The sequence below is a fragment of the Lepisosteus platostomus genome, chromosome 2 (genome assembly GCF_059453375.1).
Source record: "Lepisosteus platostomus isolate fLepPlt1 chromosome 2, fLepPlt1.hap1, whole genome shotgun sequence".
In the NCBI taxonomy this organism is placed as follows: Eukaryota; Metazoa; Chordata; class Actinopteri; order Semionotiformes; family Lepisosteidae; genus Lepisosteus; species Lepisosteus platostomus.
The window spans coordinates 52,941,267-53,013,355 of NC_142612.1; the positions used below are offsets into that span (position 1 = coordinate 52,941,267).

The following is a 72,089-nucleotide window of genomic DNA, read 5'->3' on the forward strand; positions in this document are numbered from 1 at the left end:
CCATTGGTTATTACCAACCATGGCCTCTGAATAATCCCCATCAATGAATTGGGTTCATTACTCTGTTCTCCGTCCCACTGATAGCTGATATGTGGTGAGCAAACTGACACAGTATCTTCCCTGGCCTGACTTCCAGTCTTGTGGCCCTTACTTCTGGTCTTCTGGTTCTCTCAGGCCTAACATCCAGGACTAAACTTCCTTCCTCATTGGCCTGATATCCAGTGTTATTGGCCTAACTTCCCTCATCCCGGGCCTAGCTTCCAAAGGGTTGTCAGATTGCCCTATTTATTAGCTTCACAAAAAGACATTACAAAATCTCATCTGCCAGGGTTCTGGTTGGCCAATTCAAATCTGAGAATTGTACATCTCTCCTTCAGGAACTTTTATTGCTTCTATCAGGAGAAACAGGATAAAATCTCTAGTATTTGGGAAAGCTCATTACTTCTTCTAAGTAATACATTTTGATAAAATTTTGATCATTAGATTTCTGAACTACTCTAGTTTGGTATCAAAAGGATGGGCAAATCAATTATAACCCGCCTCTTCCTGAGACAATTATTGTTATTATTGTATTTTAATTTAATATTTTTTACTTATACTTTTGTTAATGGAATGAAGTATGTGATGTATTAACACATCCAGTCCATCATGTAGTGTTTCATCAATAAAGAATGAAGGATGTTACTATATTGGGTCAAAATTGTGATGCGCTATACAAGCAAAGGGAGGGGGGTTGTACCTTATTTTGCCACTAGAGGGGTGAGTAGGTTTTCCTAACCGGGACCCTCAATTGGCATGGATGGATCAGAATTATTTGTTTTCTAAACTGAAACTCTTGTTTCTCAATCAGAATTCTTACTGTTGCATCATCATATAAAACTATCACTAGATACTGTGTATTACAGTCCCATTTAATTACCTTGCAGTCCCTCCAGGAATTTGTGATCTTGCAATCACAAGAATAAATGCCAGTTCAAGCAATCCCCACATTAGTTCCGATAGCTTGCAATTTTGTCCTATTCCTCCAATCAAATTCATTAACAAACTTTTCACATGTTCAGATTTCTTGCTATATCTTCACATTTCACATTCATATCAGAAACGCACTCTCGGTCCCATTTACAAACAAAAATAACAGCCAAAAATGATGCAAAACTATTCCCCAATGAGAGTACTTTTTTGTACTCCATGCAATATTGTGTTGGAACACAAACAAAAATCGTCAATCGATGTTCACTTTTCTACTGCGAAACAACAAGAGAAGGATGACTGAAACAACAAACCAGAAACTAACAACTGTGACACAAGCTGCTGTGTCGATGTCCATTGTTAGTACCGAAAGAACTAAGGTGAGTGAGAAATACTTTTCATGTAAATCATTCATTAATTCATTTAACGTAATTAGTTTAATTAAATATTAAAATATGAAAGAAATTTAGACGGCAGACTTGTGTGTGTGTGTGTACGTCCATGTGTATGCTTGAATATGAATTAATTATTTTACCTAAGAAGGCATATGTGTCATTTAGTTTGTGCTTATATTTGTGAAGAATGGGTCTCCCCCTGGACAGCTGTCAACATTCCACTCTCAAAGAGCAATCATCCTGTAATGAGGACATTTTTGAAGGAAAGGGTTGGCAATGGAGGTGCTATACCTGGTGCTCACCAGTTTCAAGAGAAATTCTTGAGGGCAGTCTATGAGAAGGAAAAGGAATCGCTGAAGGCACATGTTGGTGGAAAGCCTATTACTTTGATATTTGATGACCATCTAGATGTAGATGGGGGATGTACAGTATGCTGAACATCCTGTGGACACCACTAAATAGAGATGAGTCTGGGAGGGACTTGGCCTACCTTGCAGACATTGTTTTCTTGGAGCACTGTAACTATTCCACTATTTCCATGGCTGTGGAATAAAATGCCTTCAGGACTATAGCATTGCCAATGAGGATGCCATTGTATTTGATATAGATAATACAGCATACTGTACATGCAGAAAGCATATACTGTATCTAATTGGTAGTGCTTTCAGAAAACCATTTGATCATTTAAACAAATTCAGATAATGATTATTGTTTTTTTCATGTTGATATGCAGCTTTCTCATTATTTCCTGAAATTACTGTATATCGCAAAATAACACCAAAAATGCTGCAGACGGTATTGCAGTTTTTGAAAAATGTTGCTGCAAATTCAGTAATTTTTGGCACCAATAATCACAAAAAAGTCTGCAAAATCCTGGTGGGACTGATTTTGTTAAGGCTTCATTAAAGTAGGCAGTGACTACAGTAGTATTGATGTGGTATTTAAGGTCCATTCTTATCTGAGTAAAAACAGAAAATACAGAGATTTTCAGAAATTAAAGAGAGGTTGAACCCAATACTCACTAAGGATGCATGATTGTAAAGGATTTTGAGTTTGTGTTTCTGTTTTTCTGCTCTATATGCACAAGTGTTTCACAAGCTTAGGTTTTGAATAGTAGTTCTTGCATTATGAACTCACATACAGTACACCACAGATCCTCTTTATTCAAGCTTGTGGGTAATTGCACATTAATGAGAAAGTGAAGCTTGTGAAAATAATGACAAAACCTTCCTCAACAAAATGTGAGCAGTTTGAAATTATTTATTATTAAAAAAATGTTATATTGCTAATAACATTCATAGAGGTTATTATACGGTTTCCATATTAATATTCTATATAAAGTTGATTTAAAAAATGTACTACTACCAAGTTAAAGTCTTTGATGCACACAATGTATATGAAGAAGATTAAGTACTGTTACTGTACATACTGTTAAATACACTGTTACACAAACATACACTGTATTTTTAGCTACCACTACTATATGCACCTTAGATATATTTATATTTCTAAATTACTATTATTATGGCATTCATACATTATACTTTTGCTGCTTTCATTTTCAGTTGCCATAATTTCCGTTTTGTTACACAGTTCTATTCCATATTAATGCACAGTACAGAGACATTAAATGAAGCAATAATTTCACTAACATCTAATGCACCAAAAGTGGCACCTATTGTTCATCTTTGGCCAGTGAACCACACACCGCTGTGCTGCAGTGCCCATTCAAGTCAGTGACACAGTCACTCCTGCGATCTTCGGGCACTTGCAGGTACAGTATGTTGTGTTGCTAGTGAATAGAACACCTTTCCTCTAATCAGAGCTAAACCTCCTGTATGGAGTTCTGGCCTTTATATTGTGTTTAATGATATAAAATCTAAAAGGCGGACAGATTGGTGAAATCTGCCTGCACTTCCACATCCTCCCCTATGTTTTAGAGTTTGTAAAGGGAAATGGAGGAGTAAAAAGTCACAGCTGACAGTTCCTAGTTATGTAGATAAAACAAAAAATCTGATTCTGAAAATAGCAATTCTAAAGATAAAAAACATTGACATGAATGACCGAAAATGGAGTGGGGAAGGATACTTGTCATTGGGTTGAGCTGGAAAAGGATAATCTGAGGAAGAGCTAAGTTCTTGAAGCAGGTAATTGACTGAACCCAGCAGGAGACCTCTGATTGTTTCAGGTCCACGTGGCCCTGAAGTATTTGGTGAGAGGAATGTATAGGAGAAGAGAACAAGCGGTTAATGAATGCTATAGTAGCAGGCGTGGGTGGCAGAACATAACCAATTATACCAATTACACAGCTATTATTATTGTAATATTAGCTGACATATTACTGTAATCACAGACAAAATGCAAACTTCTGTAGGGAATATTGATTCTTTTAGAGATGTGTAATCTATAATAATAAAATGTTTTATTTGCAAATATATTAATGTTCATTTAAGAGCATAAAACATAAGTTTTCTACCCATCTCATCAAAAATGATTTATCTTTTTTAAATTCATGAGTGAAAGGACAAAACAACCCCAATCTTTCTGAAATCAGACTGATATTTTGTTTACCTTTTATATAAATCCAGATTGAGTCATCTCTCAAACTACACCATTATAATGGGACATCTCATAACTGGAGATGAAACAAATTCATTAATACATGCAGTATGTACTCAGGAGATTATGTTTCAAAATCAATGTTCTAATCACACCCTTTAAAAACTTTTGTTTCACTTAAACAGACTTCCCTACATCTGCAATAATGAAACTCCCCACACTCAGTAATGCTTGCTCAGAATACAAGCATTGTGAAGTAGGACATTCTACTCCCTTTCAAAAACATACAGAATGAGCTCATGTAGAGTACATGTCTTGTGATTAGTGGAAACAGAGTATCAATACTCATTCCTGGCACCTGTGTACTTGTATTGTATTAGTATTTAGAACTGATTGGTCATTTCTTGACCATGCACTGTGAGGGGAACCCCATTTATCTGAATTGTAGTGATTTCAGCATTGAGTTGAATTAATTCACATTAAACAGCATATTAGGGGAATGCTGCTCTTCCCACAGGATTCAGGTCCAATATTCACTTTATTTGTCCACAAATATATTTTGTACTAATTGTACGAAATTGTACAAATAGAGGGCTGTACTGTGATGTAAGTGTATTAAACAATAGGGGATGACTGTGGATTTATAAAATGTTATATAGGAAACATTTCAGTTTGATTATATTAATAAATTACCACAATTATTATGTATTTAAACAGAGAACAATGATCTCATTGGATCATAATGATCCACCTTTTTCCTAAACCACCATGCACATTCAACATTTTGCTGTCCTTTGTTATTCAATTTTAGTAGTTTAGTTCCTGATGGTCATAGCATGTTGCTGGTTTTGGATTTCTTCTAATTTGTGGTTTTATACATTTTAGATCCTGCTTTAGATCTTTTAGGTTCTGTAGATAAAACCCAAAATATATCTTTTAAAGTGCAATAAATTAAAGCATACATGATCGAATATAAGTTTGAAAGACAGAGAACAAATTATCTACAGGTATTTAGTTACAGAACCACTGTCTGGAAATATCAATTCTACAATAATAATAAAATTTAATTTAATAAATTATTAAAACAAAATAGGAAATGGTGTATTTTTCTTGCAGTTCCACAGTATTTTTACTATTAATTACTACTGTGAAATTTTATCATAATTCTTTTCATGCAAAGGTTGTCTTTAATTCTTCTTTTGATTAATACATTGTAATTAAAAATGATGATGTGATTTATAGTCTTGAAAATAGTGTTGAAAATATTTATTGCATTATGCTTAAAATGGGCCTGTAGCCTCAAATATTTGTGAGCTGCTGCCTTGCTTTTTTTCCATTCCTTATGTTGTAAATGATGGGGTTGACCAAAGGGTTGAGGAAAAAATACACTTCACCATTGAAGATGCGTCCATCAGGAGGGATACTTTTTAATTTGGCTCTCCAAAGTTTTCCAAAGTAGGACTACAGGACAAACAGAAAAGTAATGTAAATTACTACTGTGGAAGACCGAGTCAAAAGGTCAGGACAGTGACTATGCGAGGGAAAGGTTTTCTGTTCGCACCTAAGACCACTGTCTTAGGTGCAAACTAAAGCCTGTGATTCCTCACACCCATTCAACCAGAGAGAAATGAAACAGATTGCAGGATGCCAAATGGTATCTTCCTGTCCTGTTTGTTTGACTTCTGACACTGCCCCTTTCCCTTTATGTTCCTTTGATATGTTAAAGTCTTGCCTACTTTTAATGTGTAAAAAGGAAAGTATAACTTCAGTCCAGTGAGCATGTCTTGAGTGCTAGGGGAAACCCTATCTCTGTGATGTGCTCCCCTTCACCTGATTGTATTAAAGATCTCTGTTGACAATCTCCCAACCTGAGTGAAGACTGAGTTTTCTTCAACAATTATGGTGCCGTGACCTGAATGGCAACACCGAACCAGTAAGTCTGATCGGACTGGGAAACTACCTCCTTGACACCAAGCTCGCCAACAGAAAAAGGTAAGGGACCTTTTGAAATCCCTATCTGGTGTCGAGAAGAGACTTTCCCAGGCGTTCTTGCATATTGGGCTTACGCCAATCGAACTTTGTTTGAGATTGTTTACAGATTTCTCTGGTATAGTGTACACAAATCTGGTCTGGTTATTTAGCGCTCTGGTTTGTGAACTGCTGGAAAGTTCAGCTGGTTTTGTGAAGGTTTAAATAAGATCCTTCACCTGGTTATTAAGCGCTATGGTTTGTAAACCTGGTTAGGGTTTACCTGGTTATAAAGATATTGTGAATTGTTAAATTGGTAATTACTGCAGTATGGGAAATTTTGAATAATGTGATTTAAATTGTGCACAAGGGAAAGGTTAAGTAAGTAGAAACGCAGAGTATGTCGATTGAAAGAGTAGGCGAGGAAGGATTATTGTGGAAAATAAGGAAAACGAATGTATAATGTGAATGAAAGTGGGAAGTAGAATATACGCGCACGCTGTGTGATATTTTTTTGTTCGCGAACATACACACACACACACAACACCCCCCCCAAAAAAAACCCACACACCTCATAATAAAAGAGCAAATCACTTTGTAAGAGGGTTTAAAGGACGTTGGGAGCCGAGAATAGATCTAACTGGAGCCAAGTGCGTAAGTCCACCCCGGGGTAAAAGCAGTAATGCTGGCGTTCTGGGGATGGTGAATTACTGATCCAGAAAGAGAGTACTCGAGTTCTCGTTTCTTACCTGTGAACAGTGAATTGTAAGCCCTCTCTAAAGACTCTGAGAGGCATTTAGATCTAATGGTAACAGATGCCCGTAGTTGCATGAGTGCAGGAATGCACAGGATTTCCAAGTGGAAAGCACTCCCCTATGAGCTGTTACCTCACACAACACTTTAAGATCATGCTGAATGAGGAGGAAACAATCAACTCATCCTCCCCCGAAAAGGACCTCAGCTTACTTTATACTCTATATAAGAGTGAGAGTCCATATACCAGCACAGCTTGAACGATACTTTAGTTATAGTTCACTCACTGCGGATGTTGGTTATTTGGAAAAAAAAATGTTAAAGAATTTCTTAATAGTCGGGAAGAATCTGAAAAAAAAATTCAAAGAGGAATTACTACGGTCAAAGAATGTTATAATCCAAACTGGTCTGATCTAAATAAAACTATTGCGAGTTGTTACACCTTCAGAAATTAGACAACATGTGCAAACTGCTGCCAATTTGCCAGTGCAAAACCCAAAAATGAATGTGGCTCTGGAATCACCCCGCACCAGGTTAATAGAGGCTATACTGTAAGTACGGTATGCCTCAAAGAGATGGATTCATAATCGCAAACAAAATAAAGAAGGAAACCCTGCCAATTGTACAGAAAGAACGGCCAAACTCTTTGAATTACATTCAGGTACTGTATTCAGCAACCAAGAGGTAACGTGAACTGCCTAAAGTACAAAACCCATTGAAAATCATCTGTGTTGGTTGGTAAAATAAAGATCTGGAAGAATTGGTAAATATAGCCCACTATTGTTATGGATGTCAGGAGAAAAAAAATAAAAATGAGAAATTAAAAACCGCTAATGACAGTGCAGAATTGGCTATTCTACAGGAAGCTGCAGATGAAATAAAGACTCTTGGTTGCTCCTTACATCCTGACAAACTCTGGTGTTCTCAGGAAGGCCGCCTGGTAACGCCTAGAGCTCAATTGCCCTGTCTTGCTCACATCTCCCATGAGCTGGCACATGTGAGCAAAGGGGGGATGGTGACTGCAATACAAACAAAAAGAATGTTTGCCCCTAATTTTGCTTCAGTTGCTGCACAAACCTGTAAAAGATGTGTAACTTATCACCAGCTTAATGTGGGAAAACCTGAAAACTTTTCAAGCAGCACACCCTCCCCCCTGGGGATTGTTTGTAAATATTTAAATATATTTTGTACAGTTGACTAAATGTTGTGGATATGAGTAGGTCTTAGTAATAGTGGATTAATTTACAAAATTAGTAGAACCATTTCCCTACAGAAAGGTTGATGCGAATAACTGTAGTGAAAACTCTGATAAAAGACTTTGTATGCAGGTTTGGGATTCCTGCTAGTATTAACAGTGACTGAGGAACTCATTTTTCAAATCAAATCATGAAGGAACTATGTCATGCCCTGCAGATTAAACAGAATCTTCACTGTCCGTATCACCCAAAGTATGCAGGACTGATAGAAAAACAGAATGGAATACTGAAGAACAAACTGGCTAAGATATGTACTGAGACGCTGTTGAAATGGCCAGATGCATTTCCACTGGCTCTCATGAGTATGCGGTGTACACCCAACAGGAAAATGGGGCTAAGCCCTCATGAAATTCTCATGGGCCACCCCATGAGAGCCCCTTTCACACTCCCTCTGACTTTGGCAGAGATGGGCATCCACTTCATGGATGATATGTTGCTTTCCTCCTGTCAGAACCTAATCAGAAATGTAAAGTGTATCCATTCTCAGGTATGTGCAGCCCAGGAAAAAGAACCTGATTGACCATGTCACACCATCCAGCCAGGAGACTGGGTCTACATCAAAGTATACCAACAAAAGACGGCACTGGAACCTCGCTGGAAAGAACCTTTCCAGGTTCTGCTAATCACCAACACTGTTATAAAGTATCAAGGCCAGCCTACATGGATCCACGCATCCCACTGCAAACTCGCTACTGCACCTGACCTCGACGAGACGGACCCGCCAGAATCATCGCAGGCCCTAAAAAGGGCCAAGAAGAAGATGAAAGTTCTGTGCCACCAGAACCAACGCAGGCCCGGAGTAGTGGCCCAGAAGAAGATGAATGGAATTTGAATTACAGACTCAAGGCAGGGTCTGCTGGTTATTTGAAATGTTGTTTCTAATCTTTATGTGTGGTCTACGAGTGTTGCACGGGGGTGGGAGAGTAACTTTTTCCCTAAATTCACACACCAATATGCAAAATCATTGAATAAATCAGGATGATGGGTTTGTTCCCACATCCCACATAATTCTCTAGCAGGTATCCCCATGGCACCAGTTCCCTTTACTTGGGATGATATGTGTGGCAACTGGAAAACAGTTAAATTGGCAACCTGATGAGAAATAAAAAATATGGTATCTCAGTGGCTGCAAGTATTCTGTGTACAGTACTAATGTCACTTTTGGAGGATGGTATAAACCTCCCTATAATGTCACACGAAGAACTAATGATGTTCCGGGCTTAAAATTGGCTTACAAAGCTGAAGGGCTTCTATGTTATGCTAACAATGGCACTGTCTATATGGGAAATAGTCCCTGCAATTGTACCCTTAGTTGTTATCAGAATGTTACCATGAAGATAGTTAACTGCACCGACCCTTCCTCAGTTTTTTTTATGCAACCCAGTACTTCAGCAGAGGTTGTATTTTCAAGTCCTCTAGAATGCAAAGTTACAATGGGACTTATTTCATTTGTGGGGATCGAGCATATCCCTGGCTTCCACCTGACTGGGCAGGATCATGCTCCATAGGATACATTACCCCAGCAATGCTGCATTCTACAGTTCTCCCTTTTGAGCACTATGATAATCGAAACAAACGGGCCATCTCTGAAGGAGACTGGCTGGCAGCTGTTCTGTTCCCCATGTACGGGGTTGGCAGGGCCATGAAGGAAATTCAGCTCCTCAAGAGCATCCTGGAACATGTCAGCAATGACACTGTAGAAGCCCTCGACAAACTGTCTGCCGAGCTGGTAGCAATGCGAACCATGGTTCTCCAAAATCAGATGGCCCTCAACTTTATGTTAGCTGCAAAAGGGGGGACCTGCATCCTCATAGGCTCTGAGTGCTGTACTTACATTCCAGACAGCTCAGAAGAAATCTCTGATCTTACTGAAGACATTCGCAAAGAAGCTGCCAAGCTACACGAAACCCCAGGATGGACCCTATGGGGCTGGGTCAGTGGTGCATTAGGAAATCTAGGTGCCTTTATATTGCAGGGATTATTGCTCTTATTGGGCTGTGTAATTGGAGTATATGCATGCTTTTCAGTTATTAAATGTTGTTGTACTTGCACATCAAAAGAAATCCAAGCCCAGATGTCTAACACAGATCTAAAGCTAATGTTAATTAAATGTAAAGAACAAAGGAGACAAGAAGAGGAAATTGACAGGCTGATGCAGATAGGCATTTAAAGAGTAGTAGAGAGTAGAGTAGTAAAATAGTTTTATACCATATGTACATCTACTTTGGAATTGTTAATTGATCTCTCGGACATACACAGTACAATGGACAAACACAGCGCAGACAACAGGAACAATTATAATGTTGACAACAGAAATAATAAAGTGGTTGTGCTTTAAAGCACAAAAGGGGGGAGTGTGGAAGACCGAGTCAAAAGGTCAGGACAGTGACTATGTGCGGGAAAGGTTTTCTGTTTCTGTTTCTAAGACAGTGGTCTTAGGTGCAAACTAAAGCCTGTGATTCCTCACACCCATTCAACCAGAGAGAAATGAAACAGATTGCAGGATGCCAAATGGCATCTTCCTGTCCTGTTTGTTTGACTTCTGACACTGCCCCTTTCCCTTTATGTTCCTGTGATATGTTAAAGTCTTGCCTACTTTTAATGTATAAAATGGAAAGTATAACTTCAGTCCAGTGAGCATGTCTTGAGTGCTAGGGGAAACCCTATCTCTGTGATGTGCTCCCCTTCAGTTGATTGTATTAAAGATCTCTGTTGACAATCTCCCAACCTGAGTGAAGACTGAGTTTTCTTCAACACTACCATTGTAAGGAACAAAGTGTTACGCATTCCACTGGTGCCGCTCTCCCTTCTCGCATTCCCACGCACACACCCGGTAAGACAAGCTCACGCCGCAAGTAACGCCAATCACCTTCTCTTCCGTCTCTATTTTAGTTCTCCTTTTTCCTCACTTCCCCGCTCACTATTGCGGATTCTCCTAGAGCTCCCTAGTGCGCGGTTTACTTCTGGTTTGTCTCAGGTTTTCGAATTCCTAGTCTGTCTTTCGTTTACTCTTTCGTCTTGTGATTTGGATTGCTGCTTCCCCGTTTACGCCTCCGTGTTTCGATCGTCTCGCCTGCTTCCCGGATTGGATTTTTGCCTAGTGATTTGGATTGTTGCCTCCTGTTCGCCACCCTGTGTACCGACCTACTCACCTGCCTCCTGGTTTTCGTTTTTTGCCTTGCGATTCTGCTCAGTGTTTTCTCCACTCTAGAGTCCTGCATAGGATCCTATTGCTCTAGCAGCCCACTCTAACAGAATAGTGAGCCAACATGGATCCAGCGGACCAGAACTCCACTGCCACCTTTTTGCAACAGCAGTCCCACGCCCTTCTGCAACTGACTTCTGCTGTTCAACGCCTAGTGGACCACACCACCCGGCCGCCACCCCCTCCAGTGGCACCCGTGCCTGTCCCACCCCTGGCTGCTGCTGCTGCTTGCCCCTTGCCCCCTCCCACCCCGGAGAAATTGGAGGGTGACCCAGCAAAGCTCCAGAACTTTTTAACCCAGTGCTGGATGGCCTTCCACCTTCGACCAGACTGTTTTCCCACCGACAGAGAGAAGATTGCCTTCTTGGTCTCCCACCTCTCCGGTCGCGCCCTGGACTGGGCTACCTCCCTCCTTGCTCGGAATCTCCCCGTGACTGCCGATGTCAACCAGTTCGCTGCTGCCATGCAGTCCATTTTTGGTCAGCTCCACTCCCACCACATTGCCATCTCCCGTCTCACCTCTCTCACTCAGGGTTCCCGTTCTTTTCAAGAATATGCCACGGAATTCCGCCTCCTGGCCTCCCAAGTTCCCTGGAATGAAGAGGCTCTTATTCACCAGTTCTGCCAGGGCTTGTCTTCTGCTTTACAGGACCACCTCACATATCTTCCATTGGACTTTCCCTCCTTACAGCACCTCATCTCCCGTCTGGCTGAAATTTACATCAGGCTCCAAGAACAACGTTCCCGGCTCCCTCCCCCTCCTGCCACCCCCCGCCCGACCACCTTCTCCAGGCTGTCTTTTGAGGAGCGACGCCGCCGTTTCTCCCAGGGTTGTTGCCTTTATTGCGGGGCTGCTGACCATCTCCGAGCTTCATGCCCTCTCTGCCCCCCCCGCACTTCCCTGCCCTCTGTCAAGGTCGGTATTCTTTCCCCTGCTGCCCCTTCTGGCCTCTTTTTGCCTGCTCTGGTTTCTGGGGATGGTTTCAAAGAATCTCTTCTGGCTTTTGTTGATTCAGGCGCAGAAGAAAACTTCCTAGACTCCGGACTCGCCACCACTTGGAATATTCCTCGCGTCCCTGTTTCTCCCCCTATTCGCCTTCTCACCCTGGACGGATCCCCTCTCACTCTTGTGGAATGGCAAACTATTCCCCTCACTCTCCGCATTGGTGCCCTCCACTCTGAGAGCATCCAGTTCCTACTCCTCCACTCTCCCTCCCACCCCCTGGTTCTCGGATACCCTTGGCTGAAGATGCACAACCCCCATTTTCACTGGTCCAACAGTGAACTACTCGCCTGGGGACCCAATTGTCATCATCGCTGTCTGCAGTTGCCTCTCAGATGCTCCTCTGTGCACCTCGCCCAGGAGGACACCAGCGGAATCCATTCTGTATATTCGGACCTGCACCTCGCCTTCAGCAAGCAAAGAGCACTCTCCTTGCCGTCACACCGTTCCTCCGATTGCGCCATTGACCTACTGCCTGGAACCCTCCCTCCGAGAGGACGTATCTACCCTTTGTCGATTAATGAATCTGACGCCCTGGAGTCCTACATCCGTGATTCCTTGGAATCTGGTTTCATTCGCCCGTCTACTTCTCCGGCCTGTGCAGGTTTCTTTTTTGTCGAGAAGAAGGACGGATCCCTGCGGCCCTGCATCGATTATAGAGGTCTTAATGAGATCACCATCAAGAACCGGTATCCCCTTCCACTCATTAACTCTGCACTGGAATCTCTTCAGGGAGCCTCCGTCTTCACCAAACTTGACCTACGGGGTGCCTACAACCTCATTCGCATCCGTGAAGGCGACGAGTGGAAGACTGCCTTCATTACTACTCTGGGTCATTATGAATATCAGGTCATGCCCTTCGGCCTGGCTAATGCTCCTGCTGTATTCCAGGGTTTTATGAACGACATTTTTAGGGACATCATTCAGAAGTATGTTTTGGTTTACCTCGATGATATTTTAATTTTTTCTCCCAACATGGATGATCATGTCCTTCATGTCCGTGAAGTACTCACCCGACTCATCAACAACCGTCTTTATGCCAAGTTGGAGAAGTGTACTTTCCATGCGTCCAGGATCCACTTTCTAGGATACATAATTTCCTCTCTGGGCGTCGAGATGGACCCTGCTAAGGTCTCTGCTGTCTTGGACTGGCCCACACCCAAGAACCTGAAATAAGTGCAGCGTTTCCTAGGCTTTGCCAACTTTTATCGCCGTTTCATCCGAAACTTTAGTTCTGTTGTAGCACCCATCACCTCCCTTACTCGTAAAGGCCCTGGACAGGGAAGGTGGACCCCAGAGGCTGATCGGGCCTTTCGTCGTCTCAAGCAGAACTTTTCCTCAGCCCCAGTTCTCCGTCACCCCGATCCCTCTCTTCCTTTTGTGCTCGAGGTCGATGCCTCCGCTCCTGGGGTCGGCGCCATTTTATCTCAACGCCATGGTCCTAAGGGCACGCTCCATCCGTGCGCTTTTTTTTCAAGACGCCTGTCCTCTGCCGAGATGAATTACGATGTTGGGAACAGGGAACTTTTGGCCATCAAGCTTGCCTTGGAGGAGTGGAGACACTGGCTGGAAGGGGCCATCCATCCTTTTACTATCCTCACTGACCACAAGAACTTGGCCTACTTGCAATCTGCTAAACGCCTCAACCCCCTGCCAGGCTAGATGGTCCCTGTTCTTCTCCAGATTTCGTTTTTTCATTACCTATACTCCTGGCTCCAAGAATATCAAAGCTGATGCCCTGTCCCGCATTCACGACCCCTTGGACTCCGAAGACCCGCCAGCGCCTATTGTGCCGCCTGACAGGTTTCTCGCAGCTGTACGATGGGACATTGAAGACAAAGTGAGACGGGCTCTCCAGAACCTCACTGTCCCTCCCCAGTGCCCCCCAGACTGTCTCTTTGTTCCTGATGCAGTGCGCTCCGCAGTTCTTCAATGGGGCCATGACTCCCGCTTCGCTGCTCACTCTGGCACTCGTCGTACCATCGAATTCATTTCCAGGGACTTCTGGTGGCCTTCTCTTAGGTCTGACGTAACAGAATACGTACGAGCCTGCCCCACCTGTGCTAGGAGCAAGACCCCTCGACAGAAGAAGGCGGGTCTATTACAACCTCTTCCTATTCCTTCAAGGCCTTGGTCTCATCTCTCGGTCGACTTCCTGACGGATCTCCCGAATAGCCACGGTAAAACGACTATCATGGTGGTCATCGACCGTTTCTCTAAAGCTGCGCATTTTGTTCCTCTTCCAGCCCTCCCATCAGCGCGGGAAATGGCAGACCTTTTTGTCCAACATGTTTTCCGCCTCCATGGCATTCCCAAGGATATTGTTTCTGACAGGGGCCCGCAGTTTATATCTAAATTTTGGAAGGCTTTCTGTCAGACCTTAGGGGCATCCTCCTCCCTCACTTCTGGTTACCACCCCGAAGCCAATGGTCAGTCGGAGAGGATTAACCAGGACCTGCTGACTTACCTCAGGTCCTATGTCTCTGCCGCCCACGATAACTGGGCTTCCCTCCTCCCCTGGGCTGAATATGCCCATAATTCTCTCTATACCTCCTCCACGAATATGTCTCCGTTCCTCTGTTCACTGGGCTATCAACCATCGCTCTTCCCCGACACTATTCCCGATTCTGATGTCCCCGCTGTTCGGGCATATTTTTCTTCCCTCCCGGAACTCTGGAAAAAGGCCAGGACTGCTCTGCTCAAGACCTTTAGGAGACAGAAACTTTCTGCTGATAGACGGCGACGTCCCTTTCCCCGTCTACGTCGAGGCCAATTCGTCTGGTTGTCGTCCAAGAATATTCCACTCCAGCAACCTTCCCGCAAGCTGGGTCCTCGCTTCATTGGCCCCTTCAGAATTCTATCCCGTGTTACCCCTGTTTCTTACCGCCTCGCCCTCCCCCCCACCCTCAGGATTCACCCCACCTTCCATGTTTCCCTCTTGAAGCCCTACCACAGATCCCCACTCTCTGCTCGGCAACCTCGCCCACCTCCTCCCCGACTGATGGATTGAGTTCCCACCTATACGGTGAATAAGATTTTGGACACCCGATGGCGTAGAGGGATCCGCCAGTTTTTGATTGACTGGGAGGGTTATGGCCCAGAGGAACGTTCCTGGGTTTCTGAAGTGGATATCCTGGACCGCGGGCGTGTCGCGGTATCACGCAGTTAACGTGGTGTCACGTGGTTAACTATCCGGCGTCGCCTTGTAAAACCGCCAGGGGGAGCTTAACCTCTCATGTACAGCATTTGAGCCTTTAATTTTGAACTGTGTATTACAGCATGTTAATCATCAGTCATTAAAATGTTGGTATATTTTATGAAAGCAAGATTGCTCAGTTGGACAAAAGTACACAACCTACCTTTATCAGAAATATTTATGCATCAAAGCCTTTACTGAAGATATTACTAATAGTATAAATAATGGATGACTTTGGACAAGCTGTATACTCAAAGTATAATTTCTTTAGCACATTTGTACAAGCACTTGGAATCTGTCCAAGCCATACTTTGTCAGGCATTTTGTTTTACTTCAACGGGCATAAAAACTTCCTTGCTTTTTAACAGTGCGTTTCATAATTTCTAACTACAAAAATTATTTAAAATGCGACACTTATCATTCAACTAGAGCTTAAAATATCACAAGGATCCTCAAGAGCACAGCAAAGAGTGTATTAAAAGACACTTGTATTTATCAACGCTTTCTTTTCCGTATAACAGATTTTATGGAACCACTTCAGAGGGGTGTCAGCCAGTCAGATTCCAGGAATCGGCCCTTTAAAGGAAAAATACACACCGGTATTCCATTTCTCCCTAACGATTTTAAGCATCGAAGTATTTAACTAGCATGTGAAATAGCGTGTGAAAAAGTGGTAGTTTTAAGCTTTTCTGCTAATATAATATGGAATCGCGTATCTAAAGAATTTAATAACGGTATTCGTGTGCTGCGACAGGGCTGTGTAGGGCTGTTTCGCCTGCCTGTTCATGCGAGCTGTCTTGTAGCCTACTGGTCTACGTGTGTGACTACCAACTGGCAGGCTGTGTGTTCGAGTCCAGCTGGTGCTGGACTTTTCTTTTAACAAACATTTCTTCGAAAAAATAGAATAGCGATATTATGGACAATCAATTGACTTTTATATTTCAAAATATCGCAACATGATCGATTCTAAGTCATTTTTGACAACGGTCCCTGCTTCTGCTTCCTGCTTCTATTGTGTGTGTGTGCAACAGAGTAAATTTTTATAGAGAAATGGAGGCTGGACAGTATGCGTTACAATATAAACATTTATATTGATTTAAATCGTGTTCTGATTTAAATCGCAAACGCGTGTTTAATTATATGTGTTTTTTAATCATAATCAGGCTAATGCAACATAAATTGCTACAGTATCTTTGTCTTCTAATACGCTGGGCAAACGTCCCGAGATCGAATTCTTCCGCGACGGGGGTACCTTTAAAGCGGAGACGACGGCACCGAAAATTTTTGGCGCGCCCTCTCTTTAAAGCCCTGGCCAAATACGAAGACAGTACGTACAGTTATAATTCAAACGGAATTAAAAACTACACATCCCAGTTACCATGGTGGTGCTTGTGATCATTGCGTTTAACCAACGAAACAGGGCGAAAAATCAGTCACATGACTTTAGGGCAGAGTTTCGAAAGCTTAACCTATCAGCAACAAAGCGAAATTTACACGATAGGCTACCTCAACCTGTCAGTTACACGACTGTGTATGTCGCTTAAGCCACTCCTATTTGGCATTTTAGTTATGGAGGCGAGAAGACGCCCCCCCCCCCCCTCTCTCTGGGTGTCTGATTTGCCGCCATGTTTAACCGTCCGTGTCCGAATCGCAGTAGCTACGCGTACGAAATAAAGTTCATCCCAGCTACAAAACATATATATTTTTGTGGTAAGAGGGCGCAAAACATCAGTATTTACTGCTATTAATTACTGTACGATTTATAGTTGAAATCTGAGCCTAGATATAAAGTTAGATATAAAGTTAAAATCTCAACAAAGCAATGTAGGAAATACAGAGAAAAGAAATCCTTTCTGACATCTAAAATCAGTTTCGATCAAGGTCTCTAAAACGAACAAGAAAAAGAGGATTTTCGGAGGGCAATTACGCTGTGTTTATATAGGATAAGTGATCTATGAGCAATCTAATTTCTTGTTCGTTTAAAACAGTGAAATGCCAGCTGCAAAAGATCATAGACGTTCAGGAAAGGCTGAATGAAGTCATGTCAAGAACAATAATTCGGTAATCAATAATAACAGTTGTAGGACAAGAAAAAAAAGATAATGAAAACTTCTTTAGGCTAAAACTCAAGTTCATTCTACAAATTAAGGAAAATTAAAATTCAGGATGTTAAAGTGCTAGAGGTGTAAAAAATACAAAAATGCACATGAGTAAAAAGTTTTAGAAATGGAGCAGGTGTTGCTTTGAAATAAGCAAACAGAAAAAAAGCCATGACTAAAGTGCAGAAGAGGGATGCAGGAACACTTGCTTAGATATACAAAAAAAATCACAAAAAGGTGTATGTTACAAAAGAACATGCAAATATGTTCATCATGTACATCAATTTCCCTTCACGATCAATAAAGTCTTATCTATAAACATGAAACAGAGTGAGGAATCAGAAAATTAGCATGCATAAAAAACAACAATTCTGTCAATAAGCCCTAAATGAATTAATAGCAACCATGGTTTCATGGAGGGCTTCTCAGATAGTTGGGCATTCAGGTAGATTGCCAGGTGAAAGGATTTGTAAACATACTTTGTTAAAGCAAGTCAGTTTTTTCTGCAACACATAAAATACATTTTTCCAAGAAAGTTTAGCCTTTGTCACTAATGAAACCACTAAATAAAGACATAAATATAGAAATCTTAAGATTTTGTTATTCAATGTTGGTAGCAGGATGAACTGTGCTAAGTGTATATTTTGTCGCAGCGTTGCTGCAAGATGTTAACAGTGAAAAAAGGTATTTAGAAATGAGTTATTTCAAGAAGAAAATGTTCAGAATAATTGCAAATCTAGCAGGATAGAGAAAGCACAGAAAACAGGCAGTTAGATTGATCAGATTAGTATGAAAAGTTATTTAGCAAAGGGAATGAGAAGAGTGACAAACTAGTATGCTTTAGATCTTTTTATCTGGACCAGGGAAAACTGATCATGTTTCTCTATAACAATAATAAAAAACTTTATTTTATATATCACCTTTAAAAGTGGCATCTCAAAGCAATACAGTAGATATAAAAACAGATAAAAGGACCACAGATTACAAAGTAAATACATATAAGAAAGACAAGCAGTTAGAGGTGCTACCAAAATTAGAAAATGAAGCAGATACAGACACTAAGTCTTCTGAAAAGAAAGGTTCTGAGGTTAGATTTAAATGCACTCAGGGTACGTGACTGATATCACTGGGAATACAAATTGAGAGCTCTGGGGTGCAGCTAGAGAAGACCCTGTCACCCACAGAATGTAGATGTTCTTGAGGACAGCTAGAAGACCAGAGTCAGACGGACAAAGGTGGGGAGTAGACAGATAATAAGCCATATACTGTAGGTACTGAATGAGGATGAGGATTTTGAAGTTGACTCGAAACCTGATAGGTAACCAATGCAAGGACTTGAAAACAGGTGTAATGCATCCCTGATAGGATTCTCGCTGTCATATTCTGAACATATTGAAGATTGCTCAGTGTGGATTTAATTTCCCCAGTGAACAGGATGTGCATTTATTAATTCTAGAAAAAAAAAGCCTTTCTTGATTTCTCTAGTTCTTAGTTTCTCTAGTTCCCTTTAAAATAAACTATTATTCCACAATGCAGAGTATTACATGGACAGTATTTACACATGATATTTGTGATTTAAAGAAATGAACACAAGCAGCTTTTCGAGATTTAAGTGTTGGCTGAGTTATTGCAGGATAAAAACTAGAGATGTTGGTAAGAAGATAATTTTGGGATAGCTGAGGAATACACTGATAACAAGAACATTTCCTAATGGGGTTAGGCATACTTTTGATGAAGATGATGAAGTTAACAGACTGTATGTTTACATAGATACTGAAATGAGGATTGTATTTTAGATTTTGTGTAGTTGCTAGCATTGAACTGTGTTGGATGCACATGAATTGAAGGAATGGGCAAACATCGCTGATGCGGATCCACAGAGCCACCATATTAAGATGTTTATAATTAGAGGCAATTTGTTTAAATAACTAGGTATGGATACTGATATGCAAGAGAGGTGGAAAGGCTGTTTACTTAAGCCAGCACTATAAAATATTTTATTCTCAGTGAGATGCTGCCATTTCATAGTGGGTTTCTAACACTGTGTATAGTTCAATCCACACAGTGCCTTTACTTCCATCCATTTCTAATCTCTTTATCCAGTACAGAGGATTTGGAGCCTATCCCAGTAAGCAACGGACACAAGGCAGAATACACCCTGGACATAGCGCCAGTCCATCACAGGACAGACAGACACAAACACACACACACCAGGGCCAGTTTTCCCATAAACCAATTAACTTACCAGTATGTTTTGGAGTGCGAGAGGGAGTCATATCACACATATGGAGAAAAACCATATAACCCAGAGAGAACATGCAAACCCCACACACACAGGATGGGACCTGGGACCCCAGTGCTCCAAGATAGCAATGCTAACCACTTTGCCACCATTATAAATGGATGGATATCTTAGTTATCTTTTTAGTTCACAGGTTTGCATGCAAAATTTAATTTTGAAAGCCACTGAGACATCAGGTACTACTGTTGTATTTATGAAAAAGAAACAAAACAAAAAGCATACTAACAACTGTGCCATCCTACTCTTTAGTTAATACAATTTATTATTTATAAACAGTTAACATTGTTAGCAAAATATTTTGAATTATATTTAACCCTATTTTTTCTTTAGTTTTGTATTTAACTTATTATATGATAGTCAGATTTAATGTATATTTGAACAATGAAAATATATTTTTACAAGATGCGGGGGAAAGTGCAACAAATTATTACAGTGCTAAATTTAATATTGATTGCTAATAGTTTATGCTAACACCTAACTTTCTTAATTAGATGTATTTAAAACAGTGAACTAAGTGTAACATACCATTCAGAAATACAATCGAGAATAGTTTTGTGGTGTTTGTATGGATGAAACGTTTCTAAAATGTATAACGTAACAAAATTAAAGACGATTAAAATCTGTAATCTTTCCACTTGTAATGTCATTAGACAGAACAAGAAGTTTCTGCTTTGTCTAAGGATGGTATCAAAAAGTAGTCTAAGTGGTGAGAAAGCTGTGCTTAATGATAATTAAGTGACTTAAAAGTAAAAAGAGATGGTTCATATTGCTTGATTAATTTTAAAAACTAAGTTATAAATGCAGACGCGATCGCTGCCATAAGCGCTCCAGACAGTAGAACGTTCGTTCTGTACTGCTGCGCTCCGCGCCTCCTCCCTCTCTCGGTGCCGCGCCCCTCTCTGACGGAGCGCAGTGGGCAGTACGCTATTTTCAGAGCCTCTGATTGGGAAAAAAAAGACCTGCTGATCAGTTTCACACACCAGGAAGAGAAAAGAATGGGATTTTTTCTCTTCGAAACGTGTGTTGTCTTTATGAAATTCGTGTATTTTAAACGTTTAATTAAGAAGTAAAAACCTTACAGCGTACACAAAGATTCTGAGCTGATCACGAGGAAGAAAAATCACCCATTTTTCGCGCATAAAAAGTGGTTTTTAACTCTCGAAACCTGTTTTTATATGTTTTAAAGTCATGCAATGTCTAAGTTAAGCAGGAACACATCCTTATATCTCATTATTTATTTATTTTTTAAAAAATTTAAAAATCGTTTGCCCAGCCTACTTCTAAGTATCTTAATAAACTTTCATCATAGCTTTCTACCCGTCAAGATTTATATTTCTTGGGATTTTGGGATCAAACGTGGAAGGATTAGATTATAATCGTTTTTATTTGTCAAATACGTGATTGTATTTCTGAATGTTATGTGACACCTACAGTAGTTCACTGCTTTAAATACATCGAATTAAGAAAGTTATGTGTAGCACTTTAGATCTTTTTTTCTGAACCAGGGAAAATCTGATCATGTTTCTCTATAACAATAATAAAAAACTTTATTTTACATATCGCCTTTAAAAGTGGCATCTCAAAGCAATACAGTAGATCGAAAAACAGTTAAAAGGGACCAAATTAAATACCAGACAATCGCAAATGCGTTTTCAATAAAATTATTTTATTCATTCAGCAGTTTGTGAGAGGGACATCCAGGAGAGAGAGACACACACCGGTTTTCATTGACAAAATTGTTTTTTTTCAATTCCTCTTGTCTAACAGGAATGTTTTGTTAGTGGACAGACTGTTAGACTAGAGGAAAAGACCGCCTCCTCCTACGAAGCATTAATCGCGTATCTAAGGAAAATTGCAGAATACCTTTGTTCATGCACATCATTATACAGTATCTCGATAAAAAAAATCGTTTGCCCAGCCACTACTGTTGTTATTGTTTTTATCCTGTAAAGCGTTTCCTTTTTCTGCATTTTCCATTTCCTTTTTCTGATCACTCGCTTTCTGGATACACATCTCACCTGTCCTGTTCTTTGTTTTCCTGGTTTGCTGATTATGCCTGCTGCGGTCCACTCCTACCCTCACACCTAAAGAATACTATTTTAAATTTCTGTAAAACCGCTGATTCTTATGGAATGTGTTCCGCAGGAGATTCAAATTTTTATTTATTTATTTTTTAATCGCGTATCTTAGGAAATCTCAGTATAACTTTGTTCATGAACAGTGGCATGTTACATTATCATTCGTTTTTTTAACAAGGCTCGCCAGCTAATGTGAATCGAAACCTGTCTTGCTAGCTTTTAAAGTCGTGCATGTGTAAACTGTACTAGAGGGCATGCAAGTTACTCTGCCTCTTTCAGCTGCAGGGAGTCCCTCTGCTGCAACACACAGCAGACAGAACGGGAGACTATTGCCTTTCATATCTGACACCAGTGAAGTAAAAGGGGTGTCTAAAGGGGTGATTTCAGACCACATTTTAGTTACTTTATTTTGTTTACTTTTAACATTTCTGTAATTTACAGTAGATGTCACAATTGAAGCCCGAAGCCTATTATACTCAGTCTAGCCTTGGATCCTCTGAGTCCCATGACTCAGTCTTGTCTGCTTTCCTAGAATAAAACCAGTTAAGTCTTGTGTACTATGCAATTTATATTTTCCGATTCCATGCATTCCCTTAATGTTTAGAGTTTACTATATTCTCCAGACTCAAACACATAAGTACTAATAGCTCTGTCCCTTTAGGAGACTCTTTGCAGTACTGTGTCCCACTACCCCCATGAATTCTTTAGGTTGGGTCTAATATTTTCCAGTAATATACAGAATGGGATACAAAATGCTGTCAGGCAGGTAACAGAAAAGAGAAAAATATAAATATTTCCAGTTTACAGACGTTCACACATTTATAACATTTTGGCTCAATAAAAAGCTAACCCAATAATTAAATGTGATAAAGTATAGTTTGGATGTTTATACATTCATGTTAATCGTATTCTTGATTTATTTCAATAAGTGTTCATGTTTCATTTGCTAACTTAGAGCATATTGTGCAATGAAGATTAAAATAGCTGCATGACAAGTGACTTCCTTCTCTCAGTGGAAATTAAAAGGTAGCCTGATAAATTATAAGACAGTAAGAAAGGTTCCAATCAGGAGGAGACAATTCTTTCCATTTTTTTGTTTGATTGCTGGTAGCAAACTGATCTGAGGATCTACTCCAGCTCTTTCTCTTTTTATCATACAGTAAATTTTATTTTCTTGCTTTCTGAAACACAATATAACAAAAAATAACCTCACAAACTCAAAGAAAAAATCCTTGCTCCCCCCCCTCCCTTTGGCAGTACTTCCTCCCATGCTTTTAACTAAGGACATCTAAAATACTGTCAAACAGCTACAATGGTATCTCTGTACAAGGCTTTGACTGTGTCAATCACAGCACCTACCGTTCCCTTACCAGCAACAACATGGATTCTAACACTCAGACATTAAAAAAGTCAGGCCAAGAGAGAAAATACTGAGCTTTACAACATGCGGTACCAGTAACATTTTACCCACAGTAGACTCACCAACCAGATGTGTTTCAGTTTCTGTGATAAGCCTAGATTAATCATATCCTCTCCTCTAGTAGGAGCACCAAGTGTAAACATGTAACGTCCCTATTAAAAATAATGGCAAAACAGAAGTTCACTCTTTCTAGAACATACCTTCCTATGGACACTCCTAAAATGTATAAAATAGTGTCCACAGCATCTCATAATAGAGGCAAATGGGGAACTACAAACTCATTTCATACAATGCCATCCATGAGGGGTTAAATACACCCTGAGAGAAATTAATTTCTGGATAATTCAACGGCTATGATTTCTGGAATATGTATTATCCCAAATATTTTCAAAAGAAATTGAATCATTTCAATGAATCTGTGCCATTCAAGTACCTACTCCAGACAGTAACCACTGCTAAGGGTTTATATGAAGCTTGCATTAAAAGACTTTAAAAAAATGTCATGTACCCATAAAAAAGTCATGCCTTGGAGTATAGACCCCCAAAGGAATGCCATAGACTCAAACTCCAAAATAAACACATACAGAAAGAAAGTATTTGTATTGTAATTGCAAATCCTGGTATGAGTGATTGGTATGACTTTCCTCATTACAAATCTCTTATTAGAATTTACATTTCTCTGTAACTCCAGGTCAGAACAGAGAAAATGTTGACTGCCTTAAGGAGTTTACGATTATGAAAAATAGAAGGATAAGCATGATACGTATGTCTTCTGTCATTTTCTAAGTCATGTTACTGAGCACCAAATCTTATTGAGAATATGAATCCATTTAAGGTTTATACCATTAAAGTAAAGGTTTATTCCATGCTGAAAATGTTTGTACCAGACTTTTTTGAGGCCTGTTTAATTGTGTCTGAAGTCTGATGTTGTAAATTTTATTGTTAAAAAGATCCATGAAAATGTCACTACTAAAGTTAGCTGGTACTGTTGGTATTGTAAGTGGCAAGTAGAGCTCATAGTTTACCCCTCCTGTCTTTCTGAGCAAGGAAGAGCTCTTCATCTGCAACATATCTTTATGAAAGCGACCCTTTAAGAACAAAACAAATTCCATAATTTGGTAACACCATGGCTGAGTCATTCATGCCTACCTCAGACATTGTACTACACTCATACTGTAAGTACTTCACACAAGTGCCAGACATCTTTTTCAACTTTCACTTTTGCAAGTGACAGAACTATAACAATAAGTTATTATTAATTACTGGCAAAGGATTGTGTACAGCATATAAAAATTCTCACATACACATACTGTATATCATTAAAACCTACACTTGTTCTCTCAAATCTATAAACAATAGTTTTATATATTTATTTATTGGAAACTAGCAAGTGCACAAAAACCAGGCAGACAGTTGGTAATTCTGTTTGATAGGTATGCTCAGTATTATATCAGGGCAGTACCAGGACCGTTCCACACTCTGTAATGACTATAGGTTATTGTGAAGTTAAAGGGAACTTCAGAGATTGTGCACTTTAAAATTATAAAGTGTTTAATAACCTTGCAAGGGTTTGTTGCTTTTAGTTATCTGTCACAACTTTTTTTTACCTTTGAGCAGGAGAAAGCCTGGATGAATTTATGAGAGATTTAAATGGTTGAGCATGTGAGTTTGAGGTAACATGCAAATGTGTGTTTCATGCATGAAGCACGAGATATGATATGGCGGCAGATGGTTCACTGAAATTGCTGCTGCAGACAATACAAGGTACAGTATAAAGCTACTGTAACTGCTTATCATTTTTGTCAGAAGTATGAGATTTTATTTTGAAGATGGGTACAGTACAAAACAAATATTTTCACATTAAAGGACACATCAGTCTTCTGCATTTGGAGAAATTAGCTTTCTAATGTAGAGTATTGAGATTATTTTATTTCAATGAAAGTTCCTCCAAAATTTAACTTCTGGACATATACTAGAGAAATTGAAGATTGAAGACTTTTGTTCAATGTTACATGTTGTGGCCTGAAAAAAGACACAGGCACATCCTTGCTTGTGACCTAATCTTCTTGCTGAAGTGTCAAGAAATTCTGCTAATAGGCAAAATCCCTACTCAGCAAGCTGTGTGAATTGTTATGTGTAATGTTCAACCGTATCCATAAACTTTGGATAAATTAATTGCTTTGGAAGTACAGGGGTATGACTCATATTCATTCTATTCTATTTCACCACAAAAGCCTGGCAGAACACTGAAGTGCTTTGTGAACAGCTGTTGTGAATGGCTATGAGTTACTAGTAGACCAGCCAGCAGCCATATCACCCTGCAACTCACAACTGGCAACCCACTGAAGCTAAGCAGGTGTGAGTACCTGGATGGGAGACCTCCTGGGAAATCATAATCAGGCTAATGCATTTCTACATTTTCTGTATGAACTAGCTTAGAGGTTCATACAGAAAGACAGCTTGTGTTTAAATTGAGTGTAAGGTAATTTATGCTTCTAAAGTCATGGTCAGCATTTATTATTGTACTGTGCTGTAAACTTTTTCTGTGCCCAGTCACATTATTTTATAGCGTTTTTATTGCGTTATTAAATCCGGTGGCGCTGTGTGTTAGTTTCCTGACTCCCATGTCACATGGTCTGTGATTGAATCCCATGGAACTATGACTTTATTTTTTAACAAACATTTCTTTGAAAAAATGAAACGTTTCCCTTGGTCAGAGATTAAATAAAACCTCACTCGCACCAAACAAATTTATATTTCTAAATATCACGACATGATCGAATTTAAGTCTTTTTAATAACAATGAATAGTCACCTATGCGTTACAAAATATACATTTATATTGATTTGAATCGCGTTTTGATTTAAATCGTAAACGCGTGTTTAAATATATGTGTTTAAAGGCGATATACTGTATAAAAGCGCTGATTCCTATGGAGTGTGTTCCGCCGGGGATTCAAAAAAATTATTTTAAATAGGCTGATAAAGCTTAGGCTACTGTAACTGTATTCTAGCCTGTATTACAACAGAACATTGGACAATGCAACGTAAATTGCAAAAATGCACTTGGAATCTGTCCAAGCCCTCCTACAAAAATTATTTAAACTGCGACACTGATCATTCATCTCTAAATAAACTTTATTTTATATAGCGTTTTAAGCGAATAGGTAATTAGATTGCTCATAAACCTAATCGCTTTTTCTACATAAACACAGCGTGATTGCTCTCTGAAAATGCTTTTCCTTTAAATTTACAGTAGGTACTGTTAAACCAACAGCGTACTGTTAAACCAACGCATTAGCATGTTAAAGCGATTCTATTGAGGGAGTAGCCCAGCTACCACTTAACACTGTACTTCCTACTTTGAATACCTGTGAGACCTGTTTAATTCCTCACAGCCAGCACTTTGGGAGAGAGGGATTGAGAAGTAGAGGCAGGCGAGATTTCCAGCGAAAGACACCTCCCCCTCAAAAACCCAGTAAGCAGTAATGCTTTAAGTTGAAAATCGAGGTAGATTTTGTGGATGATAAAGAGGGTAAACTGGGATGGGAGGAGGGTTTGGTTTTGCATAAGGGGCAAAAGATTTCCCTTGTAAGGATGGTATCAAAAGCAATCTTAAGTGATGAGAAAGCTGTGCTCAATGTATTTCAGGGACTTAAAAGTAAAAGGAGATGCTTCATATTGCTTGACTAATTTTAAAAACTAAGTTATAAATGCAGACGCTCCCTCGGTGCGCTGCTCTGGTATGCCGGCTCTTACACAGTGCCTGTCGGCAGTAAGCGTTACAATATACATACCCAACACTGCTTGTACCCATCTGTCATGCAAATAAAACACCTTGAATTGAATTGAATTCACACGTGTTGCAGTATGCTCCTATTCTTTTTATGCTCAGCTACTAAGATTTCCCTTCAGTGGTAAAATTAGATATGAATATTCAATACTTAAACGGGCACAGTTAAGACATTAAATATACATATACATACTGTATACAGTACAGTTTGCATACAGTAATATGTTTATGTTCCTAAATCAATCTCTTTTATGAGCATGTGAAAGGCATGGTGAATCCCTGTACTTTGCATGATTGGAAACAAATGCGTGATTGCGAAATGCTGTGGTGTTACTTTTACAAAGACGGTCAATGAAAAAAAGAATGTTGACCAGGGCAATACTTTGAGTTTACACTTACAGCTTGTCCAAGGTCATTCATTATTAATACTATTAGTAATATGAAGACAATACGTACAGTTATAATTCAAACGGAATTAAAAACTACACATCCCAGTTACCATGGTGGTGCTTGTGATCATTGCGTTTAACCAACGAAACAGGGCGAAAAATCAGTCACATGACTTTGGGGCAGAGTTTCGAAAGCTTAACCTATCAGGAACAAAGCGAAATTTACACGATAGGCTACCTCAAACTGTCAGTTGCACGACTTTAAGGTCCCTTAAATACATTGAGCACAGCTTTCTCACCACTTAAGATTGCTTTTGATACCATCCTTACAAGGGAAACACACTCCATAGGAATCAGCGCTTTAATACAGTATATCGCCTTTAAACACATATATTTAAACACGCGTTTACGATTTAAATCAAAACGCGATTCAAATCAATATAAATGTATATTTTGTAACGCATAGGTGACTATTCATTGTTATTAAAAAGACTTAAATTCGATCATGTCGTGATATTTAGAAATATAAATTTGTGTGAGGTTTTATTTAATCTCTGACCAAGGGAAACGTTTCATTTTTTCAAAGAAATGTTTGTTAAAAAATAAAGTCATAGTTCCATGGGATTCAATCACAGACCATGTGACATGGGAGTCAGGAAACTAACACACAATAGAAGCAGGAAGCAGAAGCAGGGACCGTTGTCAAAAATGACTTAGAATCGATCATGTTGCGATATTTTGAAATATAAAAGTCAATTGATTGTCCATAATATCGCTATTCTATTTTTTCGAAGAAATGTTTGTTAAAAGAAAAGTCCAGCACCAGCTGGATTCGAACACACAACATGCCAGTTGGTAGTCACACACGTAGACCAGTAGGCTACAAGACAGCTCGCATGAACAGGCAGGCGAAACAGCCCTACACAGCCCTGTCGCAGCACACAAATCTAATCATACCGTTATTAAATTCTTTAGATACGCGATTCCATATTATATTCCCTTTTAATCAAATTCTAAAAGTATGCTTGTTGACTCCGGTATCACGTTAGTTAAAGACTTCGAAGCTTAAAATGTTTAGGGAGAAATGGAATACTGGTGTGTATTTTTTTCTTTAAAGTACCAAGACCAGCTATATACAGTACTGTATGTTTATGTTCCAAAATTAATATCGTTTATGGCCTTCACACGCGTTACAGTATGCTCCTATTCTTTTTATGCTCAGCTACTAAGATTTCCCTTCAGTGGTAAAATTCAATATCTACAACGGGCACAGTAAAGACGTTTACTGTACAGTAAGTCTTTCTACGACAGACCAACGGACCACGAGTGCCCCTGTCGGTCAACCAATCACGCACCGCGGTACCCCGCGTCATCTTACGTCATGATACGCGACACCGCAGCCAATTACCTGTGGTACGTGTCTGTACCGCTCACTTTGAATGGCTGCATCTGTAGCAACATACCGGTCAAAAGTCATGACTGCAACAAGGAATACTTCAATAAATGTAAATAAGGTAAAAAAAATACATTCGTGCAAAACATCCTGAGAAGGATATGGTCCTATCATGATCAGAAAGAACTACTAACAATTTGGGTATGACAGTAATTGTTATCAGTACATCTAAGACAGCAAAGTTCCAGAGGAAGAAGTATATGGGTGTGTGGTGCCAGTGATCTAGGGAAATTAACACTACAATGAGCAGATTGCCCAGAAATGTGACCTGGAGGTGATGAAAAAGAAAATGATCACAGAGTAATGCTCCTGCAAACGTGGCAATCCCACAATGATGATCTCAAAGTGAAGTCTTACATTGGTTCCTCCCATTGGTCAAAGTCCCAGCAGCTCCGTCTGTGAACTGGATGCCAAAAAACAAGTGTACATCCAGTTGACTGTTATTAGTTTATATAATGAGCCATTGAGGAATTTTAAAGCATACAAATTGTATAGAAATAATAATGTAATATTTAAATTGTTATGCTGTTTTAAGGCCAGTTACACTGAAGATTTATTTGCTTTTTTTCTTAGTTATGCTAAGTTATGCTTTTAGTCTTAGTTATGCAATTCAGAAAGTAAAATGAGTTATGTGCTTTCTTTCTTACACATTTGCCTCTTTAGATTTCCAATTGAACCATCCAAAGACTCCTGAACAAAAATACAAATCATATCTTTATTTACAAGAGTAAAATGCATATCTCCAAAAAACATTAATAACAAAAACCCATCAACTGTGGTGCCATGGGGGTAGTTGACACCACATTGGGCGTGGTCAGGCTCCCTTTCTACCCTGTTACACCCCTTTATAAACTATTTAAAGTTCCTTTTCTTTATCTTACACACACTCTCCTCCAAGAGTGATGATCACACTGACCTTCTCATCGAGGTTACAGGATACATGACTCCAAATTCCATTGCTTCTGGGCCCTTTGTCTTCAGCATCTCAAGTTCATCCTGTTGTCCTCACCGCTAGGAGCCTCCTGCTCCTACTCCATTAGATCATTGTTTCATACTCAACCTGTGACTCAGACTCCCAGGTCTGCCTCCAGCCCTGGCGTCCTCTCCTGAAGCCACCAGGATGGGTTACACAAATACACACTACCTAAATCACAGAGTCTTCCCCACACTACACACCATTCTGAGACCCAACACACTGTCCCTCTCTAACACACACTCACAACCTCTCTGGCATCTCACTCTCACGCCCTTAAGTTGTGAACTCACAGCTGCCAGCACACCTTGCATCATGCCCAGCCATCACTGTGTTACACCATGCAGCTGCCAGCTCACCTCACTGTGCCCAGCCACCACCACCACTATCTCCTAGAGGGTGTAGATAGATAGACCCCACTTGCTTCCCCAATACCAATGTATTGCCAAGGGGAGGGCCCCTCTACCACACAACCCACTCTGGTCCACACACACTAACTCACTATTCAAATCACAACTCACTCATACAGTGGACACAACAGCCCTGCTCTCACACCCTAGCAGGATGGTGTCCCTTTAAATCTTTCGATGATCTCATAAAGCTTAATTTTTTCTGTCAGTCTCCTCGCAAACTGATGTTTTCACTCTTTTCCTCGCAGGCTATTCCTCTCCAGAATTGTCATTCTTCTCCACCTCCTTGCGGGGTTACTACAGCGGCTAGTCATTCTTTGTTTACTCATACACGGCAGCAATCGTTACTGTCATGCTTCAGCCAGGAAGTATTCAGGCTTGTTTTAAACCACTCTTACACCTCCCATTCATTCACTTATTCATGTCAGGTGTGGTTTCCATAGCGCTGCGTCTCCCTTAATCTAGGGCTCTGCCCCCCACACCAGACACTCCCTGCATTGTACCATACAACATAGTGATGGTACTAGGCAGTGTATGTTTTTTTCAGAAACAATACATTTGTTTTAATTGCTTAATTGCAAAAATGATTTAATTGTTCTTCACATTCATTGTGAAAAACTTAAGAGGATAGAAGCTGAGAGGGAAAAACTGAAAGTGGTCAATCACTCCTTTTTACATAAAAGAAAAGTTTGTTACAAAACTCATCAACAACAATTTTTCATCTGTATTTCAAGAGATGTTTCTTTTGATTTGACCTGCAACCAGGGTGTTGTAGGTTTTTTAATTTCAATTATTTTTCCTAATAATTATCTATTTGTTTTTCTCTTGAATTTTGTTGGTTGCAAGGTCACATTAAAGACGGAAAAATGTCTGACATGATTTATCTTGATTTCTGGATTTACATCACAATAACCTTCAATAAGGGTGTGTAGACTTTTTATATCCACTGTACATTGTTATTAATTATCTCTTATTAAATGAAGGAGAGGGACTAGCCAGGTATTAGAAATATAGTTTACTTCTGGACTTGGACAATGCAGAACCTCTCATGTTTGAGCTGTCGCCATCAAAGTCTAACGAAGGTATTACTTATAGTATTAATAATGAATGACGCAGTACGACGCATTACAGGTGTTGTAACAGAAGAAATAAGGTTCTTGATCCCGAGATGAAGTAAAACAGATGAGTTTATTGCATGCAAGGAACAATAAAGCCGAAGTCTTGTTTCCACAAGAAACAACAAAACCGAAGTATTGTTCCATGTGCCGGTACAAACTTTTAGGCTATATAGTCCTTCCTTGCTGCTTCGGACGTCATTCGGTGTTATGGTAAGGGGGGGGTCATGGTATTTGGCCAGTTAAGAGGCCCTGACCAAATGGTCAGTTTAAGATTATGCCCCAGGGGGTTCCTTGCTCGCATCTGGAATCCTTATCAGTTAACCCCCTTTCCTGCCATAAACCCCTGTTGCTTAGAAGTCTAATTTTCAGGCAGAACTGACTTAAGCTAACTCTTTTTACATCTTGTCTCTTACTTCATTCCCCCCTTATAAAATATGGCATACGCAGGACTGCCTATTTTTACACATACAATGTCAGGGCAGATCTTTCCTTTTTAGATGTACAGGCATGCATTACCATGACATTGTGCGTTCCACGGTTACAACAAGATGTTATTGATGTTTTTGTACAAGTGATAGTTACAATTATACATATAAAACAATCCTAATCCTACAAATACATAAAGTCCTACCCCAGGACCCAAACGCAGACCTCAGCCATGTGGAGATCTATCGTCAGGATCTTGGAATAGCAATATTGACCCAACTCCGATTATAATTTTTTTTTGGCTGATAGATATGCCAACACCGGAATGTATTGGTACCATATCCCCAGTAATGCTCCTCAGGCCTAACAAGCACACTGTTGGTCTTAGGAAGCATCAGACACAGAAACGGTAACAAAAACCTTCTTTCTGTTCACTCAGTCTCTGGTGTCGTGGGTCGGTGAAAGTGCGATGCACGGATCCAGCGATCTCATCGTGTCACTCAGATGGCACAATCAGTAGTTAGTGGCACTTGATATGGTCCCTCCCAGCAGGATTGCAACGTCTGGCAGGGTATCTCTTCTTCACCTACACCCATTCGCCAGGTATCCGGTCGTGTCTCCCCTCTGCTGGAGGTCCCCAAGCGTCCGGCACCTGTTCACGAGCCCTGTGCACCGCTTCAGTTAACAAACCTACAATACTTTAATAGAGAGTTAGTTAATTAATCAGTGCGTTAGCCAAACTTGGCTTCCAGGGAGTTTCTTTGGCTGCCCGTGATAATCTCAAATGGGCTCAGTCTCACAGTTCCGTTTGCTCCAGCCCGCAAACCGCACAGGACTGCAGGTAGAGCATCTACCCACGGTGTTCCTTCAGTTGATATTTCCTTAGTTGGTCTTTCAGACTGTGGGTGATGGGGGCAATGTGACGTCCAACTTACCCCTAGTGAGGCAATTACAGCCTGGCACACCTTCCCAGTGTAGTATGCCCCTAGATCAGTATCCAAGGGGCAGGGCAGTCCGTATCACGGGATCATCTTTGTCATACACTTGGGTATGTGCCAGCCCACATCACATCATCATACAACCCCACATTCTTTACACATTTGTTCTAACCACTATTAAACATCTATTAAAGGCCTCAACCTGAATTCTCCCTTTTCCCCAATAGAGGTTTCATAGGGGTCTCAGACTCCCGCTCTCCCAGTGCTGCTCGTCTGGCATCTGCATCTGCATGGTTGTTACCTTGAGTTACTGGAATTCTTTATTAATTGTGTTATTTACACCTTAGTCAAGCTGCTTCTGTCGGCAGCTGTAAAACTACAAATCAGTTCAGAGACAAGCCCAGTATTCTTAACTGGAGTCCCTGCCGTTGTGAGAGAATCCTATTTCTCCATAGCCATCCAGAATTGTGGCCTACATGCAACAAATACATACATTATATACATATACAGTAACCCTTTAACATCTTTCTTTTTACAATCTCCCATCAGTGCTCTTAACTGGCTTGCTGCGCTGAGGCAGTGGAGGGGCATTTTCCGATTGTTAGCACCTCGAATTCTGTTGTAACGTCTCAGCCTGTTCTCTGTTCTCCCTCATGCATCAGAGAGGACCCATCAGTAAACAGTATTACATTTTCTTAAATTTTCACGGTCCACCACCCTTTGGCTACAGTATCTAATGGTATAATAGTGCCCACCTCCATGCTCCTGCGTCAGCAAAGCTGCCCAGAACCCTTTGTCCACACTTACATACAAAGGAATGGTTGATCCATCTGAGGAAACCCCAGTCTCAGCACCCGTAAGAGAGCTTGTTTCAAATTATTACAGGCGGCTTTTGCTGCGGGAACCAAGGCAATCTTGTCCTTGTACTGCACTCCCCCCTTAAGCAGATCTGTTAAGAGTTGTGCTCACCCCGTAAAAACATTGCACCCAGGCCCTGTTAAAATTTCACAATGCTAGACACAAAAGGGCCTTATCATAACTGCTTCTATTAGACACTCTAAAGCTGAAGCAACTCAAACTTGTGGGTTTCCTCATCAGGGGAAGCACTCAGAGTACCATCAACATACTGAGTGATCACAGTCAGTTGAAGCCACGTGATACCCTGTTCTGGATAGTCATTCTTTGTAATGCATAATATTCCAACCCAATAGATCTGGGATAAAACCACCCATTAAAATCTGGTACTCGGCAAGTAAAATTTGCTGCCCCAATACTCCTGTGGCCTCCTGCCGTCTTCCCATATACATTACTCTATAGCACACTGTTGAACAGAGGAGTGAAACAAGCATGACAGTAGTGCTCCAGTATCCCCTGACAGAGAAACCAACACTCCATTAACAGTACATTTTTTTCCACTGGACTGGGACAGACTTAGGGAGGCTACAAGGGATTTACAGGATCTAATCGTTAGGTAAACAGATCTTCTCACAAGACGTTATTCTCCCCAGTCTCGATTCTAAGCCTACAGCGTTTCAGCATGTCTGGTTTCGAGACATTCGAATAAATCCAAATTGTTTCCATTATTGCAACTAATTGTATAAAAATACAAAAACTGTTTATCTAACTACTTTTACGTCCACCTGTACTGTACTTATACGTTTCAGATGCTCTTATATTTTCCAATCTCCTTAAGTTGATTTTCGTCAAGTCTCTTTAGTTACGTCTCTAGCCAGTCCCGCTGGCTAAACACACTCACACCGTCATTTAGTATACCAAAACTCACAGTTACACACATACATGCCGGCACACAAATTCCTAAAACACACATACACATCGAGAATATATTTTTCTCTTCGTACTACAATGTGCTGTATTCTTGTTTTACTTCTACATGAATCCTTTTAATTCCTGAAGCGCACTCCAGGTTCGCTGCGTTCCTAATTTGGGGTGCGGTACTTTAGCCCACCGGTCAATATCTTCCGGTTTTGGATTTGATCGTATGGGGGAATCAGGGTGCGAGTGCGGACCCCCTCGATGGGGTGCGAGACACTTAGAGTGACGCTGTCATCAACAACGCCAGCCCCCCCTACATCAGGTCCTCTCCCACTTAGGGTGAGAGTACAGGTCTGCGGGCGCCCTCTGTTTAAGAAGGGAGTTCCTGTTCCGTCTCTATCACATTCGTACCAGGTGTCATCCCACTCAGACCCCCCGTCTCCATATGGTCACTGTGGGAATTGATCCCAATTATTTTCATTTCCTGCCTGTCTGTTCCCCTATGGGAGAGCAGGATATAACACATTAACTAGTGCAGTGCAACCAGGAACTAATTCTTCTTTTAGTTTCTGATTCTCCTGCACGGCCTCTTTTCGCTTTTGTTTATACTCTTTCATAGCGAGTAAAGTATCTTTTCTTCTGGGTTTTTGTTTTCCCCATAAACACACTTTTAAGTCACATCCCAATTTCTTTTTTTTTTCTCTCATGTATCTGCCACCACTGGTGCCGGCCGTGCACCAGGGTGGGAGCTACATGCTTGTGCTTTTGCCAATCAATACGCATATGCTTTCTTTACAGGCGTCTTCGCCCTAGAATCTCTATGACAAACTCAACTTTTCACATATTTTTCTCCTTCTTTTTTCCGTCAACTTACACTTTTCCGATATATAAATGGACCCTTCCACCACTTTCTCAAACCATCAGTTAGCACACATGTTCGGTCTCTTTTACTTTTGTCGTGTGTGAGGTAACAGCTCATACAGTAAGGGGATGCTTTCACTTGAAAAACCTGTGCATTCCTGCACTCATTCAGCCAAGGGCGTCTGTTACCTCCAGATCTAAATGCCTCTCAGAGACTTTAGAGAGGACTTTCACCACACTGTTCACAGGTAAGGAACGAGACCTCGAAAATCCCCTTTCTTGATCAGTAATTCACCACCCCCAGAACGCCAGCATCGCTGCTTTTGCCCCGGGGTGGACTTACACACTGCGCTCAATCAGGGTGATTCTCGGGTCTCAATGTCCTTTAAATCCTGCTACTTAATGCTTTGCTCTTTTATTATGAGGTGTGTTAATGTTAGTGTCGTGCGTGTGTATATGTATTTCACAAAAAGGAAAACACCAAAAACATACGTATATATATATCTCCTACTTCTGTTTCCTTTAAAACAAAAAAAACTACGCCACGCCAATCCGTGCACGATCAAGGCGTAGCTAATCTCAGGACCCCGGGCGCAATTAAGGCCCACACCAATCCTGGATTATACGTGCATTTAATGCACCACTCAGCTCCAGAACCCCGGGCGCAATTAAGGCCCACACCGATCCTGAGCCTCAGAACTCCGGGCGCAATTAAGGCCCAAACCAGTCCAGAGCTTCAGGACTCCGGGCGCAATTAAGGCCCACACCAGTCCTGAACTTCGCGGTAAAGGCCCAAAACCCATTCAAAAACTCCACGCGCAATTAAGGCATACACCAGCTTCGAAGCCTGTACACAATACCGCAGACCGCCTGCCAGACCAAATTCTGGGTTTACAGCAAACAACCCCGTGTCTTCCCCGGGCCAGAGGAATTCGGGAACTCACGTTTACTCTGTCATCTCGGGCGATTCTCGCAGGGAGCAGAGACTTCCCAATCGGTCAGAGAGAGTCGGGACTTTTTTTTAAAAAAGAGGAGTCCTTACCTCTTAGTAATGTGAGCGCTGACCGTCTCTCCTGCCGATGGGAAGTTCTGCGCCTTCTGGAGCATCCGCCGACTACGCCAAATTTGTTGTAACAGAAGGAATAAGGTTCTTGATCCCGAGATGAAGTAAAACAGATGAGTTTATTGCATGCAAGGAACAATAAAGCCGAAGTCTTGTTTCCCGCAAGAAAAACAAAACCGAAGTATTGTTCCATGTGCCGGTACAAACTTTTAGGTTATATAGTCCTTCCTTGCTGCTTCGGACGTCATTCGGTGTTATGGTAAGGGGGGGGTCATGGTATTTGGCCAGTTAAGAGGCCCTGGCCAAAAGGTCAGTTTAAGATTATGCCCCCAGGGGGTTCCTTGCTCGCATCTGGAATCCTTATCAGTTAACCCCCTTTCCTGCCATAAACCCCTGTTGCTTAGAAGTCTAATTTTCAGGCAGAACTGACTTAAGTTAACCCTTTTTACATCTTGTCTCTTACTTCACAGGGAAGGATTGGGAGGTTAGAGACACTCCTGAAGATGCAGAAGCCGGAGACAGTGTGTACCGGCAGTCAAACGCTTGAGCAGCTGTCTCCCGATGAGTGTCTCCCCCCACCATGCAGGTTGCAATGCCTGGCGGAAGCTCTGCCCCCCACAGAGCACATACTTCCTAAGGACACTCCATCCTGGCTTCTTTGCTCACCACCGCCCAGGACCTGGCTGACGCTGTCCCTGCCGTCTATCTCCCCTCAGGAAGCACCGTTTAAACAGCGGAATTCACAGACGCCAGTGGAACTAACAATTCTCCCAGATATCCAACTGTTGCCCATAACTCAAGAGAAGGAGGGGGGGTTGTCCTTGCAGTGCATCGGCATAGACGGGAAAGCAAGAGCCGACCACTACGCCGCCCTCGTGTTTCGAAATCTTGTGACTTTTGAAATTTACTGGGGGTGGACAGCGTCTGTAAATTTCGATGGGTCCAGAGGCAAAAGTGCCTTGCCTTGCAATCTCCTGGAAACCATTAGTAGCATGGTGAATCGGAAATTCTCAACCCTTACTTCGTGCGACTGGAAAATAATTTTGGATCAACGAAATGCTTCATAGAAGGAGGCGCTCTTTTCCTCTAGTCTAACAGTCTGTCCACAAACAAAACATTCCTGTTAGACAAGAGGAATGTAAAAAAACAATTACTTTTGTCAATGGAAACAGGTGTGTGTGTCTCTCTCTGCTGGATGTCTCTCACTCTCTGCTGAATGAATAAAAGCATTTTATTAAAAACGCGTTTGCGTTTGTCTGGTATTTACTTTGGTCCCTTTTAACTGTTTTTCCATCTTCTTTATTGCTTTGAGATGCCACTTTTAAAGGTGATATGTAAAATAAAGGTTTTTATTATTGTTATGGAGAAACATGATCAGATTTTCCCTGGTTCAGAAAAAAGACGATTAAAATCTATAATCTTTCCACTTGTATGTCATCGGAAAATGCAAGAAGTTTCTGCTTTGTGTAAGGATGGTATCAAAAAGTAATCTAAGTGGTGAGAAAGCTGTGCTCCTCAAAGCGCTTTACAGGATAAAAACAATAGTGGCTGGGCAAACGATTTTTTTTTAATAGAAATACAAAATGAGATATAATGATGTGTTCCGGCTAAGACATTAACGAGTACAACCCCCCTCTCTGCGGGAGTGCTGGCTGTGACAAATTAAACTGGTTTCACAGGTATTTTCAAAGTAGAAGGGGGCGAGATTTCCAGCTTAATATTCGTGTTAAATATATTTTTTTAAATTAAAATTAATTCTATACAGCAATGCATATTTGGGTACCGTTTCATAAAACTTTCATGCTTAAAATGTTTAGGGAGAAATGGAAGACTGATAATGGAATGGAATGGAATGGAATGAATGATAAGTGTCGCAGTTTAAATAATTTTCTTAGTTAGAAATTATGAAACGCTCTGTTAAAAGCAAGGGAGTTTTTATGTCCGTTGCAGTAAAAGAAAATGCCTGACAAAGTAGGGCTTGGACAGATTCCAAGTGCATTTTTGCAACTTACGTTGCATTGTCCATTGTGCTGCTGTAATACAGTTTAAAATAAGTCTAAACTGTATCAGCTTTATTTATGGGTTGCACTTTAGAAAAAGTCAAAAACCGCACTCAAAATGCAATTTAGGGCTTTCTGGCAAGAGGAGACACCCAAATTAATAATGTAACATGCTACTGTTTGTGCATGAACAAAGTTATACTGCTATTTTCCTTAGATACGCGATTAAAAAAAATTTTTTTTTTGAATCCCCAGCGGAACACATTCCATAAGAATCAACGCTTTTATATATCGCCTTTAAACACATATATTTAAACACGCGTTTACGATTTAAATCAAAATGCGATTCAAATCAATATAAATGTTTATTTTGTAACGCATAGATGACTATTCATTGTTATTAAAAAGACTTAAATTCGATCATGTTGTGATATTTAGAAATATAAATTTGTTTGGTGCGAGTGAGGTTTTATTTAATCTCTGACCAAGGGAAACGTTTCATTTTTTCAAAGAAATGTTTGTTAAAAAAAAAGTCATGGTTCCAGTGGGATTCAATCACAGACCGTGTGACATGGGAGTCAGGAACCTAACCCACAGCGCCACCGGCAAGGTCACATGCAGAGTCCTGAAAAAGCACTACAGAAACATTATCAACAGACAATGTACAGCTTGTACTTTTCTTGTGTTGCGGTATATGAATATAATTATATCGTTATTAATTTCTTTAGATACGCGATTCCATATTATATTCCCTTTTAATCAAATTCTAAATGTATGCTTGTTGACTCCGGTATCTCTTTAGTTAAAGACTTCGATGCTTAAAATGTTTAGGGAGAAATGGAATACTGGTGTGTATTTTTTCTTTAAAGTACCAAGACCAGCCATATACTGTATGTTTATGTTCCAAAATTAATATCGTTTATGACCTTCACACGCGTTACGTATGCTCCTATTCTTTTTATGCTCGGCTACTAAGATTTCCCTTCAGTGGTAAAATTCCATATGAATATTCAATACTACAACTGGCACAGTAAAGACATTTACTGTAAATCTTTCTACAACAGACCAACGGACCACGAGTGCATCATCGAGCGTCACAATGCGCGACGCTGTAGCCAATTACCTCTGGTACGTGTCTGTGCCGCGCACTTTGAATGGTTGCATCTGTATTTGCAAACGTTTTATGATATGTCGCTGTTGTGAATGTCTGTGGAGTGTATCTTATTTGCCTGTCTGTCCTGGCTGTGCTCTCTCACTCGCTCGCCCTCCCCCTCTCTCTCTCTCAGTTCAATTCAAGGTGCTTTATTAGCATGACAGATGGGTACAATAAGTGTTGGGTATTTACTTTGCTTTGAGATGCCACTTTTAAAGGTGAATATAAAATCAAGGCTGTAACTTGCTTTAACTCCGCAAGTCTGAGTTCTTGTGTCTGTCCTATCCGTATTACAATATGTATCTTTATATCAGGTGGTGTACAGCTTTTTAGTATAGATTACACTTTTCAAAAATGTATTTAAAAAATAAAAAACGATTACAATCTAATCTTTTCACGTTTGGAAACGGACCACGAGTGCCCCTGTTGGTCAACCAATCACGTACCCCGGTATTTTGCGTCATCGCACGTCACGATACACGACGCCGTAGCCAATTACCTCCGGTACGTGTCTGTACCGCGCACTTTGAACGGCTGCATCTGTACGAGTGCATCACGAGGAACCGGATGTGTCAGCCGGTCGAGGAAGGGGGTCGAGATGTCCCACATTTCCCCTTGAAACTCGACTGCATCTTCTTCTGCAACCTCAGGCGCTGCGGGAGCCCATCCGCCACAAGTACCAGTACTTTGTCGGGTTGTTGCTCTCTATCCCGATGAGGGACTTGTTCCAGTGGTCAAACACTGGGCCCAAGGCAGAGAGGCGATCGGAGTTCTACACCCACGCTGTCAAGTGGAGCAGGATGTATGAAGCCACGAGACAGCCAGAGCTCTGCACCAACCACAGAGCCCTGTACAAAGAGGTGAGGGGGCATCTGGTCGCCAATGAAAGGCTGCAAGTTCCCAGACAAGTCTGGGAAAGAACGCAGCCAAAAGAACTTGACAACGAACTGAAGGACCTCAACTGGATGGCCGTACACAAGAGACTGGCTACCAGAGAGGTCCTCTACAGACACTCGATCTCCAGGAATCGGCATGGATGTTCAAGTTCACTCTGTTGCCCACGTCAGAGTACAGTATCTTAATCCAGCATCTGAAACTCTCTCTGAAACCGAAGCATTCCAGCACCCTGAACAGATAGCTGTGGTTCACTCTGTCGAAGGCTTTGTCCTGGTCCAGACCTCAGGAGGAGGATGAAGCATGACGTCGCCAAATGGGGTTTCCCCACGGCAAGGGATCGCTGGAAAGGACTTTGGGACCTATATAGGGATTAAGGGACAATAGCAAGTGGTAGGGTTTGGAGGGACTCTCTTAATTGCGCAAATCTGCCCCCACTTGCAATGATTGATAACGGACAATCACCACCGTTCCGCTGTTGTTTTTATTACGTCGAGTATTAATATGTGTGAGATGTTTCTTTTTGAGACGTTTTTTTTTTCGTGGAATAAAATATATTTTGTAGGAAAAAAAAATACCTTCGGAGGCTGGAAAGCAGAGAGGTCCTGTAAAGACACTTGCTCACCAGAAACCCGCATTGCCCCCGGGACACATGTTTCAGCAAGGAGACTCAGGAGCACTTGTTCTGGAGCTGGTCCTTCACCAAAACGGTGTGGGGAAGATTGGACAACATTTTGCAACTCCTGGGAGCGGGAGCGGTGCTCAGTTACCAGTACATTCTGCTGGGGCTGGTACCAACCGGATTGGACAAGAGGATGCAGTTCCTACTGTAGCTGCTGCTGTCCCTCACAAAACAAGGCCTGCGGAATGTGAGGAACACTCTCACCCAGCACATGCAGAGTGGGGAGCAAGGGAGCTGATGGAGAGGATCCTGGTAGACCTCAGAAGAAGGATGAAGCATGACATCACCAAATGGGGTTTCCCCATGACGAGGGAGTGCTGGAAAGGACTTTGGGCCCTGTAGAGGGACTAATGGACAAAAGCAGGTGGTAGGGCTTGGAGGGACTCTTTAAATGTGCAAATCCGGCCCCGTCATCCACTTGCACAAATTGATAACGGAAAATCACCGTCATTCTGAAAGTTTTTTTATTGAATGCAAAGTTTTACAAATGTGAGAATGTTTATTTTTTTAGATGTAGTTAAGGAAATTTGCAAAAAAAATACCTTCAGTCTGTAAGAGAAGACTGAGTATCTGGAGGAAACCTATGTGAACACAAGGAGAAAATACAAACTCCAAGCAGAGGCAACAATGCTAACCACTGCACCATCGTGTCAGTCATTAATAAATGTCAAACTGTACAGTATTTCTACATTAGTACTAAATAGTACTCCTATAAGGCTGCACTAGAAATGTAACTTCTTCCACATTCCGTAGTAAAAAATATGTTTATTAAAGTTTAGCTGTATGAAATTGAAGAAAAGGAAAACAAATCAATAACATTTGTAATGTGATTCTGAAAATTCTTTTTTTAAGATATATAAATATATCACCTTGATTCTTTTTTAGTATTGAACATTAACATCCCTGATATTATGTCTTATTCATAATAAGTGCTCTCAGTTTAAAGTATCTGTGAGCTGCTGCCTTGATTTTCTCATTCCTTAAGCTGTATATGATGGGGTTGAGCAAAGGGGTGAGGAAATAGAAAACTGCACCAATGATGATGCGCCCATCAGGAGGGATACTCTCAACTCTCAACCCAATATAAACCACAGCACCAGAAACATAGTATAGAAAGACGACAGTCACATGTGAGGAGCACATTGAGAAGGCCTTCTTACGGCTCTCCACAGTTTTCAGTTTCATTACTGATGCTATGATTCTACAATATGTCCATAAGACATAGAAAAATTGGATGCAGATTGCAAGTGTGGCAATTAACAGGGTAAAATTGATTTGAGCTGTAACATCGCCACAAGCTAATACCATTACAGTGCGGTAGTCACAGACAATATGTAGGATAAGGTTTGATCCACAGAATGGCAAAGTGCTTGCTGGGACGACCGACAAAAGTGAGGCAAGGACGCCGAGTACCCAGGCTGCGGTCGTCATTGTAATACAAACCTTGGTGCTGATTAAGGTGTTGTAATGCAGTGGTTTCACTACAGCAACATATCTGTCATAAGCCATTGCTGCAACAAGGAATCCTTCCACAGCTGTAAATGAGATGATAAAGTACATCTGCGCAAAGCAACCTGTGAATGAGATGGTTTTCTGACCTAACAGACCAGCTAGCATCTTGGGTATGATTGATGTTGTCATTAATATGTCTAAGACAGACAGGTTCCACAGGAAGAAGTACATGGGCATGTGGAGTCGGTGGTCCAGGGAAATCAGGACCACAATGAGCAGGTTGCCCAGGAATGTAGCCAAGAAGAGGATGAGGAAGATGATAAAGAGTGCAGTGTCCTGTTCATCTGGAGTTGGCAGTCCCACAATGATGAATTCAGAGTGCAGAGTGATGTTGGGTCTGCTCATGGCTCAAGTCAGGGGTACCCTGGAGGTAATTAATTTAATATTTACAAGGATATCTCATGAATAATTATTAAATATAATATTTTAATGAAAATTTAGTGAAAATTGTATTGCATACCTTTATCATGATAAAGATATATTTACATGTATTTTAGCATATACTGCTATGCCAAAAATGACTGAATACACCTGAAATGACAGAAGTTGCAATGCATTATTTTAACCCCTGAATATAATAAATATTTTCTGATTTGTATCAATATAACAAGGCAACATATTAACAATGAGGTTAGCATTTTTGCATCACTACTTCTGATACGGGGGTTGGGCCTTCTGTGTTGAGTGTACATGAAATGTAAAGAAGAAGAGACAAAATTTTGTGTATACCTTTTGATATTCTTTTACATTTCTGTATTTTAGTATTAACACATTCTTATGGTAGTACTTTATTCGGGGGCAGGTATTATGTAACATTTTTTTATGTTATAAATTAGTTTGTATTAAAACCTAATTATTAGTCTTATTTAAACCACTTACAAGACTTATTATTCTGATAGTTAATGAGTCAGACATTATTCATTGTTACAGTTTTTATTGAGCTCTGAGGATGTTAAACCAAAACCTTATACATTTGTTTTCACACATGTTTACTTCATATTCTAAATCAGTGACTAAATTGGAAATTGGCTTGTTAGGAGATTTTTTTTTCTTGCAGGTTATTTAACTTATCTAAAAAATAGAGAACTGCACTTCTTCCATTAAGACAGTCGGGTATCCAACAAAAACACATTTTTTCATAATTAATATAATTACACATTTAAATCTGTTCAAGACTGCTTCATTCTGGGTTCAGCATCATGTATCAGTGCCAACCAGTGGCAAACAGTGACAATGATACCATGATCTTCAATAGTTGAATGCAAAAGATGGCTCTGTGGCTTGAAGACTGAAGAGCTGTCTGTGTGATTTGTGTGCAATGACATTAATACATCATCTCAAAAGTGGATTCCATGCACAGAATCTTTACACTGAGAAAGGGAATGTGTTGTATGAATAAACTCCTCCTAACCAGAAGTGCAAATGCTTTGCTTACACAAATATGCAAAATGTATTCCAAATTAAGTCAATTAAAAAAATTGCTATACACGGCTTAAGGTTAATTACAAGTAGGAATGTCACACTATGGTACATACCTGTAATGAGCTGTTTTCCTTCTATTGAGGTCCAATTGACTTTAGAAATTGGTCCTGGTACAATAGAAAATGCACAATGACTGTTAACCCTTTTCAGGAAGGACAAGAAGGAGTTTTAAATGTCTTTCAAACAAGTTTGATATAAAAATTAGAAGAGGAGGAATGTACTATCTAATGAAATGATTGCTAAAATCTTAATTTTACCATGCTTCTTCTTGTTGATTTAATGAATACATGAATCCTGTAGCACTACTTGATTGTAGGATTACAGATGGCATATCCATCCTTGATCTTCACTATTATTCTAACATACTGTATCCCTTACTGATTTTGTTTAATGCATAGCAATGACATACTGTAACAACGATAAAAAATAAAAAGTAAACAGCAAAACAATATCTATTATATTTCTTTGATCAAGTCAGACAGTGGTTTATATATTGTTACAGTTTTAGGTAACTGAGAAGTTTGTGACACTTATCAGACTAAACAGTTCTAGGTTCAAAGAAGAGAGGATGTTTTTTGAGATGTGGGAGTCCCTTGATCAGAAACCATTCTAAAGTTTACCTTGGTATACCTATGTAAGTTGTGGGTTAATGACTGTTAATTAGCAGTAAAGAAACACACAATATGAGATTGCATTAAGAGCACAGAGAGAAGGAGAGGTGAGACAAGAAGAATCAGGGAAGAAGAAAGAGGAAAGACAAGAGTCCAGAGAAGCTGGAACTAGAAGCTTCCAGCAGGCGAAAATCCCTTTATCATCCAAACAAAACCTGTCTAGAGCTAAGTATTTGAACCTTGCTAGAGAGAGCTTGCTATTCTGTGATTTAGGGAACTTGGATTTCTGCATAAAAGATACCTCGGTCAGAGACATCTTTCCTGCTCAGGGTGCACTCATAGAATAGGGAGATAGGCTCCTATTTATTGGCATCCTGGGTGTAGAGAGAAACATTTAACTGTAGGTTGTATCACATTAATTTAGAAAGGCAGTTTGTCTCTTATTTGGCTTCTATAGGTATTAAGAGTTTCATACTTAGTAGAAGTCTGGGGGTATTCTGGGTAATTAAAATGTAAGGCCTTTGAAATGCCTTGTTTGTACATTCTGTAAATATAGTCATTTGTGTGATGTATGTTTTGTTGTGTGTATTGTAGTTTGTGGTATTGTCATTGTAAAAAAAAATGTTTAACCAAGTGTGTCTGGATTATTACTCTTTTCACCAAAGTTGTGCCAGAGAACAAAGAATTTACATGCCACTAAATATACCAACCACTTGGCTATATCCTAGAGAAATTGCTTACAAGTTGGGAGTATTTTAACTATTTTACTATAACTATTTTACTTATTACTAAACTGATCGGTCAATTCCTGATTTTTAATGTTTTCTTAACTCACCATTTGTAACAATATTTATTGCCTGCTTCACTAATCAAAATCACAAGAACTTCCAGTGACATTTCAATGTCACAAGCATAAAGAACAACAAAATTATTAATGTCTGATTAATACGAACAGTGTTGATTCCAGAAAAAATGTGAGAAATGTGTCTGTTTTGAAATTAAACTTAGTTCAAATTTGTTATATATGTTAATTTTGTAAAACCCCTGACTGCTCACAATTAAATGTTTTAAGATAATAACAAAAATACTAAAAGAGTTTTGGTTCCCTTTGTTCAAAATCTCTGCAAGACATTAAAAAGCAACCCTAGAAGACAGCTTTAAAGGCAAGCAGACCTTTAGATATTTCTCTTGACTAAGTTTATATTTTAAACTTTCTTACTTGAGTTTTTAAAATCTTCCTGTTGTCTTAAGAAAATTATATATAAAAATCCTGAGTTATTTTAAAATTAGGTTTACATAATTCTAATGGCATAAACTGAATCACCTTATAAGATTAACATATTATTTTCAATGAAAATGGAAAATAATAGCTTCAGGTATCAGTTAACAGCTGAATATTGTAAGCATGAAATACAGTTCAGTGAGTCACGTACCTGGAGCCTGAGTCTGTCCAATATGCTTTTCCAGCACAGAACACAACTGCTGGACAAGAAACTCTTCTTCTCATCTCACGTACTTTTATGGCCAGTTTATCACAGTGACCCCAGAGGCCACTTAATGCAGAGCTGTAGCTGTAGCTCTTATTAATCCAGAGAGAGAAAAAGTGAGCACTGGAGAAAACACATCCAACAGGTTAAGAGAAACAATGAATCTTTTAATGAACAGTTAATTTTATATTTTTAACTTTTAAGAAGGAATTTCCATCTTTGATACAAAAAGAGAAATACAGATCCAGTCATTTAAAATGTGCAGGGGATACTGTAGTAGTTTGCAGTCCAAGGGTTGCAGAGTGCCACAGTGTTTTTGAAACACGGTTGCAATACTTTGTATAACCGCCAGGTAGAGCAGTGAAAGGTGGAATTGTGTAACTTAGCAGGTAAAATATAAATATAAATAAAAAGTGGATATTTTGGAAACATTTTGACATTTGTTTTTTAAAAAAAAACATTTATTTTCCATATAGTGGTAAGGGGCAATGGACTGTAATGTAGCACGGTGCACCCAGGCAGTTCAAAGCCTGTCCAGAGAATTACTTTTGGTTTGTTTATTACATAGCCAAATATATAAAGTAGTCCACTATTATAGCTTGTTGTGAACGCGATGTGTCTCTTTCAGGTTTACATCCACATTAAGAACATCTATATTTTGTCTTAATACAAATTTCATCTACGAAAATTTAACTTTAAGAAAAAATATTTCACACATACTCTACTGTAGTGGCTTTGAAAACATACGATCATAACATATTTATACCGTATACAAACTCATTGCCGTTCATTGTTGCGTGAGCTACTTTTTTGGTATATCTGTGGATCTGACTTCATGGGATTCATGTGTGTGGAACAGCGAAAGGTGAGACCCGGGGGGATGGGGTTATTTTGATTATCCCATGAATGAGTCCCTGAGGCATGTCATCCAAGTTTCAGAATTCTAAAAAATAAACCTTTGATGAGTTGGCACGAGAGAAAATTGTACATTTTCAGAAAGCGTATACTGCACAAAGTAGGTGAATTAGACAAACAGCTTATGTTGCTTATAGAATTTAAAATCCATCTGACTGTACTGTAGCTCTCACGCAATTGAGCAGAAAGTCACCTTGCTTGCACAAGCGGCTCTGTTAGAGTTTGTGTTAACACACTGCACCTTTGAATGGATTTTTATCACCTTTATCACCTTTGTCTGTCTGGGGTGTTGGGGTGTATTCCTTCTTCAGTTTAACATCTGATATGTCCTTGGTAAACTGAGATCCTAAACCGGCTATTGATAAAACATCTGCCTTGCAACATTTCTCAAACTGCTCTAAACAGTTTGAATGCCATGATGGACACCACAATTACCCATAATACAAATAATATCAAACAATAATAATAATATTATTAAAAACTCCAAGTGCAGCATGTGTGAACCGAGGAAAAAATATTGGCTCCACAAAACAAATCAAAGTTCCTGAACAAGGCCCCAAATATGCTACATTCCTGCTATAGTTATGGCAAGGTGAAAGTGGGAAGTTGATTTTTAAAACATTTTTAAAGAAAATCAAAAATAAGAAACAATGACATGTCCCTGCCTAATTTAGACATTGCACGACTTTAAAAGCTTAAACCTTAAACAGTAGAACCTCAATTATATTCACTATTGTATTACCAGTTAAAACTGATACAAATCTTAACACGAATCCAAAGCCTTTTAAAACAGAAGCTAACTTTGAATGTTTGACCTGAACGTCAAAATGTGCCCGGCAGCTTTTTAGTTTGGATTACACTATAAATGAGTCCTTGAGGCATACCATCCAAGGTTTCGAAATTTGAGAAGTCGTGTACTGATTGCAAAGAAAGGGTCTGCTTCCTTCACGGTTTTGTTATGCGAAATGTTTTTGCACTTGTTAACCTCCGAGATCCTGACTGCTTTGACTTTATATTTGCTCCATTAAGCTGAAACAGAAAAAAATGTTCTATAGATAATCTATTTAAAATGCAATTAATAATATTCTGTGTTAATTATTATTATTGTTAATTATTATTATTATATTATTAATTATAAAACCACTAACATTGACACAGGTGCTGCTGCTGTTCATAGCCTCTCATTAATTTAAAATGTGCTGAACTCAGAAATGTATCAGTAGTAAATTCTTCAAAAATTAATAACCTTCATATTTCGGAACCGTCATGATTGTTACACAAGTAAGTGAAACATGACAATTTGTTACAGTTATTATCAGGAGAAAAAAAAGTTATTTTTTATTTATTTGTGGCTGCTATAGTTGTACCCTTTGCAATGGCTAGATAGTTAATTTATTTAGATATTTCTCTGCAAGCTAGTTGAAGAAGTAGGCGACTCAAAGTTCGAAACACAGTGGGTGCAATAGACAATTAAACACTCATCGTTTGGAATGTAGGGAGCTGTGACCAAGGTACACTTTGATACAGTACAAATAAATGTATTTCCCACAATCTGTACTGTAGTGGCTTTAAAACCATACAGCATCAGGCCGTATGCATGTGACATGTCTTTGCTCAAGTTTTAAAACTACAGTATGGAAAAATTAGTGTTGAAAAAAACAGGACATTTGATTTCCAATTGCCTTATGTTAAAGCGTGACAAGCAATGACAAGAGAGGGCATGCTACTGAAAATTCCTTCCCCATCCCCAAGTCAAAACTGTTTATTCTACATAACAAACACAGCGGGGTGTAACACTCCTAGGCTTTGTGACAAATAAAATGTTTGTTAAAGAAGTGCAGAGCTGTGTTACATAAATTGGCTGCCATGGAATACGTAAAAGTTAAGTCCAAAAATATCTTCCGTATCGCATTAAAATTGGAACAATATAGACTTCAGAATGCTTTGACTGATGCTTAAAAATGTAACATAATGCATACTGTGGTGAAATTTCCACCTGTGAAAAGACTTGCATGCGGTGGCTCTGTGGCTAATGATCTGCACCTGTGGCTGGAAGGTTGCCCGTTCCTACCTCATTGCTGATGTCTACAAAGAAAGTAGACTACAATAATACTTTGAGCTCTATAAATATATTATATTTAGATCCTTAAATTAATATTGTTATTAATTTCTTAAGATACACGATTCCATATTATATTCCCTATTAAGTGGATTTTAAAAAGTACAGTTTTTTACTGCGATAAAAAGAGTAAGTATTCATAGAAAAAGTTAAAACATTTTAGTTTTTTATAATGTGTATAACCTTAATATTGTCAGAATAAGCACATCAAAACTTTTCCAAAACAACCACAGTAAGTGACCAAGTGAAAGACTTTGATGCATAAAATGTTTCTAAAGGAAGTGGGATACTGTTGTGTTTTTTTTTATTTTATCTACCACTACCAGCCATATACAGTATGTATAACATATATCTATTCCTACAGAAATATTGTTTATGACATTCAGAGACATTCTGCTCCTGCTATTTTTATGCTCAGCTACCACATTTTCCCTTTAGTTGTTTAATTTCATATTAATGTAGCAGCAATGCTTATTAACAAGTCAGAATTAAGTGTTGCTTTCCCTTTTCCAGTGAGACCTCTCTCCCTCATCTCTGTGGCCCAGGTACAGAGAAGCTATGTTGTTCTCATTTAAAGTGTTTGTCTACTGATAAAGAACAGTTCCCAGGTTTGGGGATTCTCCAACTATCATAATGGGTGGGCTACTCCTGGTGCTGGGATGTCTGGTCAGGCCCACTAGGAACTTACAAACACCTGGTTTATGGTCCTGGGGTCAAGAGATCAATGTTAATCTTTCCTACAGTTGACCATCCAATCAGGAACCTGGAGGGCGTGGTAACCTCACCTGGGTCTCAAATGCCCGCCAAACAATCGACCAGTCAACAGCCATATTGTTCCCCATTAAAAGGCAATGCACAAGCCTCAGACCTCACTCCTCTTGCTACTCTTGTGCTCTCTCAGATTTAATCACGTGACTGCCACTGTTGTCTGAGTGTGGGACATGAAAAAATTGTTTCAAGCTGAACTAGGAGGAAGCCCGGACATAAAAACAGATCTGCCCGAGGTTGAGGCTGCAGCAAAAGACCTTGTGAATCCCCTGGCTCTACCGTGAATGCGTCTGGTCACCAGAGCAACATATGGTTGGACTCTTTCTCGACAATCTGTATAAGTTCTTACTCAGCAGTAACACTATGCCGGGAACAAATCAGTCTTCTTCCCATTGTAGAGTGACTTGCTCTGGACTGTGAAGTCACGTTTCTGTGCACAGACTTCCTTTTTCCGAGCCCAGCCCAGACACGAGCTAGAGAGAGGTCCTCGGAGAGACCCTAACCAGCATGCAGCAGCAAAAATCTCTTCTTCCTTCTTCTTGACTTGAAGCTGCACTAGAATTGGTTGGGAACCGAGCCAGAACCAGGCCAGAGGACGCTGATTGAACTCTGCTGCAACAGAGCCTGTCAGCAGTTTTTTTTGTGACCGTTCCCCAGTAAATCCAAATCTATATCTGGATAATAACTCAATATTCTACATTGCATCTTGGGAATTTTATTGTTACCTCAACACAAGTGGATATCAATTTAATTCATATGAGTGATGTATTTACTTTTGAGTATCTAATGTTGTATTAATGAGACTGATTAACGATATAGTATAGCCGAATAATATACTGAAGTACATTCCTTGTTTTGTATCTCTACATGATTATATATCTTGCATTTTGGTAACCCTCACAGTAAGATCTGCCATCTGTATCCAGACAGACTGATAAATCTTTATATGCACAGTTTTATGTATTAATAAATGTATTCCGTGTATTTGAATTGTGTATGCATTGCTGATTGTTCTGATGAATGATCCTCTAATAGCCATAAAGAATCACCTTGTGATCTACTGTTACAATTAATAAATTGTTCCAATAAATTCACAAAACCCCTACATTATATTCCATAATAAACGGATTTAAACATGCACAGTAGAAAGATTAAATGAAGCAATCATTTCACCAACATCTAATGCATCACGATTGCCACCTGTCGATCATCTTTGCCACAGTAAAGTGCAGCCCCTATAATGCATTGCAGGGTTTTAACACACATTCTGAATGGCTACATCTGTAGTGTCCTGGGGTGATTAATTATTTCAATCCATTCATTTTCTAATCATTTATTTCAATTCAGGGTCAAGGGGAAGCCAGAGACTATCTTGGCAAGAAAATGGGTGCAAGCCAGGATACACCCTGGACTGGACGCTATCACATGACACACACAGTTACACACACACACTTACACTAGGGTGAGTTATTTTCAGAAGCCAAATAAGCTACAAGTATGTATTTTGATTGTGGAAGGAAACTGTAGTACACGGAAGAAACCCACACAAACATGGGGAGAACATACAAACTCCACAAAGACACAAAAATGCTAACTACTGTGCCACTGTGCCAGTTATTATTTATTTCCAAACTCTCCTGTTGAGAAATAATTAATTAAATTACATTGATTAGTAGATGATTATTTGAAAATAAATATAATACTTATTATTACAAAAAAGTTACAAACATTTAATTCTAACATGTTATATGGGAAGTATAATACTTTGACAATCAATAGTAAACAATATATTACAGTATTACAGTAAGAAATGTCACTAATATTTGTAAAATGTTGTTCTGAAATTGCTTTTGTAAGATTCATAAACATTTCACCATGATCCCTTTCACCAATATCCCTGATTTTATTACTTTTTGACTTGGCCTAGTCGTGTTTTTAGTATAAAGTACCTCTGAGCTGCTGCCTTGATTTTTTTATTCCTTAAACTATAAATGATGGGGTTGAGTAAAGGGGTGAGGAAAAAGTGCACTGCACCAATGATGATGCGCCCATCAGGAAGGATACTCTCAACTCTCAACCCAGTATAAACCACGGCACCAGAAACGTAGTACAAAAAGACGACAGTCACATGTGAGGAGCACATTGAGAAGGCCTTCTTACGGCTCTCCAAAGTTTCCAGTTTCACTACTGATGCTATGATTCTACAATATGTCCATAAGACGTAGAGAAATTGCATACAGATTGCAATCATGGCAATTAACAGGGTAAAATTGATTTGAGCTGTAACATCACCACAAGATAATACCATTACTGTACGGTAATCACAGACAATATGTAGGATAAGGTTTGATCCACAGAATGACAAAGTGCTTGCCGGTGCTACTGACAAAAGAGACGCAAGGACGCCAAGCACCCAGGCTGTGGTAGTCATTGTAATACAAACCTTGGTGTTGATTAAAGTGTTATAATGTAGTGGTTTCACTACAGCAACATATCTGTCATAAGCCATTGCTGCAACAAGAAATCCCTCAACAGCTGTAAATGAGATGATAAAGAACATCTGTGCAAAGCAACCAGAGAAAGAAATGGTTCTGTGACCTAAAAAACCTGCTAGCATCTTGGGTATGATAGATGTCGTCATTAATATATCTAAAAGAGACAAATTCCACAGAAAGAAGTACATTGGCATGTGGAGTCTTTGGTCAAGGGAGATTAAAACCACGATAAGCAGATTACCCAGGAACGTGGCCAAGAAGAGAATGAGGAAGATGATGAAGAGTGCAGTGTTCTGTTCCTGTAGGGTTGGCAGTCCAACAATGATAAATTCAGAGTGCAGAGTGATATTGGGTCTGCTCATGGTTCTGTTCAGGGGTACCTTGAAGGTAATAAATTTACAATAGATTATTATTGACAAGGACATTGCATAAAGTACTGTAAAGTATATTTTCTAATGATAATTTGATATGTCAAAGTTCAGGTGGGTAGCTGTGTCAGCATGCATAGTCTGCAAAGGAACACTTTGAGAGAAGGGGGACGGTGTAAACCTAGTTTCAGGATGAGTTTCGTTTCTGTTGTCTTTCTGCTATGGGAGTTAAAAAACCCTTCTTTGTGAACAGAGACAGAGAGATCAGTGTGATCATGGCCATCTGAGGTGAAATAAGAAACTATGGGCTTGGAGAAATCTTTAATCTTCACAGCCCTAACATGTTCTCTGAAGCAGTCTCCTAGTCTCCTTCCGATTTCCCAAACATAGATATCTCGGCATTTTTTGCAAGAGATACAGTACATGAGGTTGTTGAGGTACAAGAGATAACCTGGGTGATCTGGAACTGACCTCAAGGGCCCTGAATGAGTGTGTTGTTAGATATGTATTTGCAGGTGATGCAGCGAGTTCTGTTGCAAGGGAAGTTGCCTGGTGGGGATAATTGCTGAGTGCAGTGAAAGTAGTTGTGAACCAGAAGTTTACATAGATTGAGTTGTCGACGGTATGAGATGATTGGGCGGTCAGAAGAAAGGATACTGATGGAGGGATCACCGTGTAAAATAGAGTAGTTGTTAATAATGGTCCTGGGCATAGAAAGTATGTTAGAGTGGTAGGGAAGCACCAAAGGAATGCAGTTGTGAGACCTGGAGTTCCTGGTCGAGTTGATGATCTGAGGGCTGTTTTTGGCCCGTGTGAAGGCCCTATCGATAACATGGGTATGGGTATCCTCTGTTGATGAAAAAAGAATACATTTTGAGTGCTTGGTTCTGGAAATCCATGTTGTCATTGCAGAGTCGACGTAGCCTGAGGAACTGTGAAAAAGGGAGAGAGTTTATGGTGTGAGTGGGGTGAAATGAGCTGTACAGAAGATAGCTGTGTAAATCTGTGGGTTTGTAATAGACAGAGGTGGAGAGTTGTGGTTGGTAATAGATACATTTATGTCTAGAAAAGAAAGAATGTTGGAAGATATGTTAACTGTATATTTGAGGGTCGGTTGAGATTTAGTGAATTGATGCAGGAAGTGTTCTAGCTGGTCATTAGAGCATGTAGCAGCACAGATGCAGTCATTAATGTATCGCTTGTAGAGGTCAGGGACAAAGCCAGTATAGGATGAAAAGAAGCATTCTTCTTCCCAGCCAACAAAAATATTGGCATAGCTAGGTCCCACCCTGGAGCCCATGGTGACTTCACTAACCTGCTGATAAAAAAGGTTATTAAATACATCTAGCATGTGCTTGAGGGCTGTTAGACCATCATTGTGGGGAATGATGGTGTAGAGAGACGTGATATCCATGGTAAAAATGTAGCATTCTGCACCCTGGAAATCATTGAAAAGTTGGAGGGCATGGTTAGTATCCTTGATACAGATGCAGTCATTCAAAACGCGGTATGCCAAGGTAAAACGCGGTGGGCGTGTCACGATATAACACGCCATAACGTGGATTACCTTACAATACCGCATAATACCGCAAGTAAGATAATAGTATCCAGAATTACCGCCAGGTGGAGCTAATAAAGCTCAACCTCTCATGTACAGCGTTTGAGCTGTCGCCATCAAAGTCTTTACCAAAGATATTACTAAAGTATTAATAATGAATGACCTTGGACAAGCTGTAAAGTCAAAGTATTACCCTGGTCCACATTCTTTGTAACCGTCTTTTTAAACGAAAATACTTTATTTTTTCATTGACAAAAAGTAACACCACAGCATTTCTTTGATCCGATCACAGATTTGTTTCAAATCATACAAAGTAATTCTTGAGAATCTCCAATTCACCATGCCTTTCACATGCTCATAAAAGATATTAATTTAGGAACAAACATATTACTGTATGTAAACTGTACTGTATATGGCAGGTCTTGGTATTTTAAAGAAAAAATACACACCAGTATTCCATTTCTCCCAAAACATTTTAAGCATCAAGGTCTTACATGTGTTTTTTTTGGAAATGTTTTTACGTGCTCCTTGTTCCTTCTGACCATGTTACTAAATTAATATTGTTTATGACCTTCAGATGCGTTATGCTCCTATTCTTTTTATGCTCAGCTACTAAAATTTCCCTTTAGTGGTAAAATTCCATATAAATATTCAATACTAAGCAGATTAAAATGTGCATAGTAAAGAGATTAAATGATTAAATCTTTTCACTACTGACCAATGCACCACAAGTGCCCCCGTCGGTCATTTTGGCCAGCCATTCACATACCGTGGTAGGGCGCGGTGGCGCACGCGTAGATGCCTGCAGTACGGGTTTGTACCATGCATTTTGAATGGCTGCATCTGTATATGAGAGAAGCATTTCAACCAAAGGTCTCATAAGGCTGTCGAGAAAAGCAGAGATGAGTGTGGTTGGACAATTGCATGCTGAGACAATGGGGCATCCAGGGGTGTTGAGTTTGGGGATTTTGGGAAGAAGATAGAATTGGGATACTTTGGGAGTCCCACTTATCCCCAGGTATCCCAATTCTATCTCCTTCCCAAAATCCTCAAACCCCAGGTATCCCAAGATTAATAAAGGAGACAAAATTTTGTATATCCTTTTTGTTATTTATTTAAGTTTTTGTCTTTTACTAATAACACTTTCTTGTTTTAATACTTGTAGCTGCAATGCTTGTTAATAAGACAGAATTAATTTCTTCTGGTCCAGGCTCACCACCACCATGGGCACGTTCTGGTCCTTGGCCCAGGCGATGGCGTCCCTGGTGAGCTGGAGGTTCCAGCTGACGGATCTCTCTTCTACCCCACACTTTTTGTTACTATTTATGATGTAGGGTGTAGCGGCAATGCTTGTTAATAAGACAGAATTAAGTGTTGCTGTGCTTTCCCAAATGAGGCCCCATCTCTCTCTTCATCTCTGTGGTGCAGTCACAGAGAAGCGATTCATGCAGGCTGATTTAAATATGTTTTCGTTTGATAAGGGACAGCTCCCAAATGGGGATGCACTTAGCTAAGCCTGGCTATCATGATCAATGGTCATCCATTGGTGCCTATCTGTCTAGGGAGTGCCAAATGGACATCTGGACTGCATTCCTAAGTGTCAGGAGTAAGTAACTCATATCTCACCTTGATCAACCAATCAGGAACTGGTAGGGCAGAGTAACCCACGTGGGACTTTGATTCCCATGAAACTTTCAGCCAATGAACGAACTGAAGTTCCTCCAGGTAAAAACAGGCAACACAGGAGAACTATTCGGAGACTTTTCTAGTAGGAGAATTCTAAGGAGAATTCCAGGGGTGCGGGACAATTCCAGGGCAGGATGGCCAAGGAGCAGAAGGCTTCCAAGGGCAGGACATTCTCGCAGCATGCCTCCTGACCATCCTGAGACTCAGCCCTGACAATCACGGAACAGCCAGTGTGTACGAGTGCCAGAATTTTGCTTTGTTCTAATAGTCGAGAGCAGAGGTTGCCACGAGTAACCAAAAGATCCACCCGAGGTTAACATCAGCAGCAAGCCTCATGAACAGGTCGGAACTGTGGAAAGCTGAATCAGTATTCAGAACTAGCGCTTCATCAGGAAAAAACCGGTCCTCTTCCTAACTTGCTGGGACCCACAGTCATCTTTTCTCTTGTGCACAACTTTGCTAGTTAAAGCCAACACTAACTAGCCGGTCTTCAGAGAGCATCAGCAGAGCACCATCGCAAGCCGCACAGCACAGCCTGGCACGGAGCCAGAGAGCGCGGATTGGACAGCAACAAGCCTGCAACTGCTTCTTTGTGCCCTCAGGAGATCTGAATCCCCAGAGATTGGATGAGTATTCAACTTCATTGCATTACAGCTCGAGAATTCAATTGTTATCCCAACCATTTGATATCAATTTAATTCCTAGGAGTTATGTACTTGTTTCAGTATCTAATGTAGAAGTTGTAACCATGTTCAATTACGGAACGGTCTAAATGAATGATATACTGAACGTATGTCCTCTTGATATGTGTAACTCTTCGTAACTGAATGAATATACATCTTTTGTATTCGGATAACCCTCACGATAAGATCTGTTAGGTTTACATGCATATTCTATGCATTAATAAATGTATTCTTGTGTATTAGTACCTGTGTATGTGCGTAGTTTGAGTTATATCGCATGGCTGGATTCTAAGGCCATTAAAAGAATCATTTTGTGATTTACTGCCACAATTAATAATTGTCCCAGTAAATGCCCAAACTCCAACAGAACTGGTGCCTTGTGAGAGCACATTACATACTTTAATTGTGGGAAGATATTAATTGAATAACAGAAGAAAAGAAAGAAAATTAAAATAAGTTTTCTCATATATTTTTGCCATACATACAGTATATTACAATTCTCCTGCCCTTTTATTTATTTGCTCTTCAAATCTTAATTTCAAGTTGTATTAACACCTAATTATCAGTTATATTTAAATACCTATCACAAATGTTTGCTGTGATAACTAATGAGTCAGACATTATTAATTGCTAAAGTCTCTATTTAGCTCTAAAGATGTTCACTGTGAAACCAAAACACAACACTGTATTTGTTTTTAAGAATGTTTGTATTTTATTTAGTCAAATAGTGGTATGTGTTGAAATTTGGTATTCTAGAAGCTTTTATTTTTTTTAGAAAAGAATATTGCTGTTTGCAGGTTATTTATCTTAATAACAATCCAAAAAAATGCAATTATTCTACTATGAAACTGACTGATTGAAGTATCTGACAGAAAAACAAAGGCTAAAACAATTACACTTTTTAATGTTTTTCTAGACTTTCTGCTTTAATCTGGGTTCAGCATCATGAGCCAGTTTCTTGTGTTGCTAAATATTAATCTGATCAAGGTTCCAATGTGGCAAATAGTGACAATGATGCCACTAACTTCATACAGGTAAGGTGAATATAGAAAATAGCCCATAGAGGAGTATTTACACAAAATTACATGTTATTTAAACATTGTGCTATATACTGTAGATGCAGCCATTCAAAACGAGCAAGGTACACTGTGGCATTTCGTTGATCCGATCACGTATTCATTACCAATCACACAAGGTAAGTTTTGAGAATCTCCGATTCACAATGCCTTTCACATGCTTTTAAATGATATTAATTTAGGAACATAAACTTATCATGTAAACTGTATATGGCTGGTATTGGTATTTTAAAGAAAAAATACACACTAGTATTCCACTTTCTCCCTAAACATTTTAAGCCTTACATGTGGTTAATTTGGAAACATTTTTACGTGCTCCTTCTGACCATATTAAGTTAATATAATTTGTGAAAAGTGTTAATTTTTTAACCTTTTCTATGTAGGGATTTCTAAATTTTTGTCTTTATTTAGTGGTTACATTAGTGACAAAGGCTAAACTTTTAGCTTCAGTAACGTGCACACCGTATGGCTGACATTACATACATGTTTGTAATGACAATATAGTGTTGATAATATTTATTGTCGGTAATAATATCAGTAGCAGTTTATTTGTTGTTATTAATAAATGACTTAGCTAAGAACATGTTGTGATATTTAGAAATATAAAAAATGTCAATAAAGTGTCCATAATATTTGCTATTTTAGTTTTTCAAAGAAATTTTTATTTGTTAAAAGAAAACCAATGGTGACTGCAGCACTTGAACTGCAGACCTCAGACATATAAGGCACAGGCTTAAGCCATCACACCACAGAAGCAGTCACATAGAAAGCAGTGAAACAGCCATACACATATCAATAGAAAGTCTTATACTACTGCTTGTGCTACAGTATATGAATATAATTCATATACTGTATGAATGATGACATAGTATGATATGCACCCAAAATGAGCTGTTTGCCTTCAGCAGAGGTCCAATTTAATTACATTTCAGGCGACGACTAAATGAGAGTTCTGGATTTCTAACTAATTACATAACATTTGACCTTTTCAGATTTGAAAGCAAGTTTATAAATGTAACTCAAAAAGGAAACTGAAATCAATTAGCCTGTGATTAAGAAATTAGTTGAAAAAAAAAACTAGAAGACATTAGGTTACTACAGAAACAGGGCTGACAGCCACCCGAAAAGTGAATGCATGCATGAAGTGAAGTCATTTTTTACCACCTATTCACTTTTTCTCCAATAGTTACAGAAAGTTTGAGTACAGAAACTAATACCAAAATGAAAGAAGTACATCACGACTGCTTTCTACATCTGTTTGAAAGCAGATGATGAAAAGGTTTGGGATTTAAAGAACGGAGCTTATTATGTCTGTTAAACTAAAGACAGAGAAATAAGAAGTGAAAAAATGTGCTATCTTATGAGGCAATTTTTAAAATCCAAATTTGACTATACCTCTATCTTGTTGATTTCATGAAAACCTGACTCCTGTAGTACATTTACATAATTCTAATGGCAAAAATGTTATTACCAAATGAAGTTAACATATTCTTTTCAATGAAAATGAAAAACATAAATCTCAGGTATCAGTTAATGGCTATATTGTGAAAGTGTGAAATAAGTGAGTCACTTACCTGGTGTCTGAATCTGTTCACTGTACTCTTTCACAGCTCTTGCTCTCATCTAAGCTGCTTTTATGGGCAGCTCTTAACAGTGACCCCAGAGACCTCTTAATGCAGAGCGTTGCTGTAGCTCTTATTAATCTGAAGGGACAGAAAGTGAGCGTTATAGGACACAGGCCCAAATGGTTAAGAGAAAGAATTAATCACTTGATGAACATCTAAATTTCTAGTGAAGCTTTTACAAAGGAAATTTAATCTTTGATACAAAATGAGAAATATATACAGTAAGATACTATTTAAGTGTCAGAAATTGATTTCTGTACATATTTATTTTAAATGTTTTGTTTTATTACGTTTTTACAAAGGATTTTTTTTACTTTGATACATAAAGAGAAATATGTAGGACTGATTTCCAAAAATATTTTTTGAATGTTTTTTTAAAGTCTGAGAAAACAGCTGAAAGCTGTTAAACAGGGGTCTGTCTAAAGGTATGATAAGGAGATAGATCAGCAAGACCAGCCCCTATGGAAATGAGAAATTAAATTAAAATATTTCTACAAATAGGAATATATTCTAAAATACATTATAATATATGCTCATATTTTTGAAAGAAATATATTTCATCCTGTAATATAGAAATATGCTGTAAAATATCTAAATTATTGCCATTTTTGTATACAGCAATATATTTTCCTTTGTGTATTGTTACAGCTTTAGGTGACTGAGAAGTGTCTCTCGGATTTCAGACAAAGTTTGTGAATCTTGGCAGAGTAAACCCTTCTAGCTTCAGAGCTAGAGGATGTCTGTTGAGGGCTGGTGCCTTGTTTGGACATCTTGTTTCTGCTCAAGGGTCCCTTGAGCAGAAACAATTGTAAAGTTTACCTTAGTATTCCTAGGTAAGTTGTGGGTTAATGATTGTCAAGGAGCAGTACAGAAACACACAATGTAAGATCACATTAAGAACACAGACAGGAGAGGAGAAGGAGGAAGAAACAAGGAAAGGAGAGACAAGAGTTGAGAGGAGGTGGGACTTGGAGCTTGCGCCAGGCGAGAGCCCCTACTTCATGATCATCCAAACCTGGCTGGAGCTAAGTATTTGAACCTTGCTAGAGAGAGCATGCTATTCCGTGTTTTTAGGGAACTTGGATTTCCTGAGTAAAAGATACCTCAGTTAGAAACATCTTTCCTGCCTAGGGTGCATTTATATGGATAGGAATTGTAGCAGCAATGCTTATTAATAAGATATAATTAAGTGTTGCTGTGCTTTCCTAAATGAGGCCCCATCTCTCTACTTCATCTCTGTGGTGCAGCCACAGAGAAGCTATTCACACAGTTTCTGATTTAAAGTGTTTTTTCTCCAAAAAGGAACAGCTCCCAAATGGGGATGCGGCCAGACATGCCTGGCTATCATGATCAATGGCCATTCCTGGCTCCTATCTGTCTATGCCTGAAGGGCATGGTAACTCCATGTGGGTCTCAAATGCCCGCCAAACTCTCAACCAATCATCACCCGTCTTGGTTCTTGTTTAAAAGACACAGCACAGCTCAGAAAGTGGCTCATCTGGCCATTTCCGCGCAACCTCAGAGACAATCACGTGATGGCCAGTGTTGTCTGTATAGGGACTGAAACCTTGTTTCAGCAAAGAGTCGGCCCGGGGAATGCCCTACGTAAATCGCTAATAAAAGCCAACGTGGACACCTCGCTTGATCACCAAAGTATACGTTTGGACTCGTATCGCAAACCTGGTTCCTTTCCCCTAAAGAGTAACTTGCTTTTACCTGCAGTCACCCTCTGTGCATAAAGACTCTCTACTATTCATTTGGATTACTAGTATATCCCTGAGAGAGACAACTGCACTGCACTCTGGAGCTGCACCAGAATTGGTTGGCATCAGGCCACAACTGTCCATAGGATAACTACAGAATGCAGCAGCAACTGGACGCAACTGACAGCTGGCTTTTGGGGTCTGTGCCAGGAAACAATGGATAAGTAAACCAAATGTTCTACATTGCATCTCGAGAATTCAATTGTTACCTCAACACAAGTTTATATAAATTTAATTCATTTAATTCTTTGTGTTTTGCATCTCTTCGTGATTATATACCTTGCATAGTGATAACCATGCAATAAGATCTGCCATCTTTCTCCAGGCAGACTGTTATATGTTTTATATGCACAATTTATGTATTAATAAATGTATCTTGTGTATTGAATCCATGTGTGTGCATCGCTGATCAATTGATTTTCTAATAGCCATGAAAGAATCACCTCCTGGTTTACTGCTACAATTAATAAATTGTCCCAGTAAATTCACAAAACTCCTACATTTATTGGTGCCCTGTGTGGGGATGGTTCAGAGTGAAATGAGCGGAATAGTTGGTGAATCATTGTGGTTGCAGTGAAATCTCGCAATGTACACCAGGTTTCTGTACACAAGAATACATAGTGTGCTATAAGCTGTGAACGAAAAAAAAAATCACGTGGGTGGTGAAAAAGAAATGCTTGAGTCCTGATCCAAGAGTTCTCAATGTTCATCGATCTGATCACTGCCATTGCTGCTGCTCATCACATTAAGCGTAAGAGAACTGAGTCCCCTCGTAAATATTACAGGGCGAAAATATGAGTGCTGTGAAGAGAATTTCAAGGTATTATTCATTGCTAATCTCCATCTATCAGTCATAAAAAAGGTTGTAATGCATGCTGATGCACAAATGATAAAAAGGAGATTAGCGCAGAAAGCCTGGAAAATTAGGTCCCTGTTCCTTCAGAGCAGAAAGCTACTAAAGCAGCTGTTTGCCACCCAAGCTGGCTGGCTTTACAGTTCCCTCAAGCTAGAAAGAGGAGAGGCTCCTGAGCCACCTAAGCCCCGGCACAAAGCAAGCAGACGGGACTGCACTAAGTGTCCCAGACACCATGAGAACACCAGGGGATGGAAAGGGGTAAACAAAACTAGCAAAAAGGCTAAGTGAGAGGATTCGATACCCAACCGCCATGACAGGCTTGAACAGTCTTTAATTAAGAAGCTAGGACCTCCTCTCCCGACGGCTGCTGGAAGTGTAAATGAGCTGAAGAGGGTCATGCTTCACTCCCTTCCCTACCCTCAGTCTATCTGAGGAGGTCATTGACCTTATTTCGGGTGCTGACTCCACCCCTGAAGTCAGAAAGAAGTCAGACTTTAGAAAACTTCTAGGAGACCTAGAGTAGTGAGGCAACGTGAAATGCATTAATATAAAGGTCGGCATTGTAAACATTTTATACAAGGAGGCACTGATTGACCCTGAGGCTGACGTTTTTTTATGTTCATCAGACTTATTTGGCGAGCTCAAACAGGTAGCAAAAGGTAAAGGCATGAGGTTCAGAGTTGAATCTTGTGAGTTAGACATCCAGTTACATACAAGATCAGGGCAGGATCACACACGGAGCTTAGGTTTGGACCAATGAAGGTGGTGCATCCTGTAATATCTCTAGATTTAAAACAGAACCACTGCTTATTGGCCAGGACCTGCTAGACAGGCTGGAACCTTAAGAGGATTGCAGGCAAGGGAAATTGTGGGCTCAGATCAGGACCCCTAAGTCTGGTGCAGAAAAGGAAAGGGGGGTCAATGGCTACACTGTGCTCTCACCATACCACATAATACAGTAGCTGATGCAGAGGTTCCTTCTGGTCCCTTTGGACAAGAAATACATGTATTTTCTTGCTTCCCAGATATACAGGAAACTCTTGCCCCGGCCAATATCCTTACAGCCTCCCTGCTGCAGGAGCAGTGCTCTGAGCAGTCGCCTGACCCACCAGGTAAAGCACACTCCTTTTCCATCCCTGAAGAGGAGCAATTCTCTCTGCCTGGTGAAGAAAAGCAGTCCTCGCTGTGCACCCTAGCATCTAAGGGGGGTCAGGACCAACACCCCATAGTGGCGGGAAGGTTAGACAGGGTGCCCAGTTGGACACTGTAAACTGTGTGCTGTGGACATGCATGGACCCAGATGCCAATCCCCTAAACTGTGACCCAGAGAACATGCAAACAGGTCAAACCATTCCTCAAGCCTGCCAGGTAGTGAAGGAGACTGACCTGATTATTTCTGCCTGGACAGCAGGGGTTTCCAGTACGCCTAGTCCAATAGAAAAGAAAAAGAGAATGAAAGCTTAGCTGATTTTCTTCCAACCATCAGTTTGTCAGACTGAATCTGGCAGTCTGTGGTACCCCCAGACTGGAGCAGAACGGCCGAGCCACCTGTCTGTTGGTGCAGAACATGGCAAAGAGGGATGTCAGAATCCTCGCTCACAGTGATATGGGCGTGGTGATTGATATCAAGTTCTATGACATTGAACTGGCCATCCCAGTGCTGGGGCAGCTCCCCGGCCCCCTGGTGGGGGAGGGCGGGAATGAGCAGGTGTACTACACCTTTCCCCAGCAAATTATTGCAATTATGCCAATAGAGGGATTCCTCAATCAGGAGGTATGTAGGGTGGACCTGAGCAATAAGGATGAGAAATTTGTGTACACAGTTCACGCAGGTTTTTCAAAGGACTACTCAGCCATGGGTACGGCAAGGGACACCGCCACACCACCCAAAGCGGGGCTCCTAGAGCAGATACAGGAACAATTTGAGAAAGCAGATGCCCTGGAAACGGAAAAGCAGGGTCAGCAGCTGTATCAGATTCTCCAGGATTTCAAGAAAGTGTTCACGGGGGATGCCTATAACTGTGGAGTAACAGGTTTGCAAGTAGTGTGCATTCCCTCTACTCCTGGCTCCCTTCCAACCATTGTCAGGCAGTATCGCATTCCCCTCACAGCATACGAATCCATAAAAAAGACATTGGATACTCTACTAGAGCGTCAGATCATAAGGGAGTGTAACTCCACTTATAACTCTTCACTGTGACCAGTGCTGAAACCTAATGGTAAGTGGCGTTTGACAATTGATTACTGGCAGCTGAACAGGTTCCCCTGTCACGATGGCCAATGATCTACCAAGTTCAAGAGTTAGCCAAGGTGACAACGGCAAAATATTTCACCACTGTGGATGTGGCCAATGGGTTCTGGACCCTGAAGGTCGAGCCAACAGACCAGTACAAACTGGCCTTTTCCTTTGATTTTATTTTCTTGGTGAGCATGTGTAGTTTTTAGTGGTCCTTTGTATTATGGGTGCTGTGTAGGAGTAATTGGTGGTGTGCCTGTCATGGCATTCAGGTTAGAGGATTTTAATCTGTGCCGGATGTTGGAGCAGTTTGAGAAATGTTACTATTATAGATGCATAATTGATAGCAGGTTTCTTTAGTCTCTTGGTTCCTTAAGGATATCAGAGTGTCTCCTTTAGATTTAGACTAAACATTTTATATTTAGAAGAGCTTTAATTTCAAAAGGGCAAATGTCTTGTGACTTTAGTGTGTTATTGCAAGGCACAGAGATGTGAAAGTGCATTTACAGTTTAACTTAATACTGGCTTTGTAAAGGTAGGGGTGTGACCTGCAGTAGTATGGGTGTGGTATTTGAGAGACTTTAGAAAGCTTCGACTTATGTGTAAAAATGTAACATAATTTGTGCTGTGGTGAAAATGCTATTGAGTACAGAACATTATTTCCTAATGTCAAAAGAATGCATATGTAGTTTATTCTTATCTGAGTAAAAACAATTTTACTCAGAGTTTCACAAATTTAAGAGAGATTGAATCCAATACTCACACAAAATGCATAATTGTAAACGATTTTGAGATTGTGTTTGTGTTACTGTGCTTTATACGGTCAGGATTTTTGCGTACAGAGCTTTTGAATAATAATTCTCACATTATGAACTCACATACACGACAAATCCATTTTATTCAGGCCTCTGTGTAATTTTGCAGAAACTAATGAAAAAAACATCAATGGATTCTAAAAATCCTACAATTAATTACAAATTATGAACATTTTTACAGATTGTAATCTTTAATGCCTGTATTTTTTAATGCTCTGTGTTTTGCTTGCAAATTATTGATACCTGAAACACTGTTTCTCAAAGGCTGTGAAAGCAACAACAAATCACCCTTAACACAATTCAAGCAGTTTGAAATTATTATTTAATATTAATAATTTAATATTGTTAATAATGTTCAAAGATATGATTATACTTTGGTTATTTGTATATTTAGCTTCCACTCCTTCTCCACTTTTTTTCAGTTTATCATTCTCAGGGGGTCCCAGCCTTGTCTCATTTTTTTCATTTTTCTTGCAGTGGTCTCTTTAATATCACTTTATTTGAGATTATAATGATTTCATTTGGGGTTATTGTTAATTGATAGAAATAGTTTCCACTTCTGCCAATTTATAGTTTTTGCTTTTACTAACTGTTCATTCATGTTATTTCTTTTTCAAAATTTCAATGTTTACAGTTAGAACATGCAAGTCAAAACGTTTTTAAAATAACTATAGTAAGTGATCAAGTTAAAGATTTTGATGAAGAAAATGTTTATGAAGATGCAATACTGTTGTATACATTATTTTTAACACTAACACTACCGTATACTGTGTATTAAGTATAATATATTAATACTCATAAATTAATATCATTTGTGATGTTTAGATGTTATATTTCTGTTGCTTTTTTTCAGTTCAGAAAGTTTCCCTTTAGTTACACAATTCCATATTAATATTCTATATTTATCCACAGTAGAGAACAATTAAAGGGAGCAATTGTTTCACTAATATTTCACCATAAGTGTCACCTATCGATCATCTTTGGACAGTGAACCACATATACAGATGCAGCCATTCAAAGTGTGCGGTACAGACACCGCAGTACAGATACCGCAGGTATGATGACACGCGATACCGCGGTGCGTGATTGGTTGACCGACAGGGGCACTCGTGGTCCGTTGGTCTGTCGTAGAAAGACTTACTGTAAACGTCTTTACTGTGCCCGTTGTAGATATTGAATTTTACCACTGAAGGGAAATCTTAGTAGCTGAGCATAAAAAGAATAGGAGCATACTGTAACGCGTGTGAAGGCCATAAACGATATTAATTTTGGAACGTAAACATACAGTATATGGCTGGTCTTGGTACTTTAAAGAAAAAAATACACACCGGTATTCCATTTCTCCCTAAACATTGTAAGCTTCGAAGTCTTTAACTAACGTGATACCGGAGTCAACAAGCATACTTTTAGAATTTGATTAAAAGGGAATATAATATGGAATCGCGTATCTAAAGAATTTAATAACGGTATGATTATATCCGTGTACTGCGGCAGGACTGTGTAGGGCTGTTTCGCCTACCTGATCATGCGAGCTGTCTTGTAGCCTACTGGTCTAGGTGCATGACTACCAACTGGCAGGTTGTGTGTTCGAATCCAGCTGGTGCTGGACTTTTCATTTTTATTTATTTATTTTTTAATCGCGTAACATAAACATATTACCGTATGCAAACTGTACTGTATACAGTATGTATATGTATATCTAATGTCTTAACTGTGCCCGTTTAATTGAATTTAAAAAAAAATATTTAACACGAACATTAAGCTGTTTACATCTTCCGCCTGAGAACAGTCACCCGTTGCTACCCAACGCAGAATGGTGATTGGCTGACACTATCTGACACCCCTCTGATTGGAGAAAAAAGACGTGCTGGTGTGCTATACACACTACCAGGAAGAGGATTTCTTTCTATTCAAAAAGTGTATTTTAAAAGTTTAAGAAGTAAAAACCTTACAGCGTACACAGATTTCTAAACTGATCAGGATCGTTATCTTTGTCTTATGCATAATAATGTTCACCGCTCTGTCCAGCAAATTAATAATAAACTTTATTTTATATAGCTTTTTAAACAAATAAGTAATTAGATTGCTCATAAACCTAATCACTTGCTTTTTCTTTTTATTTAGGCTCAGATTTCAACTATAGATCGTATTATTAATAACCATAATAACAACCAACCAACAAAAACAACCATATAAACATAATGGTGGTGCTGGACCTTCCAGTTTTATTTATTTATTTTTTAATCGCGTAACATAAACATATTACCGTATGCAAACTGTACTGTATACAATATGTATATGTATATTTAATGTCTTAACTGTGCCCGTTTAAGTATTGAATATTCATATCTAATTTTACCACTGAAGGGAAATCTTAACATAAACATACAGTATATGGCTGGTCTCGGTACTTTAAAGAAAAAAATACACACCGGTATTCCATTTCTCCCTAAACATTGTAAGCTTCGAAGTCTTTAACTAACGTGATACCGGAGTCAACAAGCATACTTTTAGAATGTGATTAAAAGGGAATATAATATGGAATCGCGTATCTCAAGAAATTAATAACGATATAATTATATTCATGTTGCAAAAGAACTGCAACGGACATAAAAACTCCCTTGCATGGTTTCATTACAACCAGAATCAGTCTTGAGATATTTTTAACTTGATTTACAGTATTTGAGAGGTATGTCTTAACACCGATACTACAGTGCTTAAGTACTGCTCACGTATATGTTTCTAGGTTTATATTATGCATTTCATACGGTCAAATTACTTTTGAGCAATAAGAAGCGCGAAACGGTATGCGTTTTACTTTCGTTTTGTGCTGGGACCCGTGGATTGATTAGAGATATCAAGTACATACAAGTCATTTTTTAAATGTTGTAGTTCGTCTTGAAAAAATGTTACGAGTACATCATCTATCAACAATTACACAGGTTCTGTTTCCATATTGCGGATTTTGGTTACGTAATATTATTTTCTAGATTTCATGTTGTGAATATGATGGGATGTCTGATGGGATGTTTCTAAAAATCCATCCTCTGTAAAACGTCTTCTCTAGTTGTCCTGCATATGTATTCGCTAATGAAGCTGTGTGTTCTGAGCCTAGATCTCTACATTTCTGTATGAACCAGCTTAGAGGGCTAAAGACAGCTTGTGTTTAAATTGAGTGTAAGGCAATTTATGCTTCTAAAGTCATGGTCAGCATTTATTTTTGTACTGTGCTGTAAACTTGTTCTGTGCCAAGTCACATTATTTTATAGCGTTTTTATAGCGTTATCAAATACGGTGTTACTGTAGTTTCCTGACTCCCATGTCACATGGTCTGTGATTGAAACCTGTAAAACCGGTTTAATTCGTCACAGCCAGCACTCTTCAGGTGTGAGGGTCTTCTGCTCAGAATGAAACGCTAAAATGTTTGTGTATATTCTAATGGTAGTGGGGGCGGGGTGTGTGGGAACAGGTTTGGTTGAAACATTTTCTCTGAAAGCATTTTCTTCGCAGTTTAACCGATCTTGTTACAGCATGTTTCAGTTTACTATTATTAACCATATTAATTTTAAGTGCTTAATGTAAAATCTTGTAAAAATATATTTTCATTGTTCAAATATACATTAAGTCTGACTATCATATAATAAGTTAAATACAAAACTAAAGAAAAAATAGGGTTAAATATAATTCAAAATATTTTGCTAACAATGTTAACTGTTTATGAATAATAAAATGTATTAACTAAGGAGTAGGATGGCACAGTTGTTAGTATGTTTTTTGTTTTGTTCCTTTTTCATAAATACAACAGTGAAATAGCGTGTGAAAAAGTGGTAGTTTTAAGCTTTTCTGCTAATATAATATGGAATCGCGTATCTAAAGAATTCGTGTACTGCGACAGGGCTGTGTAGGGCTGTTTCGCCTGCCTGTTCATGCGAGCTGTCTTGTAGCCTACTGGTCTAGGTGCGTGACTATCAACTGGCAGGTTGTGTGTTTGAATCCAGCTGGTGCTGGACCTTTCATTTTTATTTATTTATTTTTTAATCGCGTAACATAAACATATTACCGTATGCAAACTGTACTGTATACAGTATGTATATGTATATTTAATGTCTTAACTGTGCCCGTTTAAGTATTGAATATTCATATCTAATTTTACCACTGAAGGGAAATCTTAGTAGCTGAGCATAAAAAAATAGGAGCATACTGTAACGCGTGTGAAGGCCATAAACGATATTAATTTTGGAACATAAACATACAGTATATGGCTGGTCTCGGTACTTTAAAGAAAAAAATACACACCAGTATTCCATTTCTCTCTAAACATTGTAAGCTTCGAAGTCTTTAACTAACGTGATACTGGAGTCAACAAGCATACTTTTAGAATTTGATTAAAAGGGAATATAATATGGAATCGCGTATCTCAAGAAATTAATAACGATATAATTATATTAATGTTGCAAAAGAACTGCAAGAACTGCAATAATGAACATGGTTTCATTATGACCAGAATCGGTCTTGAGATATTTTTAACTTGATTTACAGTATTTGAGAGGTATGTCTTAAAACCGATACTACAGTGCTTAAGTACTGCTCACGTATATGTTTCTAGGTTTATATTATGCATTTCATACGGTCAAATTACTTTTGAGCAACTAATAAGAAGCGCGAAACGGTATGATTCTCAACCCTTGCTGCGTACGACTGGAAAAGAATTCGTGATCGGATCAACGAAATGCTTCGTAGGAGGAGGCGGTCTTTTCCTCTTGTCTAACAGTCTGTCCACAAACAAAACATTCCTGTTAGACAAGAGGAATTGAAAAAAAAAACAATGTTGTCAATGAAAACCGGTGTGTGTGTCTCTCCCTGCTGGATGTCCCTCTCACAAACTGCTGAATGAATAAAATAATTTTATTGAAAACGAGTTTGCGATTGTCTGGTCTTTAAATTCTGGAGATACGCGATTCCATATTATATTCCCTTTTAATCAAATTCTAAAAGTATGCTTGTTGACTCCGGTATCGCGTTAGTTAAAGACTTCGAAACATTAAGTCTGACTATCATATAATAAGTTAAATACAAAACTAAAGAAAAAATAGGGTTAAATATAATTCAAAATATTTTGCTAACAATGTTAACTGTTTATGAATAATAAAATGTATTAACTAAGGAGTAGGATGGCACAGTTGTTAGTATGTTTTTTGTTTTTTTTTAACCCAATCTCCGGGAAACCATTAGTACGATGGTGAATCGGAGATTCTCAACCCTTGCTGCGTACGACTGGAAAAGAATTCGTGATCGGATCAACGAAATGCTTCGTAGGAGGAGGCGGTCTTTTCCTCTTGTCTAACAGTCTGTCCACAAACAAAACATTCCTGTTAGACAAGAGGAATTGAAAAAAAAAACAATGTTGTCAATGAAAACCGGTGTGTGTGTCTCTCCCTGCTGGATGTCCCTCTCACAAACTGCTGAATGAATAAAATAATTTTATTGAAAATGAGTTTGCGATTGTCTGGTCTTTAAATTCTGGAGATACGCGATTCCATATTATATTCCCTTTTAATCAAATTCTAAAAGTATGCTTGTTGACTCCGGTATCGCGTTAGTTAAAGACTTCGATGCTTAAAATGTTTAGGGAGAAATGGAATACTGGTGTGTATGTTTTATTTAAAGTACCGAGACCAGCCATATACTGTATGTTTAAGTTCCAAAATTAATATCGTTTATGGACTTCACACGCAGTATGCTCAGGCACTAAGTAAAAGGAGATGCTTCGTATTGCTTGACTAATTTTAAAAACTAAGTTATAAATATAAAAATTGCAGGCGCTGCTCTGGTGCATCGGCTCCTACACAGTGCCTGTCTGCCGTAAGCGTTACAATATACATACAGTACCCAACACTGCTTGTACCCATCTGTCATGCAAATAAAACACCTTGAATTGAATTGAATTGAGGGGAGAAGGGGGGGATACTAAAGCCAATACTGGCTCAATGGGCTTTGACGTGCTAATGCGTTGGTTTAACGGTCCGGGTGTGGCAGGCTTCCAATGTCAACTCGACTCGATTAGAAGACAATGAACGTATTTTAGCCCTAAATGAATTAATAGCAAACATGGTTTACATAAAATACATTTTTCCAAGAAAGTTTATAATAATACGATCTATAGTTGAAATCTGAGCCTACTTTAAAAATAAAGGAAAAGCATTTTCAGAGAGCACTCACGCTGTGTTTATGTAGAAAAAGTGATTAGGTTTATGAGCAATCTAATTACCTATTCGCTTAAAACGCTATATAAAATAAAGTTTATTAGAGATGAATGATCAGTGTCGCAGTTTAAATAATGTGAGTCAGGAAACTAACACAGCGCCACCGGATTTAATAACGCAATAAAAACGCTATAAAATAATGTGACACAGTACAGCACAGTACAACAATACTGACCATGACTTTAGAAGCATAAATTACCTTACACTCAATTTAAACACAAGCTGTCTTTCTGTATGAACCTCTAAGCTGGTTCATACAGAAAATGTAGAAATGCATTAGCCTGATCATGATTAAAAAACACATAATTAAACACGCGTTTGCGATTTAAATCAGAACACGATTTAAATCAATATAAATGTTTATATTGTAACGCATACTGTCCAGCCTCCATTTCTCTATAAAAATTTACTGTTGCACACACACACACAATAGAAGCAGGAACCGCTGTCAGAAGGGAAGATATGTTCAAAATATCGCAAATATCGATCATGTTGCGATATTTTGAAATATAAAAGTCAATTGATTGTCCATAATATCGCTTACCTATTTTTTTGAAGAAATGTTTGTTAAAATAAAAGTCCAGCACCAGCTGGATTCGAACACACAACCTGCCAGTTGGTAGTCACGCACCTAGACCAGTAG

General features: G+C 39.4%; 1 protein-coding gene and 1 pseudogene across 1 annotated transcript; one reads left to right on the top strand and one right to left on the bottom strand.

The window, feature by feature from the left end:
• Positions 1-34,736: 34,736 nt before the first annotated feature.
• Positions 34,737-37,494, top strand: LOC148676485 (uncharacterized; annotated as a pseudogene).
• A 14,415-nt stretch (positions 37,495-51,909) lies between these two features.
• Positions 51,910-52,879, bottom strand: LOC148676486 (olfactory receptor 2AT4-like). The gene has a single exon (XM_088643192.1). The coding sequence runs from the start codon at positions 52,877-52,879 to the stop codon at positions 51,929-51,931; it is 951 nt and encodes a 316-aa protein (XP_088499318.1). The 3' UTR covers positions 51,910-51,928.
• Between the last annotated feature and the right edge of the window lie 19,210 nt (positions 52,880-72,089).

Bases quoted from the DNA above. Each gene is read 5' to 3' on its own strand.
- LOC148676486 (XM_088643192.1), bottom strand. From the start codon at position 52,879: ATGAGCAGACCCAATATCACTCTGCACTCTGAATTTATCATTGTTGGA.